The 53,519-nt window shown below is 44.9% G+C and overlaps 2 protein-coding genes across 3 annotated transcripts; one reads left to right on the top strand and one right to left on the bottom strand.

Moving 5' to 3' along the window:
• Positions 1 to 35: 35 nt before the first annotated feature.
• On the top strand, positions 36 to 5,507 carry LOC123827701 (cytochrome P450 4A11-like; the record flags this gene model as incomplete). The annotated part of the gene is made up of 7 exons (XM_045852142.1): positions 36 to 171; positions 621 to 733; positions 818 to 1,002; positions 1,106 to 1,239; positions 2,495 to 2,559; positions 2,702 to 2,778; positions 5,339 to 5,507. Coding segments are annotated over 7 exons (879 nt in total), but the record flags the coding sequence as incomplete, so codon positions are not given.
• Positions 5,508 to 9,864: 4,357 nt separating this feature from the next.
• On the bottom strand, positions 9,865 to 25,386 carry LOC123827702 (cytochrome P450 4B1-like). Of its 2 annotated transcripts, XM_045852143.1 has the most exons (12): positions 25,161 to 25,386; positions 17,817 to 17,958; positions 17,590 to 17,634; positions 17,014 to 17,141; positions 16,134 to 16,258; positions 15,698 to 15,849; positions 15,439 to 15,545; positions 14,463 to 14,653; positions 11,985 to 12,118; positions 11,173 to 11,237; positions 10,988 to 11,070; positions 9,865 to 10,557 (listed from the first exon to the last, which is right to left on the bottom strand). In XM_045852143.1, exons 1-12 carry the CDS (start codon positions 25,338 to 25,340, stop codon positions 10,374 to 10,376), a joined length of 1,536 nt encoding a protein of 511 aa, XP_045708099.1. In that variant the 5' UTR covers positions 25,341 to 25,386; the 3' UTR covers positions 9,865 to 10,373. The 2 variants fall into 2 exon arrangements, with proteins under 2 accessions (XP_045708099.1, XP_045708100.1); XM_045852144.1 differs by lacking the exon at positions 17,590 to 17,634.
• Between the last annotated feature and the right edge of the window lie 28,133 nt (positions 25,387 to 53,519).

Below are 53,519 nucleotides of genomic sequence, written 5' to 3'. Positions count from 1 at the left end.
GTATCTCTCCCTCAGGAACTCCTGGTCCTATCTTGAGACGATTGGGATGTGAAAAGCCTGTTTTTTTTCCTCGAGTGAGGAGTTTCTTCTACAAGAACAACATCATCTATGGGCTGACTCCTGAGGGCCGCTGGAACCACTGGGCCTGCCAGCTCACCCATCAGCACACAGGTTAGATCCACCTCCTGGGCTGCTCCTGTCCCTCATCAGGCACATCTCGAGGAAACTGACCCTGACCCTCAGAAAGACCCCCCTGGTGCTCTTCGGGAGATGAAACACACCCACACTGGGTACTCTCCTAGTGCAGGGCTTGGGAACTGGGGTGGTGGAGTACTAGGGCTTGTGCTGGGATTCATGTGTGTCACCATACTGTTGATGTCCCCCTGCAAGTGGCATTCAGGCAGACCCTACTCCATGGGTGTGCTGTTGAGCAGAGGCCTGACTTCCAATCAGATGGTGATGGAGCTCTCCTTCCTGATGTGCACCCCAACTCCCACACTCATTCTGATTCATGGCACCCAGACTGGAAAAGGGTTGGGGGCAGGTGGGTCCTCTGTGAGATGCTATTTCTGGATGCCCAAACCCATGCGCTCTGCCCAGGGTCCACTGTTCTGGGACAGATAGAGTGATTGAGTTGAGGAAGGCACATCAACAAGAGGACGGAGAGATGGAGGAGGTCAAGAGAAGGAGGCACTTAGACTTCCTGGACATCCTCCTCTTTGCCAGAGTGAGCGTGTGGGAGGGGCCTGAGGCTTCACCCAGAGGGGCAGAAGAAGAAACAAACCCTGCACTCTTGCTGTGCCTTCCTCACATGGAGAAAGGGAGCTGCTTGCCTGACAAGGATGTCCGTGCCGAGGTGGACACATTCATGTTTGAGGGCCATGACACCACAGCCAGTGGCATCTCCTGGATCCTCTACTCTCTGGCTGCACACTCCGAGCATCAGCACAGGTGCTGCAAAGAGATCCAGAGCTTTCTGGGGGATGGCAGCTCCATCACCTGGTGAGCACTCAAGACATGGGAGAGCCCTCCCCACTCAGCTAGACAAGACCCTTGGGTCTACTTGGGCCCTGCCTGCCCTCAGGTTGGGCTGCCTTCATTTCAGGGATCAGCTGGATCAGATGCCCTATACCACCATGTGCATCAAGGAGGCACTGCGACTCTATCCGCCTGTACCATTTGTTGGAAGAGAGCTCAGCAGGCCAGTCACCTTCCCTGATGGACGCTCCTTACCCAGAGGTCTGAACTTCACCACACTCACTAAACTGGGCACTCTGCAAGAACACATGGCAGATCAGATCCACGTGTCCTAGGGTAGTCCTGACCTCTCTGGTCTTGTTTCTTCATCATTAAGTATAAATTTACTTTGTAGTTTATATTAGGAATATGAAATGCCTGTCACACAGTTTGACTACAGCACCAGTCCCCCTTTCTAATCATAGAGAATGAATCACATAGGTACATTTACCTCAATAGGTCCATCTCAAATCTGACATCTCACATGAATGGAATCCCAAGCTGCTATCATTCTCTAGTCTAGCATCCCATCACATTTAGAATCCATGGTTTGATGAAACCACAGTAATTCCATTTGATGGCACTGATGTTCTGATTCTAATACACCATTCTCCAGTCCCAACTCTAAGTTATAAGACTCTAGGGGAAATTTTGTCTGCATTGTCACATCTAGTAGAATATGCTCTGTATATGATGTAATTTGTGCATAATTCCTCTGTGACAAATGCAAATAACTTTACACATACCAGATAACATAATAATGACTCACTCCATGGCATGTTCTTCACAAGGAGATGTTGAACTCTGGATGCAGCTTCCAGAATTTCACTTTAAAACTATAGTTTTCTGCAATGTGAGGTTTGCCCAGACATCAGGCAGGGGAAAGGGTACATGTGGTTTCTTTCCTCTGGGGTCTAGGTAGAGGAAGAAGATCAGCAAATCCACTGCCATGAGTCAGATGGTCCAGTTCCCCAGGAGCCCTCATGTTGATGGCAGAGAACAGATGTTGATCAGATCTGAGATCCTGCCATGGTGGAGGCCACCTCATGGTTCACCTGTGTTCGAATCCCAACCCTGCCACATCCTAGCTGTGTGATCATAGGCATTGTTCTCAGCCTCTCTAAAGCTCAGGTGCCTTATCTGAACAATGGGAACATGAATGCCCTCCTTGGAGGGCTGCTGTGAGACTGAATGAGTTAATGGATAGCCCCAAAGACCCATTGAGGGCACTTAATAAATGTGAGTTTTATCTTGAGTTGCTTCAGAAAATAAGCCTTCAATTCTGTCTTGCTTCACAGTGGTGGGCATGGTTATCTACGCTTAATGTGTGCACATGTGCTTTGCCAAGTCCACCCCTGGGATATTGCCATAGGATCATTCCACACTGACACTCACTACAGCTCCCAGGTTTTTGGCACTCACCTGCTCCCTAGTGGCATGTGTGTGATTAGTCTTCTCTCTTCTCCCTGCCCTACAGGAATCAAAATCTCACTTTCTATTTATGGTCTTCACCACAACCCAAAGGTGTGGTCCAACCCAGAAGTGGGATGGCTGTGGGAGGGATGATGGGCTGATAACTCTAGGCCAACACCTCCTGCTTTTCCAGCCCCAGGAGTCCTGTGCCCTCTTGCATTGGAAGGAGGGGTTTACCCTACCTGTCCTGACCCTGGTGCTCTTTCTGCAGGTGTTTGACCCTTCCCGTTTTGCACCAGGTTCTGATCTACACAGCCATGCTCTCCTGCCCTTCTCAAGAGGATCAAGGTGAGGCATCCTGTACTTGGGGAAGGCCCAATACCACATGTGAAGCCCAATGTTTGTGACCTCCTACTTTCATATCTGGTGCCCGTACATATGTGCTTGTATGCTGGTGTGTTGTGAAGGTGGCACTTATCTATATGTACGAAACAAACGTGACATTTTAGACCACCATGCAGGCACTTTACCCACTGGTTTTCTCCCAAGGAGTTGATTGTCCTTAATTTTATTATTTTTACCATGTTGGACTATGTAGACAGTGGAACTATCATATATAAATCGCACTTCATACAAAGAATTTTGCCAACTGAACAAGTTGTCATGGTTATGTGAATATTACTATGCAGTCAAACTTTTGCTGGAATGGACTGCAAAAACAGAGAGGCTTATATTGGTCTGAAACTCTTCAAACAGTTCCTTCCCCTATTTGCCACCCACAATTCAGTGTCAGTTGTTCTAAATTTCATTTACTCTGGTGTCGATCTCACTTAAGAAATACAACTTTTCAAAGGTAAAATTTTTCATAAAAATTAAACTTCCACGGCCTTTCCTCAGTTACCAGTACCATCAAAAGGAGAATTTTTTCCTCTCTTCTCACAGGGCATGGCAGCCACTGTCTTGCCTACATCAGTGATCTGCCACTCACTGTATCTGTGATATTTGCTTGTGTTCAGATTTCCAGCCACCTCCCTGTCTCCATGGTTCAAGTCCTGTCCATGAATGGTGCACAGCAAGGTTTTATACCAACGTATCCCCCCTTGCTTTTGCAATCTACCCCCACAAAAGATCCACAGCACATTAATATTCACATATGCATCACTGCTTTTCCAGTTGACAAAGTTGTTTATGCAAAGTGGGGTTATTTACAGAACTCCCACATCTGCACAGTCCAATGTTAGCAAAAAGCATAAAACTAAGGACAGTCACTCCTTTTGAGAGAGAACTCACGACTTTGTATATGACACACAGCATTTGAAAGGCTCCTGGTGTGTAAAATATAAAATATAATTGAAATAGCTGTTGAGCTGGACAATTACACCCCAGAAGGGCTGCTGTTGGAAAATCTGCAGACTAAAGAAATCTTCCTGTAAAATAGTAACGTCCTTAACCTTTGTACTTGGCTCAGCAACAAGCTTTTTTGTAATTCTTCAAATGCTGAATCAACTTTCACAGAATAGACTCTAAACAAATCGTTCTTCCGGGGGCTGATTGGCTCTAGCCTTTGGTTTCTCCCAGGATGGAGTATTCTCCTAGACCACGGCTGCAAGTCATATGCCTACCACTAGAGGGCAGGAGAGCACAGGGCCGCTCAAATCCTAGTTCAGAACTCCTAGTTTCTTTTTTTTCCAATTTTCATTTCCTTTTACAATTCAATTAACTTCATTTGAGTATAAATGTTTTTCTTAAGTATGTCTCTGTGTGCAAAGTCTTGTGCCAGGAGTTGGGAAAGACACTGTCCCTGCCTCCAGGTGTTCCCAGTCAAGAAACAAACCTTCTACTGAAGACACTTCATTCATTCCTTCTTTCCTTCACTCACTCATTCACTCAGTGAGCAGAGTGTTGAATGTTCTATGTTTCCTACACTGTCCTGGTCATTGGACTGTGATGTATCCTGAGTAAATCATTGAAGATGCCTTGGGGGGTCTGTGAAAGAAGAGGTATAGGCAGCAAGGGTGTGAGGTCAGGATGTCCTTGGATTTAACCTTGAACATGTGGCAGGAAGGGGGGGTGGAGGGAGGGCCTGTCTGTGATTCAACAACATGAACTCACTTAGGAAGTGGAGCTGGACAGGTGAGAGGTGAGTGAAGCACTCATGGGGGGTTTGATGCCAGCTGAAGCATTTGGACATGTTCTACCTATGATGGGGGGGCATGGAAGGGACTTCATTGCACAGGGGAGGGGAGTCAGAAGACAGAGAAGTCCAGGTGCAGAGACTGAAAAATGACGAGGGACATTTCTGCAGTAGGACAGAAAGGCTACAGAATCTGGTGGACTGAAGAGATGAGGGAGAGGCAGGAGTCTGGACCATTTATTGGGAGGCAGGTGGTGCACGTGGTTGAATGTCACTAATCCCTGATTGCCCCTGCAGCTTTCTTGCTGCGATTTGTGTTTCCTTACACAAACCCATCTCTCCTTCTCTGTGAGGATGTAGGTCACTGTTGTCTCCCTATATAGTGAGGACCTAAGAGTGTGACTCATCCCACTCCAAATCACACCCTGACCTGGCCTCCACATGGTGAAATCAGAAACTGGTTTTGGTAGAAGAAAACAAATTAATAACTTTTCAATCATTCACTTGACTTCACTTGGTTAGTGCAATGACCTTCCCCTACTAGGATTTCATGCCTGCTAAGTACAGAAGTAGGAGTTAGAAACCACTCCTCATAGACAGGCAGGGTTTGTGAAACTTCAAGTACAGAATGTGAAACAAGACCAGAGGGACAGAAGTGTGCGTGTCCTAAAAACAAATGCCCTGTTCCTAGCAAGGGCTCCATGGCCAAAAGTCTGCCCAACTCAAAACAGGGTTTGAGGCCACTTCTCATGTCATTTCTCCTCCCTGGCCCAGGAACTGCATTGGGAAGAATTTTGCCATGAAGGAGCTGAAGGTGGCCATGGCATTGACCCTGCTTTGCTTTGAGTTGGTGGTGGATCCATTTAGAGTCCCCACCCCAGTACCAAAAGTTGTTTTGAGTTCCAAGAATGGAATCAACCTGCAGCTCGGGAAGCTCCTCTAATCCATTTTGGGACAAGAGCAAGCTCTGAGGATCTCACTCCTGCCAGCCTGTCCTCCCTGTTACCTGAGGCCACCCTCTGAGTATCTAACCAAGTCCTGCTTCCCACATGCCATTTTACCTGACCTCTCCCTCTGGTCCTCTGACTGCCCCTCTAACCTGTCATCTTCACCCTATGCCTGCTCGTCTTATCTGTATAGTTTCCTTTACATGCTAGAATAAATTACTACAGCCTCAGTGACAGAACACACCACAAACTTTCTCTTAGCATCTGGATTCATAAGGCTGAAATGGGTTTCATAGGATGACCACCAGGATGTTGGCAGGGCCACGCCACCTCCAGGGCTCTAGGAGAAAATTCCTGTCTTGGTCTTTCCAGCACCTAGAGCTGCCTTATCACATCTCATCTCCTGGAGCCATTCTCTGTCCACGAATCCAGCAGAGCCTTCGATGTCTCTGTGCTTCTGTCTTCACATTGTCTTCTGTCTTATGAGGACACTTGTGATTGCATGGATTCACTCAGGTAAAAGAGCACATAGTCACATCTTGCAGGGTTTAGACCATCTTGTGAGTCGTCTTTCTGCCTAATGGTTCCCTAGTGACTGCCATCGGTCCATGTTCCCAGTCCACTTCTGTACACCCATTTGTCAATCTCACACCCTCTCCTTCTTCCTTCCTTCCCGGAATACATTCCACAATGTCATGTGCCTTGAAAGGAGCTAGCAAGCCAGGGAGATGGTATAGGGAAGAGAGATGAGACAAAGCAGGGAGAAAGTATCTGCTGTGAGATGTCAGGACCCAACATCTCAGAGCCCACAGAGGAGACAGCTGTCCAGGAGGGATAGGGGGAGCCCAGGTGGGCAGACACATATGGCCCATCAGAGAGGATGCCAGCAAACAGCTGGCAATGCCTTCCCCACAGGACTTGCCCTGGTAGTTCCCTGCATCTATGGTCAGCTACCCTAAGTGCAAAGGGGCTTCTTCAACCCTGCCACATTTGGTGACTAAGTGGGTCCTGGTCCTCCAACTCTGGGATCTGTTCCTTTTGTGTTCCTCCAACAGCCTCTCTCAGCCCAGCCCTGTTCTCTTGCTGGCTCCAAACACTGGTTCTCCTCCTGTCCAACACTAGCCATTCCTAACCTAGGGGTCCTAGATGCATACACAGACATTTCCAGCCACCCCTCTACCTGTGGTGGAGGCACCTCTTTCTGCCTCCTTAAAGAGCTTCTTCCCAAACCTGTACCTGCAGCCAAGATCTCCCATTCCAGTTCCCTGGCCTCCTGCGTCACTGGCCTCGTTCAGCCCTGATTTAAGGATGGGCATGGTGGACACTAAATGCTTGACAGAAATGTAGAGCTGGAAAGGGGGCAGGGACCATCCTGAGTAGGATGTTTGGCAGGTCCCCTGACATCAGGTGGTACAGAAGGGCTCAGTGGCCATAATCAGAGAGCACAGGACAATGGGAACTTGGAATTCTGGGTGGTCAGCCATGCACACGTGCCCTCACCACAGCACTCCAGGAGGGAGAGAAGGGCCAGGGAGTGATCCCACTGGCTTCAGGCAATGGGAAAAACCCAGGCTGAGTCCAGGCTCACATGCACAGATGCCTGATGCTTACATAGAAACACCCCCTGGGCAGTTACACCTCTTTGTACCCTTTCACACTGTAACAAGGTAAATAGGGAAACCAGGACCCCATACCCAGAAATAGGGGAGGGACTGAGTTGCAGACCTTTGTGTTGCCCTGGCAGCTAAGGAGTTGCATGCTGGTGCTTTTAAGAGATTCATTTTTAGAAAGGGGCAGGGTGCAGAAACACAGCCTCCTCCTTTGATCTCCCCTCCTTCCTGCACAGGGAAGAAGTCCTGGGCCCTGGACCTTAGGGACTGTAGGAGGGGGAGGGGACGAGGCTCCGCCTGTTAAGAGCAGGACCCCAGACTCCCAGACTCCCAGCTTCAACATTTAAAGCTCGTTACAACACAGCACAGTACTGTCAAGGGCAGACCCTCAGCCTTCCATACTAACTCAACTCCGCCCCCTCATCAAAGGCCTCAGACCCAGTCCCGTGGTGGGGGTAGGTGGGTATGGAGTTGGCCAGTGCCTGGCAAGAGTTGCCAGTGCAAGCCCTTTCAGTGGCAGTAGGAAGAGGACAGGCACACCAGGAGTAGGAGACCTGAAGGCACACACTCCAAAAGATCCCTGAAGCTAAACAGTGACAAGAGACCAGCTAATCCATCTATGTTTATGATGCTTTCAGGTGGGAGAAAAGATTCCTTGCACAGCCAAAAAACTGAGCTAGAAGAGGGTGACAGGGAGATTTTTCTTAGTGTGTCCTAGACCAAATTTAGTATGCCTTCTTTAGTTGTACAGATTCTTGCTCTTGAGTTATTTTCCATTCTTGAATTTATGTACTAGTTGCCATGACAAATATTTAAATAGCTTTTCTTAATTGTTAATTAAAGATTCCTTTCTTTCCCACCAAACTCTGTTTGCAGTTTTGCCTCATAGGCGGTGAGCAGAAGGACCCACCCCACGGGTTAGAAAACAACCCTGTACCACACCACACTGTACCACACACATGCACCAGGGCTTAGGATCAGAGGAGATAGCAGGGTGTGCTAGAGAGCTGGAAGCATGAAGTGAACTCATCTCTGGTGCTCTCAGGTCCCCAGCCCCTGTCCTCCCCTCCCACATGGAGCCTCCCCTTTTCCCTCAGGATCCAGAGCTGTCAGCTCAGTTTCTCAACAACACAAGCCCTCAGACAGAGTCAATACTACCTATGGAGCCTTGGTCAAAAGGGCCCAGAATCAGGAGCTCACTCAGACTCCTCCCTCATGAGCATCTTCGCAGGTTCCTTCCCTTAATGTTGAAGAGGGATAATGGCCTCCTCCAATCCTGCCTCACAGGCCTCCTGACAGTCAAAAAAAGGGAGACTGGGGTGCAACCCATGGGCCAAAGTTAGTTATGACCACTGGACTCAGTTCCCAGGTAAGAGCTGTTGAACCAATTTCTTCACTTGTGCAGAGAGGTCTGTCCAGGGCCATGACGTAGGGGAATGTTCATGACATGGTGAACGCTCTGACTAAGGTTTCCAAATCCCAGATTTAGGTGGGCAGTGAGTTCTAGGTCTTAGCAGAACTTTGCAGGAGTGAGCAGGGGCCGAGGGCCAAGCTTCCAAGGCTGTGCAATCAATAGGAAGAAGGATGTGTCTGCAGGTGGTCCCTCCTCAGAGCAACATAGAAACGTCCCCATGTCCCAGGGCTGGAATTCTCCTCTCTTGCCCCTCTCCTGGTGTCAGGTGCCTTCCCCCCATGCCTGTCTCATTCCCTGATTGCAGCTCAGGGAATGGTCTAATGCAGCAATGGTCTAATGGCCTTAGACCATTGTTGGTAACTACTCTGTGTGTTTGCTGAGACTGCAGCCATGCAATAGCAAGCCCTGAAAGAGGTTATTTTCTCCCTGGAAAACCAGGTAAAAACATAGGTGGCAGACATGATGCAACTCTAACACCAAGGGTTCCCATGGGTTTAGGCCTGATAAATACATTGTATCCTTTGAAGCTTCTTCTGTTTTGTATAAACCTGTAGATACAAACCAGATGTTTAAGTTCAAGGCATAAGGAGTTAACACCTTATCTCATGAAATAACTCTTAAAGACCCTCTGGCATCAGCATGACTAAAAGACCTTGATCTATGACAGATCTCTGTTCCTTCAATTGTTCTCTGTAAATAACACCTGTTTTGTATGACTATAGCCTTTTGACATTGATTTATGAGCTATCCATGCATGCTGTATACACCTACACATGCCATTCCCAATAAAAGCCATTTGGAAGAAGGACTTGGAGCATTCTCCACTAGAGGGAATTGCCACCCCTTTTCCCACCGGAGAAGCAAGAATGTGTCCAGGATGACTTATTCACCATACTCGGCAGACGGGAGGATTCTGCTGACCACAGTTCTTCCCACAGACCTTAAACCATATTGGTATATGTACCCATCAAAGAGATGCTGCAGAGAGGACTGGGGAAGGACCTCTGATTCATCATGTGGGCCTAAGCTGAAATTTGCCCCAAAACTCCTTCTTTGCTCCTCACATCACACCCTGCCTCAAGGCCTGATTCAGGCACCACCCTTCCCTAAAGCTCCTCTCTAGTGTCATTCTGCCACCTTCGCCAGCCAAAGCCCATACACCCAGGACACTGGGTAACTCTGACACAGACATGGACGATGGCAGTAATGCCACACAGTCCCTCCCATCTCAGGAGGGTAGAAATGATACCTGTGAGTTCATATTCCACATTCCTTCACCTTGACGTGGTTACCTGGGTGTGCACTTTAGAAATTCATTGTTCTGTACACTTTTGCATTAGGCAAATTTTTTATGCTATCTTTTTCTAAACACATATGCAAAGTTAAAGAAGGACACCCATCTCAGTGAAGGGCCAAGCCCCAAACCCACCCCTCTGTCACATGGACTGGGCAAGTGCTTGGTCATAAACAGGTATCACAGGCACAGCTTCCATTGCCTTCACTGTATCACCCAGACTGGAATGTAAGCTTCTGTTACATTTTAGAAAGATTGCCTACTACAAAAGAAATAGGAGGAGACTAGAAGCAAGTGGGTTCTCACCACATGTTTGCTGAGGGAATGAGTCAGCTCTAGGATACATGCACAGTTAGCATTCACACACACACCTGTTTTCTGGCCCCATCCTCGAGGTGACTGTCTAGGGGATAACAATTCCCCTTCTATCATACAAGCCTCTCAAGGACAGGGAGCCACAGCTGCTCCACAACCCAGCCTGGAGGGGGCTGTGCCCAGGGAGAGGCCTCAGCCTGGGCTGTCTTGGGCCCGACTCTTTGCAGAGCTACTTCCCAGAGCCTGGGCCCAGTGGCCTCAGATGAAGGTGGATGCCATTCTTGGAGCGCAGGACCAGTTGGGGCAGCTTGATGGGTGGACGCAAGGGGTCCAGGGCAAACTCAAAGCGGAGCAAGCAGAGAGCCGTGACCACCTTCATCTCGTTCATGGCAAACTGCTGCCCAATGCAGTTCCTGCAGTGAGCAACAAAAAGCAGCATCAGGAATGGGGTGTCTGAAGTGGTGAAATGCAGCGCTCTCAGTGGCCAACAAAAATCAATAACGATTTTTGCATGACTAATTGGCTGATTGAGTGATCACCCTGGGCTCATGAAAAGGGTCGTGGGTGCAGGATAGGGTTCCAGACTACTGGTAAGTAGATTCCTATTGAGGATTCTGGCTTGGGGGTCCCTCTTGCAATGACTCAGACAGCCCTCCCCCTGCTGGGGACATGAATGTGCTAATAGAAAGAAGAAGGTCCTTGGAACTTACCTTGTGTTAGAATCACCAAAACCCAGCATGGCCCACCTCATCACAGAGTTCCCCAAAGTGATGCCTCCCCCACAACAGACTCCACCCCACCTCCCCAGACCTCAGGGACTGGAAATGTGGGGCTTCTCCTCACCTGGGCCCAGCAGAGAAGGGTATGAAGGCAAAGGGGTGGCGTCCCACCACATTCTCAGGGGAAAAGCGCAGGGGGTCAAAGACCTGAGGGCACAGGCCAGGCTTAAATACAGGCCAGGTCCAGAGGGAAGCTGACTCCCCACAGCCTCCCTCCCCCTCTGACCTCCAAGCCCAGGAATAGGATACCTCAGGATCAGGCCACACAGCACTATTCCTATGGAGGGCATAGATGTGCAGAGAGATCAGGCTGCCTGTGGGCAGAGCAGAGGGAAGGTGACCAGGTGGGCCTGGCTGCCCAGGATACCATTGTGTCTGCCTAACTAGACACCAGCCTCTACCTCAGCACTGCCAGTGACAGAAGGTTCATGACAACCCTCAACACATCAAGTGCTTTTGATCATCATCATGCCTACTTCGTGTAGGTCAGCACTGGGCACAACACCTGACACAGACGTTTGTGGAATGGAACAGAAAGGGACTGAAACCACCCCCACCACAAGGCAGGACATGCAAGGGCCATTACATGCTTTCAGCTCTCAATGAACTGACTCTCGAGGCAAGTTATTCATAGCATTACGCTATCAATAGTGATAGCTGCCATTCACTGCTTGTGGACCATGTGCCCAGAGCTAAACTTTTTTATGAAGCCCCCAAATAAAGTTGTACAGGTTGGCACTGCACACGTCATAGTCTATGTGAATGATGCCCCCTGAACTTGTTCAGGGAACAACTTGCATGGTTATACAGGACAGTCCTGATGATTTACTCCTGGCAGCAACCTTGTAAGGCAGGTCTCTCCTCAGACCCATTTTAGAGATGAGGACAACGAATTTAGTGGTAGAGGGGTTTACCCATGTTATAGAGCCAGGATTGGACCCAAGCCAGCACAAAGCATGAGTTCTTTGCCTTGGGTGCAAAGATTCAGCCAAAGGCACAGAGAGTGTCAGGGAAGCATCCTCAACGACCCCAGATTCAACCCCAAATGTACCCTCTCCCACCTGCAGGTAGAGAGCGGCCATCCACAAAGGTCACAGGCTTGCTGAGCTGGCGGTACACCTGAGGCACAGGCGGGTAGAGGCGGAGGCTCTCCTTGATGCACATGGTCAAGTAGGTCATCTTGGCCAGATCTTCCCTGCCAGAAACACAACCAGCCTTTTCTGAAGAGGGGCAGCAATGGGGTACAGTGGGAAGATAGGCTCCAGCCCCCGCTTCCCCTTCACCACCATCATATACCCAAGGCCCATAGAAACACAAATACACCAAGTGTTCAGGACACACTGGACTAGGGTGTTCACTCAGACCAGGGACTCTGGCTCCTCTTTTCTCCATCCTTCCCTCCTCCTCACTGATAGGAAGGGAAAGCACAGAACCCTAGAGGTGTGAGTGCACCCAGCCATCAGAAACAAGTTCACACCTGTGTCTCTGAGAGCCCCACAGACACCCTGCAAGAGACAGTCCCTTAGGTTCTGCTCAGTTTCCCCTGTGGAGCTGGAATGGAAAGGAACAGGGGCTAGTAGTGATTGCTGAATGCAGTAATAAATGCATGAGCAAAGACAAGTTCAGGTAAAAAAGAAATATATATATATATATATATATATATATATATATATATATATATATATATATTTCTTTCTTTCTTTCTTTCTTTCTTTCTTTCTTTCTTTCTTTCTTTCTTTCTTTCTTTCTTTCTATTTTTCTGTTTCCATTTGCCACTAGGAAGCTCAAACCCAAATGTGAGATCCAACTATAACTACTAGGCAACACCTTATTCCATAGCCCCTAAGTTTTCTGCCCAGTACTTTTTTTTTTTTGCTTCTGCTTTGTTGTTTTATTGAATCCATTATGTTGCTTCAAGTTCTAGATAGAATGAAGTGAAAATAAAATAAATATTGGGTTGACCAGAAAGTTCATTTAGATTTTTCCATAAAATATAAAACACATGTTTTAATTTTCACCAATAACTTTATTGATTTGACTATTTTGAGTATATGGGCTACCTCCCACGAGGTATAATATGGATTGTTCTCAATTAATTTCTGGATTTGATTGCTATCATCTTCAACTGGTCTACCTGACCATGGAGCATTGTCCAGCAAGAAATCTCCAGCATGAAACTTCTCAAACCACTTTGACATGTTTGATCAAACACAGCACCTTCTCTGTACACTGCACAAATTATTTGTGTGTTTCAGTTGCATTTTTACCTTTCCTGAAATAATAAAGCATAATATGCCAAAAAACTGTTGCATATTTTCTTCCATCTTTTATATTAAAATGGCTAAACAAAAATTCTCGAACTTTGATGTTTTTATAATGCATGCTGATATGATAGCTGTCACAATGCAATCTAACAAAATTGTTTCAAACAAATTTAAAGACAATTCAGTGATGCTACAGCCATCTTACAGACAAAAAAAAAATTGACCAACCCAGTATTTCAACTCCCTGCATCCAGACCTGTTCTTGTAGTTACCCACCTCAGAATTTCTGGCTCTGTCCCTTCACCTGAGTTCACCCCTCCTTACAAAGCCAACTTAAGCATCACCTCTTGATTTGTCTGCCTGCAATATGTTGTCACTCATTCTTTAGATTTCTCTAGCTTTTCAGTTATATGAGGTAATCTCTCTAAAAACTCCCCAGAGCAGAAATTTGGCTACTCCTCCTCCTCTTCCCACCCACACACCTGACAGTACCTAACACCTGGCTGGACACCCTAGAACATTTCCAACATCCATCCCTTAAAAATAAGGTATGGAGACTTTATCCTCCAAATATTAGACCCTGGAATTATGTGGATCTCCCTCGACTGAATCTAAACTTTCTCCCTCCAACTGAGCATTTTCTGCACCACAGCCAGGTGCCTCACCCAGGTACTGAGGAGAGGGGAGAAGGCAGGGAGACAGGGATGTGAAGGAAGAGCTGTGGGAGGTTCCCAGAGAGCCTGCTGCAAAGAAAGGTCAGTATCAGTGGTGTTGTGGTAACAAGTTCAACATGAACCAAATGACAGGAAAATTCAAAGTTTCTGAGTGATGGACCTTGGAAAACAGCTTTTTCTCCTTCACCAGTGGGATCTAGCTGATGCACATGACCACCTAAAGGCAGGTGGGAAGGGATCAGCTCCTTTGGCTTTGCCAACTCTGTTCATCCTCAGTTTCCACCTCTTTGTCTGCCAGCATTCCCTGCTCTATCCAGGAGGCCACGAGGGTGCTCAGGGTCTACCATCAGAGTCAACACACACAAGAAATCAGCCATCTATTCATGACCTTCTCTACAATACTGACATCTGAAAAGGCTCTGTTGAAGGAGAAGGGGCTCAGGGGTGCATCCTTCTACTCTGGAGGTAACAGGACAGAGGTTTCATTCTTCACCTGTTTCCAGCATGGCACAATGACATCAGGGATGACACCAGACAACATGGGCACAGCCTTTCCCCAGAGCTAAGCAGGACAGCCTGGGCTACCTGTAACCTCACTCACCACTGGAAAGAGTCCCTGTCCTCCAGGATCTGACAGACCTCCTCCCGGCAACGTTGCTGGTGCTCTGGGTGCAGGGCCATGCAGTAGAGAAACCAGGAGATGCCACTGGTGGTGGTGTCATGCCCTTCAAACATGAATGTGTCCACCTCAGCCCGAAGGTCTCCGTCAGACAGCTTGATCCCACTTTCATCCTGGGTTAGAGTAGGCATAATGGAGCAAGCCAAGGCATTTGGGGTAGGGGTGAAGAAGTACTCATAACAAATTGTAAAATGAGGGTCTGAGAGAGGCAGAGAAAGCTCTTTGTCAGATTGGAGGTTAGGACCTTCCCCCAGATTCCTATCTGATCTCCCAAACTCAGCTTGGATGCCTCTTACTCCAGGAACTCTTCCCTGATCCTCTGAGCAAGTGACCTGTGACATTACCCAGCATGGACTCTTGATTCTGCTCATTTATCACACACAAAATGCCCCCAGACACAGGGAGAGACTTTGTCAGCATCCACCTCCTGTTCTGTCCACTAGACTGTAAGCATCTGGGGGCAGTGTCAGGTCTTTCTCCTCCTCTGCATCCCCACCACAGGAACTAACACAAGAAAGTGCTCTGTGAGTCTACAGACAGTTTGAGTAAATGAATGAATACATGAATGAATGAACAAATCTGTGATTCTAATATTCAGGGCACTGAGACTCCTCAGAGTCTTAGACATCTGGAATAGGTCTATGGGCCGTCTGGCTTGTTACCAGAATTCCTGCTACTATATCTCTCCCCCACAGCCACAGCCAGCCATACCCTGCACCATCTCACCCATGAGCCTTTGCTGATGTGTCATGCGCTAAGAACAGGCCGTATTTGCTAGAGAAAGAAAAGGAAAATGCTTAACCACCCATCTGCAGTGCACTGCTCCCTGCCCCTGAGGGTGGCCTGAACACACCAATTGAACCAGTTCACAGGAAGGGGTGGGCAACTGTGCACTCACCCGAGCCCCCAGGAGAATGTCCAGGAAATCCAGGTGCCTACGGTTCTGGACCTTCTCCTGTTCCTTCTTGTCTTGCAGGGCTGCCTTCCGTTCCCGGATGACTTGGTCTAGGCCAGGGGAACATGGTGTCACTGCCCAGGGACCCAACCTCTGCCCACAAGGGAACAGAAGTTCTACAATGGCAGTGTCCCAGACTGGCCCAAAGGAGTGACGCTAGAGCCTTGACTTCCTGTGGTTGGACCATGTGGAAAAGGCCCACCTGTGTGGTTGTGGGCCACCTGGCAAGCCCTCAGGAAGCGGCGGCCATGTGCAGTAAGCCTGTAGATGAAGTCATTATGGTACTGGAAGGACTCGATGCGCTGCTGCAGCAGCAGAGTGAGATCTTTGACTGCCTCATAGTAGTCACTGTCCCTGCACAGAGACAAAAAGGGAGGGGCGCTCAGACCCTGACCCACAGCACAGCCCTCTCTCCTTCATATCAGGAATCCATCCCCAAGTCAGCTCTTTCTCCTTTCCTCTTTCTGCCAATACGGCAGAATCTGTCTCCCCACCTTGGGCAAGTCCAGCTCCCCTCAGCAGGGGTTCCCTAGGGCAAGACCCTATCTCCTCTCACACCAGGCCCCAGGAGTGCAGCCAAGTCTCCCCTATGAGCTGGCCTAGGTTGAGACTACCATCAGCCCCAAGTGCTCTCTGACCTGTGGCTCAGGCCGCTGTGTCCTTTGCCAAAGGTGCACTTCATGAGTGTGTCCAGCGCCATGTGGCCCACATCGCCAAAGATGTCAAAGCTCTTATTCTCACCAGCCTTTTCCTCCCACTTGTCCTGGAGCCCAGAGAGGGTGAGTAATGAAGTGGGGCCATGAGGTACCCAGTCCCTGGCCTGCCCTCTGTCCTGCTGGACTGTGGGCTGGGGGCAAGCAGGGCTTCGGGCTCACAGGGCAGGACCAGGAGGCAGGTTTTCCACAGCACGCACAGACACTTCTTCCCTGTCAGGGCTGTCTGTATATAAGGGAATTGATGGGCTAAGAGGTAGTGAGCTGCCCAGCACAGTATGTGTGTAAGTCAGGCCTGCAGTAATGTGGCAGAGGAGTGTCCTGCAAGGGCAAATACCACCCTGAATAACCTCTGGAGATGATCTGGGCCTGAGATATGGAGCCTGACCTTGATGCCTGCCATCCCTTTTAAAGGAAGAGTTGCCAATGGCATTGTTTTAAGCAGTTGCTATAGATTGTGAGGAGACATTTTTTAGACATGAATGGCCTTCCTCATATTCCCAAATATAGGCATTCCTCAAATCTGCTCCAGTAGGAGCCTTATTGGGCCCCAAGAGGCCCATTGTTCTGTGGGAAATGCCTGGGTCTCCTGGGGCAGACAAGGGCCAGGGATGTCTGGCCAACTGGAGCTCCACACCTAGTCAGCAACCAGCAGGCATCTGGTGTCAGGGGGCTTGCACTGCTATGTGCAGGAAGGACTTCAGGGCCTCAGCAATTCCCCCTAGTGTCCTCCCCCTGGGAAAGCTGGGTTCAGAGGGGATGGCCAGCAGCCACAGCCTCCAAGATCTTGGGGCAGGGAGCTCACGAGCATGGCATTTGTAGATTCCGCAAACACCATCAGGTAGGGCTTTAGCACATCATAATGGAAGCCAGGTGTGAGCAGCTTGCGGTGCTGGAACCACTTGGGCCCCTGGAGGACCAACAGGCCTTTCCCTGGGGGAGGGATGGGAGAGGAGAGACTAGTCAGTACACACAGTCCTGCCCCATCTCTGGCAGTCCAAGGCTAAGCAGGCCCATCTTGCCCAACCCTACCCTGGACCTCCCCACCCAACATCACATCCCATCCCACCTCTACCTTCCAGCCACGCAGCCTCTGGTGACAGCAGCCTTGGGCCCATAACCATACCTTTCCTCGAGCCCTTTCCCTGGGCAGCACCACCTGTAATATCTCCAGGATCAACTCTAGAGCGAACTTCTCCAAGAAGCTATTCCTCACACTCACACATTTGCCACACCCCTTCCCCTACCTGTCCTGAGCTCAAGACACACCCAGCAGGAGAAGGTACCAGGGCCCCCCTTCCCTGGATAACTGACTGAGTGTGGACAGGCCAGGGAAGGATCCTATCACCCAGCACCAGGATCATGGAAGGTGACCACTCACCAATCCATGGGAGGGAAAAGTCATACACATCTGAGGCCTTAGGGTCTGTAGGAAACAGAGAAAATCTGATTCAGCCAGGATTGGGGGATTTCCAAATAAGGTTCCTTGATAAATGGGATGTGAACCTCTGCTGCCCTACATAAGGTACAGGCCCAGGACTCCTCCCCACATGGTAAGTATGATTCTTTTGCCCTCAATAAGTCCTTCCCTCTCCCAAGAATGCTCACCCCCTCGGCTGTACACGGCTTTGGCATATTCAGGCTCATAGATGTTCAGGAAGCCAAGGAACTGTCCAAACCAGAGTGGGTGAGCGTAGGGGAACTCATGGGCCCAGGATACCACCTTGTCCAGGCTCCCTGCCTGCTGGATCTGTAATGGTGACAGAAAGGCATGCCAGTCAGGAACGCAGCATAACCAGCCACAGTGAGTCCCTCAGCCTGTCCAGGAAGGCCTAGGGAGCATACATCCCTCCTCCTACACCCCTTTCCATGCATTCACCCAGGTCCATCCACCTCTGGTTCAGTCCTCTCTCCAGCCACAGAGCCACTGCTTTCCATCCAAACCACTCTCTTATTCTGTTTGGGTTGACACAACCCCAATATGTCCAACCTATGGCCACCTAGTGCCTGCCACTAACACTCTATTTACACTGCCTCCAGAAAGAGATTTCGTTCCAGCATTAAAGCTTTTCATTAGGAAGATAATCCCAGATTCTTGTTCAAAAGGGAAATCACCATGATTCCATCCTAAGTCATTTGGCACATTTTTATTGAGGACCTACTAAGTGCAAGCTATTGTCTAGACATCTCAAGAGAATGAGACAGATATATCCCTGCCCTTTCATTCTATGGGGAAGACTGATAAGACCCGTAAACAGTAAAGTAAAGTCATTGAGACCTTAGTAAGTTCTAAGAAGGAAATAAACACTGTGCTACAAAAGAGACTAACAGTGGGACCTGCTTGATTAACAGCAATCCATGTGGCTTCTTGTTGGAGATGACATTAAAGGTGAAACCTGAAGTATGATAAGAGGTTGGGCATGTAAAGAGAAAGAAAAGGAAGTTCCAAGTTGAGGCAATAGCAAGTACAGAGGCTCTGGGATGGGGAAAAGTGTGGAGTCTTTCAACAGCTGCCTCATGGTGGGACAGTGGCCTGAGTTGAGGTTGAAGAGATCATCCAAGGGTGGTGTGTGTCCTCTGGGAGTTTTTCTAACCACATCTACACACCTAGAGGGGTTGATATAAAAATATAGTGCACTGTAAAATCTTTTCCAAACCTGCCTTTTAAAAAATTTGACATATCTTATCTTACTTTTCAAACTAGTACATTTAACTATCTGTCAATATTTTTTCAACAATTACATACCATTCCACTATATGGATGTACCATTGTGTATTTATCCATTTTTCTCTATTTTGACAGGGTCTTTCAGACCCTTCAGTGACCTCCCCATGGGTCTAGGAATGAAGTCTGAGCTTCATCATTTGGGAGGAAGAACACCTAACACTTATTAAGTGCTTGCCGTGTGCCAGGCCTTCTTCTCGGCACCTTACATCTTGACCTCATCCAATAGTTACAACAACTCTATGAAGCCCCTTTTTAGGGAAGAGGAGCCTAAAGTACAGAGATCTGAGGTTCCTTGCCAAGGACCACATAGCTTGTAAGGGAGGTGGGATGGGAAAAGTTTACTCCATGGCCAGCAACCTTCAGAGTCTGACAACCTGGTTTGAATATAAATTTCCCCTGTTGTTTAGATGCATGAACTTGGGCAAGTCCTTTAGACTCTCTGACTCTTACTCTCCTCATCTGTAAAATGGGGATGATAATACTTAGCTGAAAGGATTGCTTCTGCATGAGAGAAATCATGCAGGGTGTGTGTGTTACTAGGTTTGTCAGGTGGCATTCAAGGCCCTTAAGGTATAAAATATGCATGAAAGGACTTAGAACAGGATTCTGCACAGGCTGAGCCCTTGACAAGCAGTTTCCTCACCTTCAAGCCCACCTGTCCCCCAATTCTTCCTCCAAGCCTCCTCCCCGCATCTCCTGACACATCCTACTCCCAGATGCACCCGGCTACACTGAAGAATGTGCTCTGAACATGCCCTAAGATACCCCCACCTATGGGTAGAGGACTAACCAAAACTTGTCCCCTGTCACATGGAAGCTGACTTTGGCTTACACTCTCTAACTTCATTTAATTAGACACTTGATACCTGTAGGATGTCAGTTGTGTTGCTAGGTAACATGGCTATAACAAAAATGAACTTTGGTTGGTAAATAAGATCCGGACTAGGAAAAACCATCAGTGAACAACCAACACTTGATGGAAACATAGGCTTCGGGTTTTCTTCAGTGTGGGTGCATGCCTCTTGCATGAACCCTGGGACAGTCAGTGAGAGTCCGTGGGACTTGGGGATTCTAAGACAAGGTGGACACATACCTGCCAATGTGGGTCTCATTTCCCTGCTCTTGGCCTGCTCCGTAGGAGCAGGTAAATGGCTGATGTGGATGTTGTGAGGAATGCCTGAAGTGTCCTTGCTGCCAAGCTGCCCATATCCTTGGAGATGTTTCATGCTGTGTCTATGGCAGTCCTATGTGGGTGAATATGTAAAACTGAGACTGTCTCCTGGGGTGTGGCATAATGTCTGTGCCTTTGCTGATACTATTCCTTGTTCCACATATACCCTCCAGCTGAGTACTGCCTGTTCTTTGGCATCCAGCCTGAATGCCCCACTCCAGGAACCTCTCTATCTTCAACTGAGTGAAATATGCCTTCTCCAGGCTTCTCCAGCACTATTAGTACCTTATCCATGCTCTTCTTGGTGTTATAATGGCTTGATTACAGTACCAAAAATATTAATAATGTTAATATTGGCATTCATTGACTGTTTAATGTCATCAGACACTGCACTAATCCTGATATATGAATTCTTTCACTTAATCCTCAGAAAATCCTACAAGACAGATACTATCATAATTCCCACTTCATAGATGAGGCAGGAAAGCTCTGTCACATGGTAAGTTAGCAATAAAAGTGAGATTCACACCCAGGACCCCTGACTCCTCTCTGGGCCAAGAGTTCCAAGTGCACAGGTCACATCTGTGGCATGTCCAGGTCACTGTGGAGCTCAGCACTGGGACTTAGGAACACTACACACTTCATAAAGTGTGTGTGGAACAAATGGACTGAATAGAGGAAATGAAAACGAGGAAGACAAGAAAGGGAGGGAGACAGCACACAAAGAATCTGCCTAATATGGACACTGGCCAGGGATAGTCAGTCTCATGAGGAACCAGCCCAAAGCCTTGATCAAACAGCATTGAGAATGTTTATTTGTTTTTCCCAGCTGGCTCTAAATGCCTGCTCTGGCTAATCTGCATTTGCTCCTTATTTCTATATTCTCTCTTTTCTAAAATGTTAGATTTATTTATGTTAGAGAGAGGGGAAAGGACAGAGAAAGAGGAGAGACACATTGATGTGAGGGAGAAACATGGATTTATTGCCTATCATATGCACCTCAAGAGGGGCCTGGCCCCAACCCAGGCAGGTGCCCTGTCCGGGAATGGAACAGTCAACCTTTTGCTTTGTGGGATGGCACCCAACCAACTCAGCCTCACCAGTAAAGCTGCATTCTATCTCTTGACATAGGAAATAGAAGAAAACAGATATGTATTCAGTATCTCCTGTATATCAAGTATTATGTAAGTAAATTCATAGATTGCCTCATGCAGAATGGATAATTACTCCCATTTTACAGATGAGAAAAGTGAGATTCAGATGAGAACTGATTTGCCTATTGCTTGTAGGTTAATACTGCTCTCTCTGGTGAGTGCCCCCAGGTTCCCTACTGTACAGTGAAGTTTGTCAAGGCTGCTGTGCTCAGATGCATACATTGTGCGCTGCACAATCCTAAAGTATGTGAATCATGTTAAGGTCTGTGCAAATGCTGGCCCAGGTTTTCCTTCAAGTAAAGTTCCCTTCCATGACCCTCACCCAGGCAACAAATCCACGTGTCTTCCAGGACACAGTCTTGAAGAAGGACACTGAGCATCTGATAATGTCTGACACAAGCCACTTTCCCCAAGGGCCCTGGACATGGGACCTGGCTACTTTCGTCTCCAGCCACCCATCTTTTGCCTTCCCTGGGCCTCTTCTCCTCCCAGGCCCTCTGCACAGTCCAGTAAATTCTCCCCATTGATCTTCTCACTCATGGAATTGCCTTGGAATTACCATCCTGAGTTTAACCCAGGGGAAGGATTGTTGTAAGTGTCTTACTGCCCTGGTGCATACAATGTCAAAGGTTTATCACTACACAAAGTGACAAACATCATTTCCATCTACCAGTAAGAGGGAGCTTCTGCTGTCATTGACCCCTTATCTTCCTCCCTTCTGGTTGGCATTCCTAGAAGTGCCCCCTTCATCCTGAGTGTCTCTTATTTTTCCACCTCACCTCCTGGGTTTTCCTCACCAACTTAATTTCTAATCACCATGACTGCTGATCTCTTCTCCATCCCTCTCAAGTCCACAAAACCAGATTGGACAGGGACAAGGTGAGGCTTAAGTCACAGAGAAGCCAGACTCACAGGATCTCAAGGGTGGAAGGTGGCATGGGCTGACCTGGTTCATCTCAGCCCACTCCCTTCCTCCTTAGTCATGAGTCTGCCCCTCTCTGTCATTCCTACCCAGGAGTGGAAGCACTTACCTCATGCTGGCCATGTCAACAGCTTGATCCAGCCCCTACTTCCCATGCCCAGCTTTCTCCTATGTGCTCTTGATTGCCCCAGGAGCCTGGTATGAGTGAGGGGAGCTCTCAGCACCTGACCCCACTACTGGAACTACAGCCCCATTCAAACCCCTGGGGTATCCTCTGTCTGGGGGCTCACATGGCTGTCTGGCCAGCTCCTCTAAGTTACACAATGGGTCACCCACCCTTTGGTCTGCCCACAGGCAGCCTGATCACTCTGCACATCTATGCCCTCATAGAAAAGTGCAGTGTGGCCAACCACACAGTACCCCACCCCTGAGCCCACAGGTCTAATGGGATGCTGTGGGGACCACCCTCCCCCTGGAATGGGCAGGTTTTTAAGTAAGGCCTGGACTCTCATGATTTCACTGCCTATGCTTTTGCCCTAAGAACATGGCCAGATGCCACCCATCCACCTTCATGCCCTTCTCCCTTGGGCTGAGGAAAAGAAAGGCCCAATGTCTCCATGCAGTCTCAAGGGATAGCCTTTCCTGAGCAGGCAGCTGGCATTCCCTCTCCCAACCCCAACACACAGGTCAGATTTGTGGCTCCATTCCAGGGGCCCTAACCTCAGGCCAATGATGTAACTCATTCCCATTATGTGCAAAGTCCTCCCAGCCCCACTAAGTGGAATGGGCAGAACCCTAGAAGAATAGGACAGGACATAAACCCACCTCAAGAAAACACATTCTGAGCATTAAGGAGGATGACAGTTAGATGCTTCTGAGCCTCTATGCTGCGCCTGAGACCAAGAAGGGAGAAGCTAATTTTTACGGACAGTTCCTCCCTGCCACAGGCTCTTCCTTCAACACAAGTCCTTCTCCTCCTTTCTTACTCCCATTATCACTTGGACTAGGAATCACTGTTTTTTATCCTAACCCAAGGTTACATTTATTGATTTATAAACAGAGAGAGAAACATTGATGTGAGAGAGAAACATCAATTTGTTGCCTCTTATACATGCCCTGACCAGGATTGAACTCTCAAACCTAGGTATGTGCCCTGAGCAGGAATCAAACCACAGACAGTTATAGGTGTATGAGGCAATGCTCCAAACAACTGGACCAGGGCTGCACTCATATTTGATGGTCTGATTTTATGCTGAATGTAAAGGCAGGAGTCCTGAGTGCCCTCAAGTCAACCCTGAGCTACAACACAAACATAGGTAAATTCCTTGCACTTTCTAAGCCTCAATTCTCTCATATGCACATTAGGGAAAATAATCCCCCCACTCTCCTTCCTATTTCTCAAGGTGTGGCGTAGATCCAATGAGAGCAGAGGTGCCAAGCCCTAGGGGAGTGCAGAGTTGTTGAGCCTGCCACAGTTCTTCAGGAAACCTTAGTAGTGCCAGAGATCATCTACCCCTCCCTACCTTTCCTGGTGCCAAAACCCTTCATATACTTGTGTTGGAGGCAATAGCCAGAGCTAAGCCATGTTCTAGGCCTTCCACATACTCTCAAAGTGGGTCACAGTGGGTGGAAAGAGAGTGGGAAGGTGGAATTTGGGGGTGACAAAGAGCAAACTCTGATGTGAGGGTAGGGGAGCAAGGTGCCCATCCTAGAGAACTCAGCTTTACTGGAGGCAAGAGAAAGTGGAGGGGCTCTGAGAGAATAGGGATTGAAGGTCTCCCAAATGCCTCTCATACCACCATTAGGGCCCAACCTCAACCTTTCTATCACCTCCTTCTGTACTTAGCTAAGCCTCTCCCAAACCCCTCCTGGTTCCTCCACTTTCTTCTCCATTGCTCTCTCTCCTCTACCAATACCCCTCCTTACTCTCCACCATCCACTGTTTGTTCATTCAGTGATGCCTACTGTGTGCCAGGCTTTGTACTAAACCTTGAGGGTACAAGGGTGAATCAGACCAGATCTCTATGCTCTAGGGGTCATAGTCAATATTGGGAAAGATGAACAAATAAACAGAAAATGACACTCCCCATGAAATAACTGCTGAGATACAGAGCAAGAGGGTGATATGAACTCCTGGTTAGGCACCCGACCCAGCTCAGGTCAGGGAAGGTTCTGGTCTCAACTTTCCCCTCTACACAGTAATCTTCATAAGAGTAAGGCCTGGGTCTGATTCACCTTTCTGATGCATCCATTCCTTTCCTTGGTGTCTCCAAGGTTACTAGGACTTCCTGAGAGAAGAGATTATGTGGAGCAAGAACAATCCTGAGCAATCCTCATCTGAAGGTCTAAGAGGTGTTCCTGACAATGGGTGTTAAGGTGCTCTCCTCACCCTGAGGTAACTGGGCAGAGCAAGTGAGGATCTGAAACAAAGAACATGTCCCATTCCTGAGCCAGCTCTTAGGCAAGGCCAGGAGATCCCCACCTTTGGGCACACAAACAGCTTAGATGGCCTGGGTGATTTTGGGTGACAGTACTCATCTCTGCCTTCACTCTCATTTTCTGCCTTAAAATTGAAATCTTTACACTGCAAAGAACAAAGAGAAGGCTGATTAAGCTTCACACAAGATTGCCTAATTTTAGCAAACTGTCCAGGATTTTTTCTCAGATGCTATCCAAGATTCTAGCCAAGGCTTTAGCACAGCCTTTGTCAGAACCTTTGACATCAAAACAATGGGAAGGAGTTTGTGGTGCCCTTGGGCTCCAATTTTAAATTGGCCCACCCAGGCCAGCTCAGAAGGTGGATTGAGGGGGAGATCTGGTGGCAAAGCTGAATGGAAACCATGGCTCCCAGGATATCATTTCCCTGCCCTACTAGGGTCTCCTTCCTTGGCCCCCAGGAGACTAGGATGGATTCTCTGAACAAAAACAGGCCATTTTCTTTCTCCATTCCTCCCCCTTCATAGCATCCCCCACATACCTCGAGGGCATGCCCAAAGAGCCAGTGGGTGGGGGGCCCTGGGAAGCTGTCCATAGCCCTGGTGAGAAACTGCCTCCGCATCAGCAGACCAATGAGCTTCAGGAAGCCTAAGACCAAGATCAGTCCAGAAGCCCACAGACCCAGGCGGGAGAGGCTCAGGGAGAGCAAGACAGACCCCATGGCTGGAGTTGCAGCCGCCCAGGCTCTTCCTGCTGCTTTCTGGCTCACTTATACTCTACATGCTGGCACTTTGCCTGATCCTTCCCCCATCCAAACCAGCAGCAGCAACACAGAGTGGGCGGAGCTTCATAAAGCAGAGACAGCAGCCCCAAAAGTCACAGACTACAGCAGAGACAGCCTGGCTCACTCATCTCAACAAAACAGCTGGAGAGAAACCAGGTGGTGAGCTTCAAAGAAATCAGAAAATGGGTATCATGCCTTGGTTCCTTGGAGGAGAAAACACATGGCATCCTTGGTATAATCACTGGAATAACATCTGTCTTTGCCTGTACCTTGTTGTTTCAGGAGGCTTCTACACACTGTTTCATTTAACCCAAACAAAGCGGTCATAGATACTCACTTTATACCATGTTCCACATCATGAAACAGGCTCAGTTTTGCCTGAGATTTCCACTTTCCCTTTCAATATAGGCCACTGGGAGGCTTCCACTTATACCAGGCACATGATGCTTTGAGTCCTTTATCGAGAGGCACTGTCACTAACAAGGTTCTAGCCCCAGAAGGGACATCCTGGGTCAGAAAAGGGCCAACTTCACCCCAAGACCTTAGTACAAACTTGACACTAATGAACGTACCATACTACTTGCAGGGTGATGAGGAGGACCATCAAATTCAGTTCCTCCTGGATTGATGGAACAAGCCACTTGGGCCCAGAGAATGTCAGAAATTGTCCAAAGCCTCATAGCGTGGCAGGTGTAGCCCTCAATTGCACAGCCCAAGTTCTGTTAAAGAACCAGGTTTGCCCAGGCCCCAGCCTTGCCTGGGGAGAATCTATTTCTCCCTCTTGTCCTGGGTTGTAACAGTCAGGGTCCCACAGGAAACAATTCACTGCAGATGTTTCAGATGAAGAGACACAGATGCAGAGCTCTTTCTATTGAGATAACAAAACTGAGGAATCAGATGGTGTGGCTTACAGAGACTGGCAACAGCAGAAAACCCACTGACATTACTAAGCTGAAAAGAAGGGAGAAGACAGCATTCTTAAAGCCTGGTAGGGGCAAATATTGCCAGAGAAATAATGCTAGAGAGGGAAGGAGCAGAGAAGAAATGTCCCTGCCCCTTTCCCCTCCCACCCTCTAAGCTCCTAGTGGTTTCTCCTATCAGCCAAACCCAAGCACAAGTGAGATGTCAAGGGAGCCTGGGGGAGTCAGCATGCAGCAATCAGCCTGCCAGCAGGGCAGAGAAGAGAAAGGGTTGGACCTGGCATGGAGATGGCAGAGGGAAAACCAGAAAACAGGGGGACCTGGAACCCTGATCTCTGAACTCAGATTGCAGGTGCTGACTCAGAGAGTGTTACAATGCCAACATGGCCTCCAAATCCTATGCTGGGGAAACACCCTACCCAGTCCTTCTGGAGATAAAGAAAGCAAGGTGGCAGTACAATAAAATTAAACCCAAGAGAGTTCTGAAATGACATGTTTGTGTGATTCCGTGCACTGGATCAGATCATGGAGTACTCCACTTAATGTGCAAATTATTCAAGGCCCTGACCCAGTACCCCAGGTTCTTAGAGGGTCATTGCAATACACCGAAGTCTGGGTTTTGATCCCCAGTCAGGGCACCTACAAGAGACAACCAATGAACGCATAAATAAGTGGAACAACAAATCAATGGCACTCTCTCTCCCTCCAAAAAAAAAATCAATTGAAACAAAGGCAAGTCATCAAAGTCAGAGAGTAAGGCTGCAGGATCTGGTATCAGAAGACTTCCATAGTTTATGGTGAGTTTATTTGTTAGTGTGGACTCAGCCTGATGGAATCATGCAGCATTTGGGGAGATCCTGAGGGAGTTCCTACCTGATGAAGGAGCCATGGCTCCTGGTAAAAACCACTGAGAATTCACTTGGGAAGAGACTAAGGCTATCCTAGAAAATGGTAGGTGGACATAACTGTCCTGAGATACACACTTAACCCAGGACAAGTTTCTTAACCTCTCTGAATCTCTGCTGCTAATCTGTCCAACACAGGTTATATTAATACCTATATCTTAAGGTTGTTCAGAAGATTAAATAAATTAACATGTGTAAAGCACCCACAATGAGTGTTCAATACAATTAACCTAAATATTCACATAGCTATCTTCAAAGTTCTTTTCAACTTTCCCTTATGGTACTTATTGACTATGGATCTCATACCAGTATTTAGCCTTAGATAGAGTTTACCACCCACTTTGGGCTGCATTCCCAAGCAACCCAACACATAGCTATTTTTGGATGAACAATGATCAGTAAATGGAGAATGGGTGAGATAACCTCTGGCCTAGATTCTGGGGTTTCTTTGACTTCCAGATAACCTGTCTCACTGAGATACAATTGCTTTCAAATAATCCCAGCTGGCCCTGGCTCATATTGTACCTCAGCCTGGGTATGTACAATGGAGGGAGGAGGCTCTGGCTGTGGAATATGGGATCAGGAGGCCCAGAAGGCAACCTTCTTCCATTAAGAAACTACCCAGCAAGGCAAGCCAAACTTCTGCCTCAGGTGTCCTGAAGGCCTTTAGCTCTGGGGTCAGGATCAGGTCCCTGGAAGAAGCAGTTTGGGGAGGACAGGTCTTTGATACATTTGAAATTTGGTGCAGGATATAAGGTGGAGACCTAATTTTCCCTTTTCCACGTGGACAGTCAATAGTCACATCACCAACTGAGTATTTCATTTCTCCCTAGTGATCTGTAATTCTGCTGTTATCATCTATGACATTTCAATACTACTGAAACATGAAAAGCAATGCTAGGTATTACACACACACCATATTTCTAAAAACTATAAAACCTGTATGTAAGCATACTCATTTCAGGTTAGCCTGTTGTGGAGAGAAGAAAGGAAGAGGAATGATCAGGAAAGGATTTTAGCTGTATTTAACATGTAATTGTTTTTAAAAGAGAAAAAATCATCTGAAACCATTATGGCAAAATGTTCACATCTGTTAAATAAAATCTGGAAGGTAGGTACATAGGTTCTGTTCTATTGTTTTCTGTATTTTCCATTTGTTTGAACCTTGGTTTCATAGTTTCAAAGCTAAATTTCAAGTGTCACGTTGGCAGGGATGACATGTGCACTAGCTCCATGGCAGGGCTGGGGCCATGCAAGAGCAGCCTCAGATGGGACTCAATGCCCTGACAGGTTCAGAAACAGGTGTTCCTGTGCTGGCGATGGCAGCAGCAGGTGTTCCCTTGAGCTTCTCATGATATTTATGGGGTCTTCCTGGCTCCAGGAGGGGCCCACCTGAGCTGAACTCAACCAGAAGTGATCTTTTGACCCCAGCCAGCTCCTGGGGATTTCCTGAGACAGTCACAGTAGCAGGATGCCCAGAGAGCAGCAAAGGGCATTCTCACAGACTGGGAAGTTGGGAAATCCTGCCATTCACTGAAATATTTAAGGAGATGTAAAGAAAGTAATGCTACTTTTACTTGGCTGTTTGAGTGGAAATTGCTAGAAGATCCCACTCCTGGATTCAAGGCCCCTGGCTAAGAACCACTTCCTCAGGCTGAGATGACCCAGAGGGGCTTGGGCAGAGCTGAGAATAGAGCTCAGAGTCCTGGCTCCCAGATGACCCACTCCTGCCAGCTCATTAAGTATCCAGCAACCCACAGTTCCCAGAATCAGGAAGGTTCCAGTTTTTCATTGGGGAGGGATTATTGACTAGAGCTGACAGACCAGCACTAAGGAACAAAGAGAGCTCTCACAGCCATGAAGCCCTGGCAGTGTTCTTCAGGATGGGAGAACCCTCCACCAGTGTGCTCTGCCTCCAGTAGCACAGGGGAGAATGTCTCATCCTGACTCCCAGCTCCATGACCAATGATCACTCCCTCAGTTCCCTGAAACCTGGGCTGCCAGATCTCTGGAGCTCTAAACAGACTGCCACATTTTCCTTTTATATGAAATCGCCCCATTTTTAAAATATTGGCACCTCATGAAATGTAACAAACAGCAAACACTGTGGAGGCTAACCCTGGGACAGATGGTGCTGAGGGTGCCTGGTCCCTGCCATCTCCCTGCCATGGGCTCCTTACCTACATTACTCCATTAAGCTTAAACAAACTTTTTAAAGATTAAAAATATAAGCTATATAAACAGGGAGAAATTAGTGAAAAGCTCTAACCTTTACTTGATCAGAATTCTACAACAGGAAGAGAGAGAGCTCAGAGGAAAGACTATTTGAGGAATTTTTTTTAATTATTACCAAGTAGGAATTTGTAGGGCTGATGAAAGACAATAATTTTTTTAGGATGAAGAATGTAATAAATTCTGAATGGGATAACTGAATAAAATCCACATCTCAAAACATCATTGTGAGTCCGCAGAACAGCAAAGACAAAGGTGACGACCATGAAAGGAAGACAATTAAAGACATCCTTATCTACAGCAACCCTGAAGCCAGAAGATGTAGGTTAATACCTTCAAAGCCTAAGAAAAGCAACTTTCAACCTAGATTTGTATGCCATGACAAATGATCTTCCAAATATGAGGAGGAAATAAAGACGTTTTCAGACAAGGAAAAGCTGAGAGTTTGTCACCAGCAGACTCTACCTGAAGAAAAGTTGAAAAAATACACTTCACAGCTGAGGAAGATAAATCCCACAAGGAAGGTCTGAGTAGCAATAGTGAGTAGAAAGCGGCAGACACATGGCTAAATCTAAATAAACATTGGCTGTGTAAAATAATAACCATAAGGTCTTGTGAAATGTTTTTAAAAAGAGATAACTAAACTCATTGATAGTAATAATATGTGGCAGAAGGAGGAGAAGGTAAGGCTGTTCAAAGGTCTTTGAATTATTTGGGATGGGCAAGTCTTAATTTTACTTTAACTGTGAACTTTGATATGTAAAGTATACATATTAAAATGTGTAGGGAGCCACTTAAGAATATAATTTAACAAATTTTAAACTTGTAGCTGAGAAACGAGAAGAAATGTTCAATTAATCTAAAGGGAAGCAAGAAAGAAAATGAAAATAAATATAGAAAAACTGAGAAAAAACTCCTTTTGTAGAAATAAAGACTAGAAAGCACTAAACAAAATGGAAGAAAAATGATATGACCCCATGGGGGAGGGCAGTGAAGGGGGCAGTGTTGCACCCCCTTGAAAGGGGGAATGTGGGGAACCCTTCAGTGCACACTGAAGACACTTTTGGTGACAGTGCCCAAGAAACAGTTAAGGCATCTTAGCCCACCCCCAACGCTGAATAGTCTCCAAGAGTATCCCACAAACATGTCCTTCAAAAGTACTATTTAAGTGAAAAGCAGAGTACTTGCTGTGTAAGTACAGAAAATAAATACTCTAAATATACCCATTCAACCTCCAAAACATACTACTCATTCCACCCAGTATGCCTGTGAAGATCAGATGGTAAGATTTCATTTGCATAGGCATAGAAAGAAGGTACTCCAAGAAGCTGAGTGGATCTTTCATTGTGTTTCTCCTGGGCCATATGGAAGGGTGGAGCCAACTGCAGGGACTCATCAAAAAGGCATGGTATCAGAGCCACTGGGGAGAAAAAACTCTCTGACATGCAGCAAGCACTGCCTGGAGAGATGGAAAGGACAATAGAACAGGACCTCACAGTTACAGAGCTCTTACAATGTGAGCTCTGTTATCTGCCCAGCAGGCCCATTATACAATCAGCCTGCTGGGCAGATACCTCTGAGCTATGAGATGGTGAGCTCCCCATCACTGGAAGTGAGCAAGCAGAGCTGGGGTTCCAGACATTGGGGTAGAGGAAGAGGGGTTGAATCAATGTCCTCAGAAACTCCTTCCTCTCTAATTCAGGGAACTGAGCTTCACTTCAGCATAATAGGTCCAAGGGTGGCCCCATCTAGAGCAAGGACAACCAAGGATGCTGGGGCAGGTGCAGGTCAGGCAAGGGATCAAGTGGCCTGGCTCAGGTTACAGTAACACCACCCTGTGCATGGGTTAAAGCAATTAGAGAGTATTTCGGATTAGGACAGCATCCATAACGTTTGAGAGCTCACTCAGTCAGTACCTTGGCTCCCTGCTCAGCCTCCTGCTCTACCCTAAGAAGGTTTCCATTTCTTGCATTACTCATGTGTTGCTCTTGGGGCCAGCAAACAGAGAGGGACCGCTCAGACCTGCCAATGGGGAGCTGAGTAGGTTGAGAAAATGAGACGTACTTAGACAAAGATCCTGCAGATTGTGCAGGGATTGAGGCTGGGCAGTACTTTCCTAACCTGGACCAGACACATCTGAGGGACATGAGGGAAATGTGCTCTGAGGACAGAGCATAGAACACAGTGGATGGAGGAGGGAGTGGGAAGTGAGGAATGTAAACAGTGAAGGTCAACAGTAAATCCCTGAGAGTGTTTGACTTTTAAGGTGGGGAGACTGAGCATTTTCAATCTGGAAGGGAAGATGCTGGTAAAGAATGAGGTTAAGAATGCAGTGAGAGGGGGCATAAGAAGTGGACCCAGGTGCCAAGCGTGTAGGACATGAGAACTTCAGTGCAGGGTTGGCCGTGCCCAGGGGAGAACGGGCATGAAGTGGGGTTGGGATGTGGAGGGGGACAAGAAGGATACTGCTGGATCCTTCTCAGGCAGAAGGAGACTGTTTGAGGGCAGAGGGGTGGCTGCCCCAAGTAGGAGAGAGTTGAGCAGGAAATGGTGGCCTTCCAGAGAGGCCTGGGAACAGTCAGAAAGGACACGGGGCAGGGCTGGGACCCAGCATACTGGCGGAGCTGAAGGAGAGCAGAGCCGGTCAGAGCAGGGAGGGCAGAGTCAGTGAGGACTACCCCAGCTTGGATAGAAAACTGGGTCCTGTGGCCAGCACTGGTCCATGGGAGGACCTGCTCATTCCCAGCAGAGTGAATCCCTCCCTTCTGAGACCTCCCACAGGCCTCTCTTGATAATTGCAATTCCTTCAACAATGCATGGAGCACCAAGTTCTTTAGACATGTTGAATTTATTTTCAATCCACACCACAGGATATGTTTATTTGTTTGAGAGAGAGAGAGAGAAAGGAGTGAGAGGAGAGAAACATCAATTTGATAGAAAAACATAAACTACTGTGTACTATGTGCCCTGAACCTTGGAGCAGAAACTGTCTTTAGGGCCTGAGAACACTGTCCACCCCCACCTCCCTGCTCCCTCTGCCAAAGAAATCCACCCCAGGAAACAACTCAGCCACCTGGCCCAGACAGACATGGGCTGAGACTGAGCCTACAGGACAAGCATTAGGCCAGGATCCCCTCTTAGGCACCAGAGAAGACACAGATCAGAAACAACTGTGGGAAGAAGGCTTGATTCAAACTAGGGAGGCAGCTACAGAGCCAAGGCCTGAACGATAAGTAAGAGATAACCAGACAGAAGGGAGTCGGGGAAGGGTATTTCAGGGGGAGGGAACAGAAAAGCAAAGCCTGGAGGTAGAAGAGTAAAGAGGATATTCACAAGTTGCAAGTTCAGGGTAGGTGTAATGAAGCTGCCAGGAGAGGCAGGGTTTAGGAGTAAAGGGGAAAGAGATAGGATGCAGGTACTGAGCAAGACCAGAAACTCTCTCTGTACAAGAAAGAGAATGGCACTGGCTCCTTCAGATGCAGAGAGTGGAATGAGCAAATAACAGGAGAAGGAACAGAGAGAAAACTATTTGAATCATGGCACTACCTTATCTAGAAGCTAGCAATGGAATTGCACCTCTTAACCTCAGGTTGAAAGCTAAACCCTTGGTCACCCAGGCCTGGCACAAGCTGATTCCTTCAAGTCACTCTGGTGTTCCCTTCCTGCCTGCACCCTGTAGGTCCCTCCACATCTCCTGCTCATCATCCCCAGGACAACCTCTGCAGCTTCTTGTGTTGTTCTCTCTTCTTGGAATGCTCTTGCCAGCTCACATGTCACTACTTCTAGGAAGTTTTCTGTGGTGCACCCTGCAACTAGTCTCTTTCTATACTCTGCCCTAGGTCTCCAGTGCTGGCTTCCACCATAGCTCTGGTTACACAGTTTTATAATTATATAATAGGAAGGGGGAAAGTGCTATTTTAAAAAGTTATCTGCTATCTTTGCTTAGGAAAAAGGTAAAAGAGTTATCAGGGAAAGAACATATTTTAGATTGGAGAAAGACCATAAAAAGTATCCTTTGATGAAATTCTCCTGGATACAGGTTAGATGCAAGCTGAGTGGACAAAAACACTTTAAATCTCTGTGTAAGATGCTACTTCCCAGTACTCTGTTATCTCTGTGCACTGCTCTCCTTTCCCTCTGGGTCTCCTCCCTACCCAGTCCACACTCAGGAAGCTAGACCTGCCGCTCTTAGCAATCACAGTTAAATTCTCAATTTGGGAATTCAAAATCCCAGTCATTGAGTTGCAAAAATTTGGGCTTTTGAATTTTAAAAGCTGAAGCCCTGAGGGATTTGGAGCACACACTCTATAACATAAACCATTGTTTTGGAGAAACACATGATCAACCAGAGTGACTCTCCCACAGCTGAGACCAGAACTGAACTGAATGAGGAACAAAGTCATGGGGAAGAGATGACTCTGACAAGTCCCTGACAAAGGTCCTCCTGTTACCTGTGCTGAGGACTCAGAGAGCTAAAAAGGACACATGTCTCTCTGGGATCAAGCCCATGGAAACAACAATGCCCATGTGGCCATGTGGCTCTAGAGAGGTGATGAAGACAGAACAGCATGATGCTTCTGGGCTGATGGGTCTTAACACCCTCACAGCACAGGAGCAAATGAGTGTTCTATTCACCCAGGAGGTGTGCACACATGGCTGGGAGCTGAACCTCAAGAGACCTTATGGATGGTAATGAGGTAACATATGGCAGCCAACCCACGTTCTGAAAATAAGTGTGAAACAGAACCACTAACAGCTCCAGGCATGGCCCTGAGAAAAGACACCCTACACCCAGCCTCAGTAGCATTACAGTGATTCATAGAAATTGACACACACCTGGCAGAGGGAGCAAGGAGACCCTGAAGTGACTGAGGTGAGAACATTGCTGCCTCCTTTAGGAAGAATGTTGGAAAAAGTAAATAACTTTAAATGTAGGGAAATAACATTCCATCTCTTTGTTGTGTGGATCTTATGAAAATAAGAATTAATATAAATAAAGAAGGACAGGAGGACGGGCTTGAGGCAGGCAGAAAAGCCCACGAAGATGGCAGAAAGCTTCAGGCCAAGGGTGGCCAGGACAGCAAACATCTCCCATGGTCTGGATTACCTCTGAAATTGGCCAAGGTAAGTTCAATACTACTCAAGTTTAAGTCCTCATTTGTCTGGTTTGATGCAGCTCCCTTCTGCAGCACCTAATCTTCAACATCACCCACTGCACACAATAGCCTTGCATCTGATTATGCTGCATGCAGCTGAAGGAGCAAGGGCAATGATGGGTGTGGAACCAAGCAGCCCAGAAAGAGGACAGCACCACTGGGACATAGAGTGGTGGCAGTCAGGCAGTAGATGGGGTTTGAGTCCTCGCAAGGGCTTCCTCACTCACATGCCAATCACATGACCCCTGGACTTCAGCTGGGGCTGCTGGTGAGAACATGGCACATAGCCTCTGTGAGTGGCCTGGGCCTCCTCACAACACAGAAGCTCCCTTCCAAAACCAAGCTTCCAAAGAGAGAGCTTGACAGAAATGCCAAGATCTTGTAGGATCCAGCCTCAGGTGCCCAGCAGCATCACTTCCACCTCATTCTGTTTACCAGGAATGAATCACTAAGTCCTGCCATAAGGTAAGGGGAGGAGAGTTACTCTACACCTCTTGATAGGGAGAGTATCACAGAATTTGCAGACATGCTTAAAACCAACACGAAAAGCAAGGGTATGTGCCTTGACTTCACTCAACAAGTTCATTCTGCAGACATCTGTCCTGGACCTGCTAAGGTTGATACACCAATCTTTTGGAACTAGCAGACCTGGTTCAAATCCCTGGTATACCATTTACTAACGCCATGCCTTCAAGCACGTGACCCACTTTCTCTGGCTGGAAAATGGGGACAGATGGCCATCGCTTCCATGCATATTTGTTTTAAACTTTAGAAATAATAATAATTATGACACACAGTAGGTGTTCAGTATAAGCCAGTCATTATATTTGCTTGAAACTCTGCTAAGGCTCTGATATAAAGTGAGGGTGAAACCAAATGTGTCCTGGGCTTTACAATGTTCTGTGTTTCCATGCTACCCTCTGCTGGCTAAAATAGGTGGAGTCCACTGGGAAGAGATTCACAGGATGCTAGACCAGACAGAGCTCCCTGTCTCCACACTCAGGGCAAAAACAGTGCCCCCTCCCCACCTCCCCCTGACAGTGGGAATTTCTCCAGCAGCTGCAGGTCCAGTATAGCATGTACATGGCCATGCACCAACAGCATGGATGCAGGATACAGCAACACCTCACTGAGCCTCTGTTACCTGGGCTATAAAATGGGGTGATGATTCCTGCCATGTTTCACAGAGTTGCTGTGAATCCCAAATGAGATCATGGCTGTGGAAGTTTTAGAAAACCTGACCTACACCACAGATGGTAATGGCCAAGCACTTTCTGATGCCCCTTCCCCACCATGCTGGGTGCTGGGGATGCCAGGAAGATACAACAAGCTGGCCCTGCCATTGTGGAGCTCCATTCTGGTGGGAGAGAGTGTCGTGCTTCAGGCAAATATGGGTGGAATGGTCTGGGGACTGTGTGCCTGGAGGAGTCAAGGAAACACCTGCTGCTGCCATTAGCCTGTTCCCAGGACCCAGCTGTTCAGCTCTGAAAAGGCAGAGGCTAAACCCAGGTCCAGGATGACCTGCAGGCCTTTAATCTTTGCATCTCTTGGCATAATCCTTCTTTCTGCTCCTCAAGCCCATCTCACCCAAAGCAGTGAACAGGAAAATGTGGAAGGGGGTCACTAAAGGCAGCTGGGTAAACCCACTGTTATCTCTGAATATGAACCCACCTTGGACTCAGGTAAAACTCTCAAGACCTTGCTACGCTTTCTAATGCCCTCTCACTGTACTTCCCAGACAACCCCTGAGGGAGTTGTGCTCACCTCCAAAGCTTTGATTTGGCTTCACCTGGCTAACCTTGTTCAGTCACCATAGGTGGATGTCCACCAGGGAAATTTATCCTGGGCCTCAAAACCTACAAAATTTTTGAAAAACATTGATATTGACACGACCCAAGGATAGGTCTTTGGGGGGACTTGCCCCCACCTTTAGGAATTCCTAAGCTAAAGGCTCACAGTCCATGTGTTGTCAAAATTGGGATTAGGGAGGGAAAGCAGGCTGCTGGGGTAGATGGAGATGCAGTGATCTTTGAGGAATCAGAGCTACCTGGTCACTCCTTGGGCCCATGGAAAAGTCTTAGCTTAGCCCTGGCTGGTTTGGCTCAGTGGATTGAGTACCAGTCTTTGAACCAAAGGATTGATGGTTTGATTCCCAGTCAGGGCACATGCCTGGGTTGCAAGCCAGGTCCCCAGTGAGAGGCACTCAAGTGTCAACCATACAATGATGTTTCCCTCTCTTTCTCCCTCCCTTCCACTCTCTCTAAAAACAAATAAATAAAATATTTTTTTAAAAAGCCTTAGCCCATCTCTCAAATGGCCTGAATTGGTAAGGGCAATCCAAGGATAGTAGCCCCTGTGATGGTGTTACTATACTCTGAACCCTAGCACATTACTGCTGCCAAGGACAGCTGGAGAGACCCAAGAATACAACATGGGCCTCACTATGTTGGAGTGAAAACACTATGTTTCCTGAGGAACTGCTTATTTAAGACATTTTCATTAACATCTATGGTCAGGTTTTATGAACTAAAATGCTGATATCCCTCTGGCTGTTGAAGCTCAGTGGATTGAGCACTGACCTGCCCTCTAAAATGCTCATATCCATGCAGTTCTTTGTGCTTGGCTTCTAGGGAGCTCAGTGCTAACCATAATGCTTATGGAGGCACAGAACTATCAGACTTGGTGCTCAAATCTCTCCCAAACTCAAGGAACCCCAGAAGATCTTTTCACACCATCTGGAGACTGAAGGAGGCACCCCCATCATTCCTCTCATCCATTTGTTTATTAACTTGCTGGGGAAATAGTAAGAATTGTGACTAAGAGAAAAGTATCAGAAGTTAGGGCTGAGTCCAAACCTAAGCTCTGCCTCTTACTTAGCTATGTGGGCTTTGGCAAGTTGCTTAACCTCCCTGAGACTCTCTTTCCTCTTTAAAAAAGGTACACAATAATTGTACCCATCTTGTAGTATTATTGGAAGGATTAATAAAACTATTTATGTAAAATGCATAGCATGGTACTCAATACATGATTATTATTATACTTTAACATTCATCTAGGCCAAAGCTTATTGAGGACCATAGATTTAAAGGCCAATCAATCTGTGCCCTCAAACAATTTCCTGGCTGACACAGAAGACAGGCAAGGGATCAGACAATAATAATAATACAGTATGGTTGGTGCCAATGGCTGAGGGAAACACTCTGGGGCTGAGTGAGCACAAAGGAGAGGTTTCAGCCCTAGTAAGTGAAAAGAACATTCAGACATAAATTATCAGAAAGGGAGAGATAAAGCTGTCATTACCTTCAGATGATGTGACTGTCCACATGAAATGAAAAACTCCACAGACAAATTGTTAGAATTATTAGGCAAGTTCACAAGGCAGTTGAATATAAGGTTAACATACAAAGGTCATTGCATTTCTATACACCAGTAACAAACAATTGCCCTAAAAACACAATATTTTAAAGATGTTATCTATAATAGCATACAAATTATATAGTACTTAGGCATAATTGTACCTAAAGTTGTGTAAGGTCTACATGCAAATAATTATAACACTTACTGAGAGATACTTCCTCAACCAAGTGGCCAAACCCAATGTCACCAGCACTTCCACAAAGAACATTGTGTGACCTCAGATGTGACACACTGAGACGGACATCTCAGTGATATCATATTCCTGCCAAAAATGTTTACACTGAATTTAATCATGAGAAAATGCTCACACAATGATTGCTGGTGGGAGTGTATGTTGACACAACAACTTGGAACTAAATTGAATGACATTTTGCAAAACAACCAGACTGTCCTTTCAAAAATATCATGAAAGATACAGTTCACAAAGGTCAGTGACAGGCAGAAACTGTTTTAGATGAAAGGAGAAAAAAGAGACAAGTCATCTCAATACAGTGTGAAATCTTTGATTTGATCCAAATTTGTAAAAAGTCAGCTATGACAGAAATTAAGGAACAATTGGAGAATTTTTAATATGGACTGTCTATTACAGCAAACCAGTGTACCAGTGTCCAACTTCCTGAATGTGGTCATTACATTGAACTCATGGAGAAGAATGTTTGTGTATTTGGAAATTATATGCAGAAATATTTAGAGGTGAAATTTCATCATTTGAAAGTAAGTTACTCTCAGGTGGTTCAGAATAAAAGAACATGTTAATACATTACTATGGAGAGCTGAAACAAGTGTGGAGAGGGTATGCAAACATTGTTTTGTCACTCTTGTGGATACTGTATATGACCCTAATGTTGCTGCAAAAATAGCAGTTGGGAAAAAGCTTTACTGAAAGATATTATAAACAATCTCTCTCCCATGTTTCTAAATAGAAATAGTGCTTAATCTTGTTAAGTTTAGGTTTAATGCAATCCCAATCAAAATCCCCACAAAGCCTTTTAAAAATTAACCTGGACAAGTTTATCATAAATTGATACAGGAGTAGGAAGGGACAAGAATACCTTAGATGATCCTGAAGAAGAATAGGGAGGAAATAATTGCCCTACCACTTATCAGAATGCATTCTGATATGATGGTAATTAAAACAGTGAGGTGGTACAATGGGCCAATATGGATTAGAATAGGCATTCCCAAAAAAGACTTATCAGATAATATGACAATAATGAAAAGCGTGAAATTGGATCCATATTTTCACACACACACACACACACACACACACACACACACACACACATTAGTACATTCAAGATTGACTAAGAACCAAAATAAATCATATAAAACCTTAAAAACAGAGAGAGGAAGATGGCAGCAAGGTAGAAGGGAGCAGATTCCACTTCCCCTACACACAAGAGAAAAACCTAGCCAATCTAAGGAGGAACAGAGCAAACAGCCAACAGTACCCCAGCGTATAAGAAAATAAGAGACCAAAAATTATAGCAGACACTGAAAAACCAGATGGTAAGGAGAGTGCTTCAGGACAATAAGGTCCCAGGAACCAGCATGGAGACCAGGGCGGCTGCAGCCCCATGCCCGGCGCCCTCTGCTTGGTTAGCCACAGAGTCCTTGGGAGAAAGCCAGATCAACTGCTCCCTCCTTAGTCAAATAAGGTTTAAGCAGCACTGGGAGAGACCTGGTTGCTTGAAGTTGTAGAGAGGGGAAAAAGGACTAAGTGGCAAACACACAGTGGCTGTTAGCACCCGCAGTGTCTGTGGACACCAGCAGAGTTGAGAGTTTGGCTCTGATGGGCCTTGACCCCTGATAGTCAATGGTCTGATGGGAGAATTGGGCTGTGGCAGAGGCCAGGCCACTGTACAGAGCAGCAGGCTTGAGTACCAAGAATTTCTCCAAAAGGAAAGGTGAAAACAGAGACACTGTCTGGGGAATTCTCCTGCAGCAATCACTCAGGCCTACTCCCCACCCAGCCATGCAGCGATCCCAAGGTCATGCAAAAGGCCCTGTGTGCCCCCATAGCACTGGGAAGGGTCCGAACCCAAGTCCACAGTATGGAGGAAACCTGGCTGAGTGCACGCCCGCACCCCAACCCACAGTGGTTACCCTGGAGAAAGAGCACTCTGAGGATGACCTGGATCCTGCACCCAAAGGAGAAGCACCAGGCTAGCTCTGGGGAGACTACAGGTGAGACAGAGTGCAGATCAGGAAGGGAGAAAAGCTGTACCAATAGCCCCTGAGCCTGCTGGAGCCAGCAAGACCAGAAAAACTGGTTTGGCCAGTTTGAAACAGACAAGAGGTTTAGTGTTTTGGAGGGGTTTCTTTGTTTTGTTTTCGTTTTTGTTTTTAAGTAATCTTTTGTTTTTTAATTTTTATTATTGTTTTATCTTTCAATTCCTCTTTCTTCTTTTTCCCTCTTTCTTGTTTTATTCCTTCTTCCTTTCTCTTCAATTCTATCTCTTCTCCCTCCCTTCTTCTGCTTTCTTTTAGATACCCACAAGTGAGACCAAAAAAAAAAAACAGAACAGGAACTGTGAAAAGACCAGAGTTGGACTCAAAAAGGGGGCATCCCAACAGCTGAGGCAGTGAGACAAATTTCACTTTGCTATTACAGAGAACCTGCAAGTTAGTGCATATTTGTATATCTTTTTTTTTCATTACTCTTACATCTTTTATTTTAATAGTATTTTTGTATCCCTCTTCTTTCTGTATAGTCTTCTTTGCTTGGCTGGTTATATTGTATCACTTGAGAGGTTTCCCCTGTTCTCTCTTCCATACTCTATTGCTAATTTACAGTCCTTCACGTCACTTGTGTTCCATTAGCACACTACTCAAGGTCCTATGCTCCCTATTCTTGTTATCCAGATCACATCAATTCTGTCATATGATTGTTGCTCTAATATTATTGTAAATAATACCTCTTCCATACAATTGTAAATACTTCACAACACCACTCCCAGATCTTACCCAATTCACAGTTTCCTGAACTCTATTACTGTAGTAGTTAACTCTACTCTCTCACACACTACACCTATTTACTATCATTTACACTCACCTTACACCAGAATCTGACCTCCCACAACTTCACTGCTTTCTAGATCCAACTCATAATCCTTCCCTCCTCTACAAGAGTCTTATCTTCTTTACATCCTTTCTAAAAATCGGCTAGTTGGGTGGGTGGAAGATCACAGTTAACACTATACATAGACAACGGGTCTCCTAACTCTTCTCTACCAGCTGCTACTTTAAATATCATAGAATACTCTCTTGCTGTCTTAAACCATTTTGTCTTCCCCGTCCAAATGATCACAAAAAAGATTAGGGGAACACCAGGATACCCACTGGAAGAGGAAGCCCAACAACAAAAGAACCACCAACAGATAACAACAGAAGAAGGTGAAGGAGAGAGTGGAAACCGCACAAACCTCAATCCAGGACCTATCTGGAAATACAACTAAATAGTGGAGAAAATACTCAGTACAAACAACTGAACAAGAGCAAGAGAGAATCCTCAAAACCTTGTACACACAGAAGAACCAGCATCAACACAACCTGCACTCAAAGCACAAAAAAAAATACAAGAGGTGGTAGACAGACTGACCCTCAGTTAAGGAGCTGGTCAGAAGGACTCACCAAAGAAAGACCCAATAACAACCAAAACCCAAAGACAAACACAGAGCCAAGTTAAACAATACCCCAAGACTAATGACCTCAAGAGATCAAGGGGACTGCACCACTGAATCTCACAAGTATTCTACCACAGAAGTTCAAACCATAACCCAGGACTCAGAATACATCAATTTAAGAAGAAAAGGCTAACAAGAAGAGTCTCACAAACAGTGGGAAGACAAAAAACAATCCCCAATGAAAGGAAAGGAGGAAGCCTCAGAATGAATGCTAAATGAAATAGAGGCAACTCAACTATCAGACATTGAGTTCAAAACAATGGTTGTCAGGAAGCTCAATGACCTCACAGAGAACTACCAAAAACTACAGGGAAACTACAATGAACTCACTGCAAACTATATCAGCATAAAAAAGGAAATAGAAACTACCAATAAGGGCTAAGAGGAAATGAAGAATACAATTTCTGAACTGATGAACACAGTAGAAGGAATCAAAACCAGGCCTGATGAAGCAGAAGATCAGATTACCAAGCTGGGGGACTAAGTAGAAAACAACACCCAGAAAGAGCAAGAAAAGGAAAAGAGGCTCAGAAAGAATGAAGAAGGATTAAGAGAAATGCAGGACAATATGAAACATAATAATATCCATATAATAGGGATATCAGAAGGAGAAGAAGAGCAAGGGATAGAAAACCTATTTGAAAAAGTAATGATGGAAAACTTCCCTAATTTGATGAGAGACAAAGTCACACAAATCCAGGAAATACAGGGAGTTCCAATCAAGATGAACCCAAACAGGCCCTCTTCAAGACACATCATAATTAAAATGGCAAACTTCCAAGACAAAGAAAGAATCTTAAGTGCAGCAAGGGAAAAACAAGAAGTAACATACAAGGGAGCCCCAATAAGAATAGCAGCTGACTTCTCAATGGAAACCACCAAGCCAGAAAAGAATGGCAAGAAATACTCAAAGTAATGAAAACCAAGGGCCTGCAACTGAGACTACTCTTTCCAGCAAGGCTCTCAATTAAAATGGAAGGCCAAATAAGGAGCTTCCCAGACAAAACAAGCCTCAAGGAATGTACTTCCTCCAACCCAGCTCTGCAAGAGATGCTACAGGGTCTGCTTCAAGAACAGGAAGAAAAACAGTGACAGAGAGAGGAACACAAGTACAAAAATAAAATGCATATGAATACATGTCTATCAATAATAACCTTAAATGAAATGGATTGCATGCCATAATCAAATGACATACAATCATTGAATGGATAAGAAATCATGACCCACATATATGCTGCCTACAAGCGACCCACCTCAGAACGAAGGAGGTACATAGACTGAAGTGAAAGGCTGGAAACAAATATTCCAAGCTAATGAATAGGGAAAAAAAAGCTTGGGTAGCAATAATCATATCAGACAAAATAGACTTCCAAAAAAAGAGCCATAAAGCAAGACCCAGAAAGTCACTTCATAATACTCAAGGGAAGAATCCATTAACAAGACATAAACCTTGTAAATATATATGCACCCAATATAGGAGTGACCAAATATATACAGAAAATCTTGGAGGAGTTCAAGAAAGATACTGACAGCAACACAATTACACTAGGGTATTTTAACACCCCACTGTCAAAAATGAACAGATCTTCCAAACATAATATCAACAAACATACTGTGGCATTGAATAATGCCCTAGATCAAGTGGACTTAACTGAATATATATATATAATTTTTCATCCCAAAAAAGCAAAATACACATTCTTTTCAAATGCACATGCAATATTTTCAAAGATAGATGACACAATAGGACACAAAACAAGCTTCAACAAGCTCAAGAAAATTGAAATCATATCAAGGATTTTCTCCAACCACAAGGGACTGAAACTAGAAACAAATCTCAAAGGACAAAACCCAAACACTCAAACTCATGGAGATAGAGTAGCATGGTATTAAACAATGAATGGGTCAAGAATGAAATTAGGGAAGAAATCAAACAGTCTCTAGAAACAAAATAAATGAACTCATAACAACCCAAAACTTATGGGACATAGTGAAGGCAGTCCTGAGAGGGCAGTTCACAGCGATACAGGCCTACCTAAGAAATATAAAAACATTTCAAACAAACAACCTAACCCTACACCCACAAGAACCCAACGAACAACAACAAAGATAGTAAAGAGCAAGTAGACAGAAGAAAATAACTAAGATCAGAGCAGAATTAAATACATAGAGACTAAAAACACAATTCTAAGGATCAATGAATCCAGGAGCTGGCTCTTTGAACACATAAATAAAATCAACAAGCCTTTATGCATGAACATCAACAAAAAAAAGAGAGAGAGGACCCAAATAAACACAATCAGAAATGAAAGAGGAGAGATTACAACAGATGCCACAGAAATACAAAGGATTGTAACAAATTACTCTGAAGAACTGTATGCCAAGAAATTTGAAAACCTAGGTGAAATGAACAAATTTCTAGAAAAATATAATCTTCCAAAACTCAATGAACAAGAAGAAGAAAGCCTGAACAGACCAATAACAGCAGATGAAACTGAAACAGCAATCAAAAAACACCCAACACACAAAAGCCTGGATCTGGATGGTTTCATAGAAGAATTCTACAAAGCATTTAAGGAAGAGCTAACCCCTATCCTTCACAGATTATTCTAAAAAATCCAAAAAGATGGAAGACTCCCAAACTCTTTTTATGAAGCCAACATCATCCTATTCCCAAAACCAGATAAAGACACAACCAAGAAAGAAAACTTCACGCCAATATTGCTGATGAACATAGATGCTAAGCTCCTCAACAAAATATTGACAAACCTCATCCAACACTACATTAAAAAGATCAAAATCCATGACCAAGTGGGATTGATCCCAAGGGTGCAAGGATGGTTCAGCATTCGCAAATCAGTAAATGTACTACACCACATAAACAAAGGCAAAGACAAAAAAAAAACACATGATTATATCAATAGATGCAGAAAAAGCATTTGATAAGATACGGCACCCAGTTATGATAAAAAACACTCAGCAAAAATGGAATAGAGGGAGCATTCCTCAACATAATAAAGGCCATATATGAGACACCTACATCCAACATCATACTCAATGATCAAAAATTTAAATCCTTTCCACTAAGATCAGGAACAAGACAAAGCTGTGCACTTTCACCACTTCTCTTCAATATAGTATTACAAGTTTAGCCACTGGAAGTGATCAGACAAGAAAAGGAAATAAATGGCATCCAAATGGGAAAGGAGGAAGCAAAACTGTCATTGCTTCCAGATGACATGATAGTGTACATAGAAAATCCTATAGACTCCACCAAAAAACTGCTCGATCTACTAAGTTATTCTGGCAAAACAGCAGAATAAAAAGTCAATATCCAGAAATCAAAGGCATTCCTGTACACCAACAATGAAACAGCAGAAGCAGAAATGATGAAAACAATCCCATTCGATATAGAAAAAGAAAAATAAAACACCTAGGAATAAACCTAACCTAGGAGGTAAAAGATCTGTATGCAGAAAACTACACAACACTGAAGAAAGAGATCAAGGAAGACACAAACAAATGAAACATATACTGTGTTCATGGATTGGAAGAATTAACATCATCAAAATGTCCATACTACCCAAAGCAATTTACAGATTAAATACAATACCTATTAAAGCACCAATGGCATATTTCACACACATAGAACAAACACTTCAAAAATTTGTATGAAACCATAAATGACCCCAAATAGCTGCTGCAATTTTGAGAAAGAAGAGCAAAGTAGGAGGGATCACAATACCTGATACCAACCTGTATTCCATGGGCACTGTTATCAAAACAGCATGGTACTGGCATAAAAATAGGCACATGCACCAATAGAACAGAACAGAGAGTCCAGAAATAAACCCAAGTCTCTCTGGTCAATTAATATTCAACAAAGGGGGCAGCAACATAAAATGGAGTAAAAATAGCCTCTTCAAAAAATGATGTTGAGAGAACTCGACAGCTACATGAAAAAAATAATAAAACTTGAGCACCAACTTACACCATACACAAAAATAAACTCAAGGTGGATAAAAGATTTAAGTATAAGGGGTGATACCATTAAAGTCCTAGAGGAGAACATAGGCAGGAAAATCTCAGATATTTCACGCAGCAACATTTTTACTGATATGGCCCCTAAAGCAAAGGACATAAAGGAAAGAACAAACAAATGGGATCTCATCAAAATAAAAAGCTTCTGCACAGCTAAAGAACACAGTATTAAAATATAAAGCGAACCAACTGTATGGGAAAACATATTTGCCAATGATACCTCAGACAAGGGTTTAATCTCCAAAATACATAAAGAACTTACACGACCCCACTCTAAGAGACAAGCAACCCAATTAAAACATGGGCAAAGGACTTCAACAGACACTTCTCCAAGGAGGATATACAGAGGATGCAGACACACATGGAAAGATGCTCAGTGGTGCTACCTATCAGAGAGATGCAAATTAAAACCACAATGAGATACCACTTCACAGTCAGAATGGCCATCGTAAACAAAGCAACAAACAAGTTTTGGAGGGGTTGTGGAGAAGAGGGAACCCTAGTGCACTGCTGGTGGGATTGCAGACTGGAACAACCGCTATGGAAAACAGCATGGAATTTTCTCAGAAAACTGAAAATGGATGTGCCTTTTGCCCAGCAATTCAACTGCTAGGATTATACCATAAGAACTCTGAAACACCAATCCAAAAGAACCTATGCACCCCAATGTTCACAACAACACAATTTACAATAGCCAAGTGTTGGGAGCAACCTAGGTGCCCATCAGTAAATGAATGAACCAAAAAACTATGGTATATTTACACAATGCAATTCTATGCAGCAGAAAGAAAGAAGGAGTTCCTACCCTTTGTGACAGCATGGATGGAACTGGAAAGCATTATGCTAAGAGAAATAAGCCAGGCTGTAAAATACAAATACCATATGATCTCACCTTTAACAGGAACCTAAACCACAAAACAAACAAAGAAGCAAAATATAACCAAAGACACTGAAATAAAGGACAGGCCCACAGTGACCAGAGGGGAGGGAATTTCAGGGGAAAGGGGAAGGGAACAGGAACAAGTATAAAAGACACATGGACAAAAACTAGGGGGGCGGTGGAAATGGGAGGGAGGTGGGGAGAGCTAAGGTGGGGCAGGGATGGGAGTAAAACACAGAAAACTGTAGTGAAACAGCAATTAAAATGAAGAAAACTTAAAAACATTTAGTATAAAATATAGGTTAATATCTTTATAACTTTGACCTGGAAATAATTTCATGAGCAATTTACACAAAGAGCCAACAATAAAAGAAAAAGTGTAATGAATTTGATGACATTAAAATAACTGTTTCTGTTCATAAGAGACATTTTAAGAAAGATAAGCAATAATTTACGCACCAGGGGGAAATAATTCTAACAGATAACAAAGGATTTTAACCGAGAATCTACACAATGCTTCAAGTACTTGAAGAAAGAAAAACACTTTAAAAAGAACAAAGTCATGATTAGGCTTTTCACAGAAAAAAAAACATACCTTCAATTAACATTCTCTCAAACTCATTAGTAATCATGTCGACAAAAATAAACACTGCCATGTTATCCTAATGACCCCTATTCAATTTACAAAGAGTAAAAATTCTAACTATAGCATATATTAGAAAAGGTGAGTCAATCATTCTACTATACATTGTTGGTGGGACTGTATATAGGCATAAACATTTTGGAAAACAATTTATTATTATCTTGTAAAGTTGAATTTTCATACACTCCACAACCAAGTAATTGCTCCTTCAAAATGTACATATGTGTGTGTCCAAGAAGACATGCATCAAGGGGCACCTACCACAATATTTTTAGCAATATTTTAGTTGTTTATAATCTGAAAACAACTCCAATGCCCACTGAAAGGAAAATGGATAAATGAATTGGGATTTAATTGCACAAAAGAATATCTTAGGCATACAAGCTAAATTGAATAAACTATGGCTCATATTGCAGTTTGGATGAAACTTGGAAATACTTACATTGAAACAAAAAAGTAAGTTTCAGAAGATTCCATACAGCATGACACTCTTTATAAATTTCAAAAAATATCAACCATGGTATGTTTGTGTTTTGAAAATCAAAGAAATAGTAAGTAAAAATTTTAAGGTGGTGTTTACTGAGGGTGAAAAAAGGAAATAGATACTTAAATGTAATTTTTGTTGATATTACTTCTTGGGTTGGGTTGGGTTGTGTATCTGTGTGTGTGTGTGTGTGTGTGTGTGTGAGAGAGAGAGAGAGAGAGAGAGAGAGAGAGAGGAAGGAGGAAGGAGAAAGAGAAGGAAAGAGATTGTGCAAGGACTAATGAAGACATTGTAATAAGCCAAGATTACAGATAGGCAACTTTGGGCAATGGTATTAAGAGGAGGTGGAGAAAGAAGAACAGACACCTAAGCAACATGGGAGAGATCAGGGAAGGCTTTCCAGAATCAAGTACACCTAAGCTGAGCATGGAAAACCACCCAGGATTTATCCAGATGAAACAGGCATGTAAGGGCTTTTCAGAAAAAAAGTTAACATTCAAGGACAAAAGGTCAGAAAGTTTGGGTGTACAGGTTGCTAAGAATAACTGCTGAGCAGAAAGGGAGCTAGGTCACTATGAGAGAAAAAAAAAAAACTAAGGAAATATGCAGGTCCTGAGCCACATTCAACAGTTCAACCATAGGGCTGGGGTGGGGAATAGGAAAATGACTAAGTCAGGTTCTCCCATTTCTCGTTCTGTCTGACCAGTGAGACTCCATCAAAGCCACTACTCCACCCTCCAATCCTGACTCCAGCTTACAAGACTCTAGGGGCAATTCTGTCTGCATTGTCCCATCTATTTGACTATCCCCCATATTTCATATAATGTGTAACAACTTTATGACAAGTGCAAAGAACTCTATATATGCCAGTTAATAAAATGACTCAGTCCATTGAATCTTCAGAAGGAAATGTTGCACTTAGATGAGGACTGCAGAACATCACTCTAAAATTCTACTTCTGTGAGATGTGAGGGTTGCAGAGATGGTTACACAGGTGGGAATACATGCAGTTACTGTCCTCTGGGGTCTAGGCAAAAAAGGAAGATCAGCAAACCCACTGACATGAGTCAGATGGTCCAGTCTCCCAGGAGAATTAAAGTCCCTGGTGTCCCTTCCTTCGGAGCCCTAGTACTGGTCACTTAGGTTTCCTCTTGCCTTGACATATTTGCTACCTAGAGTTAAAGGGCACCAGGTGTCCCTCGGGTCTAGCTTAACCCCACACAAAATTCCCTCTTTGTCCCCTGAGAAACAATGTTTTCTGGGCTGCTTAAAGGTGATTACCATAACGTATTTCTAAATTTCAAAAATATTTCAAGCCATTATGAGAATATGTCTTTAATTTTATAATCAAAGGCTGTGAGAATATAGCTCTAACTTTATCATCATTTGCATTACAGTCTAAATGTGCTATAATGCCTCTGTTCTGGAAAGTGAAGGATACCAAACAGGTGTCTGAAGAGACAGAGACAAACTAGCTTTGTCAGCTGAGGCCCTCTGGGGCAGTAGACTTGGATCAATGCCTCCCTCCCACTACAGGACAAATAGGAGGAGCTCATCAGCCAGGACTCCCATCTGGAGATATTTGAACACGTCTCCTTGATGACTCTGGACACGATCATGAAGTCCACCTTCAGCCAGCAAGACAGCATCCAGACAGACAGGTTTGTGATGATCCTTCAGGTGCTGGGGTTTTGTTTCTATCAATTGGTATGGACTCAGTGGAGAGGCAGTTCAGGCAGGTGCGATGCTCACAAGTTCAAAAAGCAAAAATCTGCTCCATAGCTGCTGACCATGGACAAATTGCAGTCCAAACCAAAGCTTGACCCAGCCACAGATCCCTGATCCCTGGCACAGGTTCATTCCTGGTTGTTCATGTCACTTGTTTGTTTGTTTGTTTTTTTACTTATATTATTGTTGTTCAATTACAGTTGTCTACATTTTACCCCCACCACTTCCCTCCCAACCCATCAAACCCACCTCCCTCCCTTGCTTCCACCCTCCCCTTTGGTTTGGTCCATGTGTCCTTTCTAGTAAGTACTTTCTGAAACCCCTTCCCCCCATTATACCCTTCCCCCTCCCCTCTTTTTACTGTTAGATTCTTCTTAATTTCTAGTCTCTGGTTATATTTTGCTTGCTTTTTTCTTTTGTTGATAATATTCCCGTTAAAGGTGAGATCATATGATATTTGTCCCCCACTGCCTGGCTTATTTCACTTAGCATAATGCTCTCCAGTTCCACCCATTCTGTTGTAGGGGTAGGAGCTCCTTCTTTATCTCTGCTGTATAGCATTCCATTGTGTAAATGTACCATGGTTTCTTTAACCAGTCATTTACTGATAGGCACTTCAGTTGCTTCCAGCACTTGGCTATTGTAAATTGGGCTGCTATGAACATTGGGGTGCATAGGTTCTTTTGGATTGGTGTTTCAGGGTTCTTAGGATATAATCCCAGCAGTGAAATTGCTGAGTCAAAAGGCAGTTCCATTTTTAGTTTTGTGAGGAAATTCCATACTGTTTTCCACAGTAGCTGCAGCAGTCTGCATTCCCACTAACAGTGCACTAGGGTTCCCTTTTCTCCTCATGCTCTCCAGCACTTGTTTGTCGATTTGTTGATGATGGCCATTCTGACCTGTGTGAAGTGGTATCTCGTTGTGGTTTTAATTTGCATCTCTCTGATGGTTAGTGATGCTGAGCAACTTTTTATAGGCCTCTGAGCCCTCTGTATGTCCTCCTTGGACAACTGTCTGTTCAAGCCTTTTACCCATTTTTTAATGGGGTTTTTGTCTTCCTGGAATGCAGTCATGTGAGTTCTTTATATATTCTGGAGATCAAACCCTTGTCCTAGGTATCATTGGCAGATATGTTTTCCATATAGTTGGTTCTCTTTTCAGTTTTTTTTTCTTTAGCCATGCAGAAGCTTTTTAATTTGATGAGGTCCCTTTTGTTTATTCTTTCTTTTATGTCCCTTGCTTTAGGGACATATCAGTGAAGATGTTGCTGAGTGAAATTTCTGAGATTTTCCTGCCTATGTTCTCCTCTAGGACTTTAATGGTGTCACAGCTTATATTTAAGCCTTATCCACCTTGAATTTATTTTTGTGTATGGTGTAAGTTGGTGATCGAGTTTCATTTTTCTACAGGTATCTGTCCAGATCTCCCAACACCATTTGTTGAAGAGGCTATTTTTACTCCATTTTATGCTTCTTTCCCCTTTGTCAAATATTAACTGTAGAGACTTGGGTTTATTTCTGGGCTCTCTGTTCTGTTTCATTGGTCTATGTGTCCGTTCTTACAACAGCACCAGGCTGTTCTGATTACAGTGGCCTTGGACTATAATGTCAGGTATTGTGATCCCTCCAACTTTGCTCTACTTTCTCAGAATTGCTGCAGCTATTTAGGATTGTTTATGGTTCCATATAAATTTCTGAAATGTTTGTTCTGTATCTATGAAATATGTCATTTGTACTTTAATAGGGATTGGGTTGAATCTATAAATCGCTTTGGGTGGTATGTACACTTTGATGATGTTCATTCTTCTAGTCCATGAACATGGTACGTGCTTCCATTTGTTTGTGTCTTCCTTAATTGCTTTCTTCAGTGTTGTATAGTTTTCTGAGTACAGGTCTTTTACCTCCTTGGTTAGGTTTATTCTTAGGTACTTTATTTTTCTTCTTGCTATATCAAATGGGATTTTTTCCTGGTTTCTGTTTCTGATATTTCATCATTGGTGTACAAAAATGCCTTTTATTTCTGAATATTGACTTTGTATCCTGCTGTTTGCCAGACTCACTTATTAGGTCGAGTTGGTTTTTGGTGGAGTCCATAGGATTTTCTATGTACACTATCATGGCATCTGCAAACAATGACAGTTTTGCTTCCACCTTTCCAATTTGGATGCCTTTTATTTCTTTTTCTTGTCAGAATGCTGTGGATAAGACTTCCAATACTATGTTGAATAGGAGTGGTGAAAGTGGACATCCTTGTCTTGTTCCTGATCTTAGTGGAAAATATCTAAGTTTTTGCCTATTGAGTTTGATGGTGGCTGTAGTTCTCCAATATAAGGCCTTTATTATATTGAGAAATGCCCACTCTATTCCCACTTTGCTAAGTGTTTTTAACATAAATAGATGCTGTTCCTTAGCAAATAGTTTTTTCACATCTACTGATATGATCATATGATTTTTTTTTCATTTTGTTTGTGTGATGTATTACATTTATTGGTTTGTGAATATTGTACCATCCTTGCATTCCTGGGATGAATCCCAGTTGATCATGGTGTATAATCTTTCTAACATATTGTTGAATGTGGTTTTCCAATATTTTGCTCAGGATTTTAGTGTCCATGTTCATCAGCAATATTCACCTGAAGTTTTCTTTCTTTGTTATATCTTTATCTGGTTTCTGGATTAGGATGATGCTGGCTTCATAACAAGAATTTGGGAGTCTTCCCTCTTCTTGCATTTTTTGGAATAGTCTGTGAAGGATAGGGGTTAGTTCTTCCTTAAATGCTTTGTAAAATTCTCTTGTGAAACTGTCCCGCCCAGGACTTTTGTGCGTTGGAAGCTTTTTGATTACTGCTTCAATTTCTTCACCTGGTATTGGTCTGTTCAGGCTTTCTCCTTCTTTTTCATTCACTTTTGGAAGACCATATTTTTCTAGAAATTTGTCCATGTCACCTAGGTTTTCAGACTCCTGGCATATAGTTCTTCATAGTAATTTCTTTCAATCCTTTGTATTTCTGTGGTATCAGTTGTAATCTCTCCTCTTTCACTTCTGATTGTTTTTATTTGGGTCCTCACTCTTTTTTCCTGATGAGTCTGCTTAAAGGCTTGTCAATTTTGTTTATCTTCTCAAAGAACCAGCTCCTGGATTTATAGGTCTTTAGAATTGTGCTTTTCGTCTCTACATCATTTAATGTTGCTCTGATCATGGTATTTCCTTCCTTCTGCTTGCTCTGGGCTGTCTCTGTTGTTGTGCCTTCGGTTCTTGTATGCATAGGGTTAGGGTGTTTTTTGAAATGTTTCTATCTTTTTTGGGTAAGCCTGTAACACTGTGAACTTACTTCTCAGGATTGCCTTCACTGTGTCCCATAAGTTTTGGATTGTTGTGAGTTCATTTTCATTTGCTTCTAGAAACTTTTTTATTTCTTTTGGAATCTCATTATTGACCCATTCATTGTTTAATAGCATGCTATTCAATCTCCATGAGTTTGAGTGTTTTGGGGTTTTTTCCTTCACTTTGGTTTGTAGTTTCAGTCCCTTGTGGTTGGAGAAAATTCTTGATATGATTTCAATTTTCTTGAACTTGTTGAGGCTTGTTTTGTGTCCTATCATGTGGTCTATCTTTGAAAATGTTCCATGTGCATTTGAAAAGAATGTGTATTTAGCTTCTTTGGGATAAAGGGCTTTGTATATATCAGTTGAGTTCATTTGAACTAGGGTTAGGGTTAGGGTTAGGATTAGGGTTAGGGTTAGGGTTAGAGAAATAAGCCAGGCAGTAAAAAGACAAATACCATATGATCTCAACTTTACAGGAACCTAAACCACAAAACAAACAAAGAAGCAAAATATAACCAAAGACACTGAAATAGAGGACAGGGCCACAGTGACCAGAGGCGAGGGAATTTCAGGGGGAAAGGGAAGGGAACAGGAACAAGTATAAAAGACACATGGGACAAAAACTGGGGCGGGGGGGGGGCGGTGGAAATGGGAGGGAGGTGGAGAGAACTAAGAGGGGGCGGGGATGGGAGTAAAAG

The sequence above is a fragment of the Phyllostomus hastatus genome, unplaced genomic scaffold, assembly GCF_019186645.2.
Source record: "Phyllostomus hastatus isolate PE091 unplaced genomic scaffold, TTU_PhHast_1.1 phas_contig_881, whole genome shotgun sequence".
NCBI classification, from domain to species: Eukaryota; Metazoa; Chordata; class Mammalia; order Chiroptera; family Phyllostomidae; genus Phyllostomus; species Phyllostomus hastatus.
Note: the sequence above shows the minus strand (reverse complement) of the source record. Positions and strands in the feature narration are given on the sequence as shown.

What these genes read in the sequence shown, in the direction of transcription:
- LOC123827702 (XM_045852143.1), bottom strand. Translation starts at nt 25,340, where the DNA reads ATGGGGTCTGTCTTGCTCTCCCTGAGCCTCTCCCGCCTGGGTCTGTGG. An exon ending in AATCTACAAATGCCATGCTC is followed by an intron (nt 16,259 to 17,013) that starts GTGAGCTCCCTG and finishes TCTGGGCTCCAG; the next exon opens with GACAAGTGGGAGGAAAAGGC. An exon ending in TGGCCGCTCTCTACCTGCAG is followed by an intron (nt 11,238 to 11,984) that starts GTGGGAGAGGGT and finishes CTCTGCCCACAG; the next exon opens with GCAGCCTGATCTCTCTGCAC.